Source organism: Dendrobium catenatum, unplaced genomic scaffold (assembly GCF_001605985.2).
Source record: "Dendrobium catenatum unplaced genomic scaffold, ASM160598v2 fragScaff_scaffold_334, whole genome shotgun sequence".
Taxonomy (NCBI): Eukaryota; Viridiplantae; Streptophyta; class Magnoliopsida; order Asparagales; family Orchidaceae; genus Dendrobium; species Dendrobium catenatum.
The window spans coordinates 3,085,155-3,141,741 of record NW_021318796.1 but is presented as its reverse complement, the minus strand read 5'-3'; the positions used below and the strand labels follow the sequence as shown (position 1 = coordinate 3,141,741).

At 35.6% G+C, this 56,587-nt stretch overlaps 3 protein-coding genes and 1 non-coding gene across 8 annotated transcripts; 1 reads left to right on the top strand and 3 right to left on the bottom strand.

Moving 5' to 3' along the window:
* Positions 1 to 8,662: 8,662 nt before the first annotated feature.
* Positions 8,663 to 10,087, bottom strand: LOC110099924 (lysM domain receptor-like kinase 3). Its single transcript, XM_020827255.2, has one exon. It carries the CDS (start codon positions 10,054 to 10,056, stop codon positions 8,800 to 8,802), a length of 1,257 nt encoding a protein of 418 aa, XP_020682914.1. The 5' UTR covers positions 10,057 to 10,087; the 3' UTR covers positions 8,663 to 8,799.
* Positions 10,088 to 19,042: 8,955 nt separating this feature from the next.
* On the bottom strand, positions 19,043 to 28,554 carry LOC110099968 (putative white-brown complex homolog protein 30). Its single transcript, XM_020827313.2, has 14 exons — positions 28,162 to 28,554; positions 27,995 to 28,068; positions 27,398 to 27,682; positions 26,944 to 27,007; positions 26,694 to 26,840; positions 26,474 to 26,508; positions 25,727 to 25,800; positions 24,548 to 25,416; positions 23,899 to 24,195; positions 22,780 to 23,256; positions 22,232 to 22,380; positions 21,121 to 21,410; positions 20,880 to 21,004; positions 19,043 to 19,375 (listed from the first exon to the last, which is right to left on the bottom strand). Exons 1-14 carry the CDS (start codon positions 28,425 to 28,427, stop codon positions 19,219 to 19,221), a joined length of 3,309 nt encoding a protein of 1,102 aa, XP_020682972.1. The 5' UTR covers positions 28,428 to 28,554; the 3' UTR covers positions 19,043 to 19,218.
* Positions 28,555 to 30,435: 1,881 nt separating this feature from the next.
* Positions 30,436 to 30,507, top strand: TRNAD-GUC. Its single transcript has one exon. It is a non-coding gene; the product is annotated as a tRNA-Asp (tRNA).
* Positions 30,508 to 31,335: 828 nt separating this feature from the next.
* Positions 31,336 to 46,030, bottom strand: LOC110099941 (thioredoxin-like 3-2, chloroplastic). Of its 5 annotated transcripts, none has more exons than XM_020827278.2 (5): positions 45,618 to 46,029; positions 40,333 to 40,407; positions 39,854 to 39,920; positions 31,857 to 31,874; positions 31,336 to 31,671 (listed from the first exon to the last, which is right to left on the bottom strand). In XM_020827278.2, exons 1-5 carry the CDS (start codon positions 45,968 to 45,970, stop codon positions 31,573 to 31,575), a joined length of 612 nt encoding a protein of 203 aa, XP_020682937.1. In that variant the 5' UTR covers positions 45,971 to 46,029; the 3' UTR covers positions 31,336 to 31,572. The 5 variants fall into 5 exon arrangements, with proteins under 5 accessions (XP_020682937.1, XP_028549505.1, XP_028549506.1 ...); XM_028693672.1 differs by having other exon boundaries at positions 39,854 to 39,890; XM_028693673.1 differs by lacking the exon at positions 31,857 to 31,874 and having other exon boundaries at positions 39,854 to 39,890; positions 45,618 to 46,030.
* Positions 46,031 to 56,587: the final 10,557 nt, after the last annotated feature.

Below are 56,587 nucleotides of genomic sequence, written 5' to 3'. Positions count from 1 at the left end.
ATCTCTTTATATGCATGACTCAACTCTCCATTTTTATTATTTGTATCAATTAATGGATTGATCTCTGGTACCTTCATTATTATGTACGTTAACTCTTCAAATTTTTTGTGCTTTCATAAATATGCTGGCAGATAGGGGTGTCAATATTTGACACAACCCAAAAATCCGACTCGAATCCAACCCAAAAATTTCGGGTTTGGGTCAACCCATTTGAGAAACGTGTAGGGTTTAGGTTCATGTTTTTGACCCATTGGCAAAACCGGGTAGGGTTCGAGTTGACCCGGAAACCCAAAATCAACCCAGGTTGACCTAGAAAAATGACTGCCACATTTCGTGTGAATCCCGAGTCCATGAACTCGCCTAGTCACGTCAACCGTCCTGGTCTAGTTGACTAGTCGAGTGACACTATCATATCCATCACACCAAGCGCCAGTCCTGTCGACTGGTCAGGATCCACTCTCTAGTCCCGACCTCGACCAATCGACCGCCAGGCACCAATCCTGTTAACCTCCAGGCGTCAGTCTTCAATTGCCTCTCCTGCCACCATCGACGTGAGCCCCGCTATCCTGTGCTAGCCTCGCTTGTCGACGTTGATGCGAGCTCCACCATCCATCACATCTACGAATAAGGTATCCTGGTATACAAAACCGTGTCAGGTCGGGTCAACATGGTATAACCTGACGGGTTGCGTCCGGATTTGCGTTATCAACCCGTTTGCAAAATTAATCGGGTTTAGATCAACTAGTTTGAACCCGTGTCAGTTCCGGCTGGGTTTGACCCGAAACTCAATTTTGACACCCCTAGTGACATATATTTGAAAATCTCTATTCAAATTTCATGAACTTTCTTATTTATTACTTTGGATGGAGTCATTATCATATAGCCTTCTATTGCTATGTATATCTGATACATTTTTTGACTTATTAGATTTAAAGTCACAATATAATATGTGATTTAAAAAAAAAAATTAAAACATAAGTTTCTTCTTTGTACAACTTTTTTATTGTTTTTTAAAGCCGTTTAAAAATAACTTTAGAAAATAGTAAAAAAAACTGTCCCAAATATAAAATCCTTTTTTTTTTCTTATTTTTTCAAAGGTTTGCATTCATGTAAGCTACTTCTAATATTATTTTTATTAAAAGTCTATTGTAAACTTGGTCAACTATTATTGGTGATCTATAATTTAATGATGGTATGATTTTTTTTTCCAATTCCATTAAAAGTCTACTGTACTTGTCAACTTTGTAAATCTATCACAAGAGGAATTACTGTTCATTAGCCAAGTTCTTAGGATCTTATAAAATCAAGGAGTATAAGAATTATAAAAAGAAATTGTTTTAAGTAATAAAAAAATTAGAAAAATTAAAACAAAGAAAGAAAATATAACAAAAAAGAACATAATAATTATAGAAAATTAAGCAAGAAATTAAATAAATTTGAAGGAAATTTTATGATAAAATAGCATGCTCATTTATTTTACAATAAGACATGTATATATAGGATTTGTGGAGTTTTTTTTATTTAATATAATTCTAAATAAGGAGTTATGAAATTAATCTATCCAAAGTTTCAAAGACACTATTAAAAAATAAGGATTAATCTTTGTTATCACCATAATTATATATTTGTATATTTTATGTATAAAAGATTTACTTATAATTCATTCTTAAAACAACTTTACTATTAAAAATCCTTAGAATTAAGAGATAATGACTTGATGTTAGTTAAAATTAATAAGTGATTGAGATTTGGTTTTAAGGTTGAAATATTATTTTTTAAATTTTGATAAAATTGGATTATGATTTTTTATGATTAGGGGTTAGGATTAAAAAAAATCATGACTAAAATTTGGTTATGATGATTTTAAAATACTTGAATGTGCTTTCAGATAAGTGCAATATCTAAATAATAAATCGACTATTATATTATTATTATCTCAAAATAATTTTAGAGGTAATTTGACTTGCAGAGATTTTACGTGTAATGTATTTCAAATGCAAGTGCTTTGAGTTTTTGGGTTTTTTAAGTGTTTGATTAGAAGTAAAATAAATAAAAAGCATTTTTCTAAAGAATTTAAAATGCCTAGTGTTTTTTTTTTTAAATATTCTATAACCACTTGAAGGTGATTTCAAAATAAACCGAATCTTACACACACGTACATAGGCAATTCGGGTCAACGGGTCGGGTTCGGGTCGAACCCGGAACTGACCCGGCACTGTTCGGGTCAACCCGAACCCGACCCGTTTTTAAAAACGGGTCAGGTTTCTGGACCCGAACCCGACCCGATTCGGGTCCGGGTCAACCCGACCCGACACGAATGACCCGGGATTGACCCAAAATTGCTAATTTTCGGGTCAAAAATCGGGTCAATCTCGGGTTTTTCGGGTCAAAAACGGGTCAATCTCGGGTTTTCGGGTCAAAAATGATTTTTCGTGTCACTTTCGGGTCACTTTCGGTTCAATTTCGGGTTGGCGGGTCAACCCGAACCCGACCCGATTTTTAAAACGGGTTGATTTCATGAACCCGAACCCGACCCGTTTCGGGTTTGGGTTGACCCGAACCCGAATTTTTCCGAGTCAGGTTCGGGTCGTGTTTCGTGTCGTGTCAAAAATTGACACCCCTACACGTACAGTACTTGTGAACTCCACATTTCTTTCCTGCATCAAAAGATTATGATAACCCAAATTTATTAAATAATTTTTTTAAATTAAAAAAAAAAACTAAATTTCAGCTCCATTTCTTGCCCAAGGAAGAGGAGGAAGTGAAAGGAAAGAGGAGAGAGAGAGAGAAAAGCCGCGGGATCGTTTTGCCGATTTTGTGAAACTTGTTAAGATTGTGGTAGATGTTTCTAATCCAAATTTTATTTTCTAATATTTTGATTTTAACTATTTGATTATTTTCATAACTAATTTTATTGCATTTTCTATTAATTTATTGAACTTTTATCGCAAAAATTTTTATATTTTACAATACTAATTATTCTAGACATTTTAACTGTAATATTTATTAAAAGGAAAATTGTTGTATACCCATCTATCGTGTCATTGCCTCCCTCTGAGCTGTCAAAAACGGGTCATGGGTCGGGTTCGGGTCCAACCCGAAATTGACTCGACAATGTTCAACCCGACCCGCTTTTACAAACGAGTCGGTTTTCCAAACCCGAACCGGCCGACCCGCTTCGGGTTCGGGTTGCCGAACCCAACCCGTTACGGGTATATTTCATTAATTTTTTTATTTAATATAATTTATTTAAATCTTAATCAAATTAAGGTAAGATTTACTTCAATTGATTTAAAATAAATCAAGATTAATTTAATTTGGGCAACAATGTTTATAATTTTTTGAAATATCATTTACTTATTTCATAAAAATCCTTTAAAATCCTCCTAAATTAATTAAAACTGGGTCAAACCGGGTTGATTTCGGGTTTCCGGGTTTACCCGAACCCGACCCGATTTTACAAACGGGTCGAAATCCCTAACCCGAACCCGACCCGGTACGGGTTCGGATCAGATTTTCGGGTCGGGTCTAATATTGACACCTCACCACCATGCTCTCACATTGATTTCATCATCTATATTGTCAAAGACGATTTTAGGAATTAGGATAGAAGGTACATATTGGCAATTTTCTCTCCAAAGTTTGTTTATTTTTAAATTTTTTATTCTCATTTTTCTTAAGATAATAATATTCTGAATGGGAGATACAAAACATTTTGTTTATATTGCATTTAGAATACCCTAAACTCTTAACACTATTGCTTTTTATATTTACTATATTCGATAAATAAATAATTAATTATATTTACTATATTCTAGAATTTATTTAAAATATTCTGTTTATTTTTTTCAAATTTATTAATCACATACTAAGTTGAACTGAATTAAAATTTAAAATTAAATAATACTGAAAAAAATATAAATTTCTGACGTAATTATTCTTCCTAATCCCTTATTTTTCCCGAAAAATTTTTAATTACATTCAAATTAATTATTAGTTCATGAAAATTGGGCTAATTAGGTCAGAAGACTACGTTCGAATGAATCCACAGATAACTTTTTACAAATTTATTGCATCCGTACGAACTTTTATTTGGTCTGGTCACCTGACGTAGCTCTACATTCGGACGCCACTAAAATAGTGCCACATGTTCTCACTATTTACCGCGCGGCCCGACAACCCCGAACCAGAACAGAGACATGATTGCTATGTTCGCGTGTTGCTAGGTATTGCTCGGTATTAGCTCTGCATTTGCTCGGTATTGGCCGAGTTTTCTCAACAATAACGAGAAATATCATTCTTTGAAGGCCAATACGTACCGAGCAATACCGAGAAACTCGGCATTGGTCTTCACAGAGCGATATTTTTCATTATTGCCAAGCAATACCTAGAGCAATACCGAGCAATACGCGAACATAGCAATCCCGGGTCAAGTCGTCGGGCCGCGCGGTATTGAGTAAGATCACGTGGCTACATATTATTGGCGTCCGAACATAGAGCTACGTCAAGTCACCTGACCTAATAATTGTTCCATCCGTACACCCCTTCTTGTTCGAGATTAAGACTTAAGAGAAGAAAATGCTGACCATTTAAAAAAAAATTAAGGAGCAACTTGCAACGAGCTCGTCACGTTAGTACTATTTTTAATATTAAAATTTATTCAAATAAAAATCAGGTTATAGTCCAATCTGCCGTCATCTTTTTTTTTTTCTTTCCTAAAAAAAAAAAAAGAGTGATTCGTTTGGTTTACTCCGTTCTACCGCCATCTTATTAAATAAAAATTAGCTCACTAGATCGTTGGTTTCTTACTGTTTTATTTTGCTTTATTTTTCTATGCTAGCCTCGTTTGACTAGCTTTTTGTTGTCTTTTTTAAAGAATTTCTTACGAAGAGATTTTTTTTATAATAAAATAGGCTAAAATATGACAATTATAAACTAAGTGACTTATGATATATTTAAAAGTCAAAATATTTAAAAAATTCGTAAAGATATTAAAAAATGATTTTTTCAACAATATTCTGCAATCATCTTTATTAAAAAATATAATTGTTTCAAATAGAATCTTAGATTTTATTTCATATAATTTTTCTTACTACTTTTTAGAACAAAAAATTTTAATTAAAAAAAAAGTATATTCTAAAAGAAATAAAAAAAGATACCTCAAATGAAGCCTTAATCAGAGATATATTTTCTCATTTATTTATTTGATTCTTTTATAGTCCTCATTTTATCTATTTATTGAGAAATACTGTCAAAACTTTAAAAATTAAATTGGAGATCATTCGAACACCAATTTCGACAAACTTATCATCAAATTGAACGTCTCGAAGATATAAAGCCAACAACATCAAATTCGATCTAATATGAGCCCCAATAGGCCCAAATCAAAGCACCAAAGCCTACTTAAACGCTTCAGAGCATTAATTGGATGATCAAATGATATATGAATATGGCATCTTATAATCAAATTGAGCGGCGACGAATCCAATGAAACCAAGATCACTCAATTATGACATCTCTAAGGTATTTTAAATTCTTGATAAATGCCTCATGCTTAAGTGGATCACTAGTAGTCATCTGATGGAATACTCACAACATACCCTTAATCTTCTCCATATTTACTAGTCATGCCGCTCCCAAAAAATTTTAAATAACATCTAATTTGGGAGGAAAAGGGGAGAAAGCTTGAGAGTTCTATCGCACTCTCCATCCAACTATACAACAAATTGAGTTCTTTCCGATCACTGATCACTGTTGGACTTCCGCTTGTTCTCCGACTATCGCTAGAACTATTCCCGTATGTTACCGACATCTCATCTCCTCCCAAACATTGTCATCCACTAACGACGGTCCTTCCGACCACCATCAACCGATCATGGTCCTTCCAATCTCCGTCACCGGCAGACTACGATCCTTCAAATCGTCGTCGCCCGCCAACTAAGATCACTTGAACCACCGTCACCCGACTATGATCCTTCCTACCACCATCGCCTGATTATGTTCCTTCAAATCACTGTCACCAGACTATAGTCCTTACAACCTTTGTCATTCGCCGACTACGTTGCCCTCCGAACTCCGTCGCCTGCCGACTATGGTCCCTCTGACCTCTGTCCCCCGTTAACTGCGGTCCCTTCGACCACCGCCACCTGTAAAATATAGCCCCCCCGACGTCCATCGCTTGCCGACTACAATCCCTTAGACCACTGTCGCCTGACAACAATCTTTCCAAACTACGATTCTTTTTTGCTATCATCATTTGATTATGACCGCCAACCAAATGAGCAGGAGAACATTTTCTTGAGAACAATTATCATGTCAATATTTCATTATATAATGTGCTATCCACAATGTATATTTATTTCATTGAGCTAATGCCGTCTTCTGAGGAGGGGCATTTTTTGTAATCAACAACCAAGTAGTGGATTCATTTCGACACCGAGCAAGCTAGATCCCATGATTTTCCCCCTTTAATTCATTCATTTTCATGCACAAATATCGATGTCTCTTATGGACACTGCACCATTCTCTTTTATATGTCTATGTTGTATTTCAGAATAAAACTAGGATGCTAAATTTTATATATCTCTATCACCGCAAATATTTCAAGACATAACAATAATACATGATAACATTTATTTTTCTCTTTTTTTTATTCTTTTCGGTTTTTCTAATATACTAAAGTTCCAACTTTTGGTCGGCAAAAATGATTTTTAATTGCAACATGAGACTCAACTACTGCCTGTGCTTATGAATATATTGCATCATGACTGAAATTCAAATCGCTGCTGGTTTTCTTCGGCTCTGGATGGTACCGTCGACATTAATTTTTTCTTCCCACTACGGCTGCAAGTTTCTGTATTCCACTTTTGATTCCTTTCACATTCGCTTTGATTTTTATTTTTATTCTTGCATTTTGTTAATAACCGGAATTAGCTGGGCTTTATTCCCCGAAAAAAGAAAAGAGGATAAGCAGTACCTCCTATACATTTTTTTAGAGGTTATTATAAAATTATTATGAAGAAAATAGTTCTTTTAAAAATAGTTATATTGATTTTTTTATAATTTTTTTAAATAATGAAAAATAGTGATAAAATAAAGTTATAATTATAATCGAGAAATTTAAAATTAAATAAAAAAAACTGTTCCAAATGACACCTGCTATACATTTCACTTTTTTACAGTTTGTTTAAACTATTAAATTTTTTAATAGATATAATGCGCTACATTTTAACAAAATTAAATAACAAGCCATTTTTTAAAAAATAAAAAAAAATACGAAGTTGGAGCAAAACCGGCAAAGTCCTACAAAGTGCAAAGTCTTGAAGGTTTTTCTTCTACTTCAATGGGCTAAAATCAAGGTCAAATTTGGCTTGGCTTTAGTTCCGGGCCTTCCAGCGACGGGATTTAGTTTGTTGTTCTTCCTCCTCAGTGCAAATTTCTGAGGTGAGAATATATTCCTTTTCGTCCTTATTTGAACTCAATTTGTTGTTTCTTGTAAATCCTAAACAGTAAAATGTGACTTTTAGTATGTCAATGAAAAAGCCAAAGACCAAAATAGCAAAACAAATATTCTAAAAAAGAAAGAAATCTATAGTGTATTTCACATGGGATTGGCTATTTTGCATTTTTTTCTCCTATCTGGAAATTGTGATAGCATTGGGCTGGTCTAATTCGATTCTTCCTTATTACATGCGGACGACGTATAATACGTCTGGACGTCAATTAAGAGCCGCCACGTCACCCAATACACATTGTATTGCTGCTGGACGCATTTGACGTCCGCACGTAATAATCTCTCTATATGTTGAACTTTTATTTGGTCCGGTGAACGTACGCTCCTCTACGTTCGGCCACCAATATTTTAGCGACACGTAGCATGAAGAAAAGTCGCCGATCCGACCCGCTCTTTTTTGGGTTCTAGCACGTGCGTTTTTTTAAATCCTTGACGAGCCGAACAACATCACATAACCTTTTAGATATATTTCAAATACCTAGCAAAATACCGAGTTGTACCTAGTTTTTTCTAGCAATACCGAGCAAATGCCTAGCAATACCGAGCAAATCCCTAGCAATACTGAGCAAATCCTGAGCAAATACTGAGTTATACCGAGTTTTTTCTAGCAATACCGAGCAAATACCTAGCAATACCGAGTAAATCCCTAGCAATACCGAGCAAATCCTGAGCAAATACCGAGTTGTACCGAGTTGTAGAAAAACTCGGTACAACTCGGTATTTGTATAATTTTGGTCTTCAAAGAGCGGTATTTCTCATTTTTGCAAAGCAATACCGAGCAAATACCGAGCAATACCGAGAAAATCGTGAACATAGCATTCCAGGGTTCCGCTCAGGGTCAAGTCGTCGGGCCGCGCGGTAAAGAGTAAGAGCACGTGGCGACATGTTATTGGCGTCGAACGTACATCTACGTCAGGTCAGAGGATGTAATAATTTTAGTATTAGGTTCGAAACATTTAATCATTGAGAATCTAATTTGAGTCATCCAAATTTAGGCCATTTGAGCTCGACACGCTTACACTCTTAATATTATATAAATATAAAATGTAACTATCAGATTCATAAAGTTATAAAAATTTTACATGGTGTAATTAAAAAAAAATAACTGATAACCAGATGAATTTCACACTTCAACTAAAAAAACACATATGGCCGGCAACTCTCCTGGTCTCAGAATAAATTTTTTTATCTCCCTCAAATTATGAGATAACAAATTAAATAACCTCAGATAATTATTTTAACACAGTCCGGTAACATCCAGGCGATGCCGCCATTTGTCGCCCTTCTCACCGCGGACCGAAAGTTGCTGATGAAATCTCCGCCGGCATTCGAATTTTCTCGCTCCAAGCCTTGGACTCCAGAAACAGCTGTGAAATCTTCCCCTGAACCCAACTCATCCCCGGCCTCTTCGCCGCGTCACCCTCCACGCACCGAAGCGCCACCACCATCATCTTCTCCGCCACTTCCAATGGAAACGAATCCTTCAACCTCCGATCCACCCACCGACGAACCCTCCCCAACCTCTCAACCACCGCCGTCACCGAATCCATAGCCGGCGATCCCTCCTCCTCCCATGCTGCCGCCCCAACTACCTCCCTCGCCGTCTCGATTAGAGAAACCCATTCATACCTCTTTTCTTTTTCGGCGCCTAATCTATACTTGACCGGCTCATCACCGGAAATCAACTCCAGGACCACAACCCCAAACGCAAACACATCCGATTTCCTCGTAACACTTCCCCCAGCAATCACCTCCGGCGCCAAATACCCCCTGGTCCCCTCAATCTTCACCGACCGGCTGTCCGTTCTCATCATCTTCTTGATTTTAATATCCCCAGCAAGGAAGGCTGCGCCGAAGTAGCAGATCTTGGCGTTGAATCCGCTCTCAGAGACGATGACTGCAGAGCTTTTGATGCGATTATGAACGAATCCGCCGCCACCGGCGTGGTGGTGGATGTAATCGAGACCCTGTGCGAGATCAGCGGCGACCTGCATTCGGGAGATCCAGGACGAGAGAGCGGTGAATGTAGGGTTTAGCGGGTTACGGAGGCAGGAGGAGAGAGAAGCTCCGGGGACGAAGTCGTAGACGAGGTGGATGTTGTCGGCGCATACAGAGGCACCGAGGATGCGAACAAGGCTGCGGTGGTGGCTCTTGCAGACGTCGGCGAGCCGGATTGAGAGGGCTTCGGGATCTCCGCGGAAGGGACGTCGGTAGACGAAGACATCGCAACCACGTAGGGAGCAGCGGTAAGAGGAAGAGGAGATGTGCTTGGCAACGGGATTGATAGTGGCGGCGGATATCTCGGCGTTAGAGTATAGAGTCGGGGTGTCGGAGAGGGAGGAACGGAGGCTGGCAAGGGAGGAGATGCTCCTTGAGGAAGAGGAGTTGGTGCGTCGGTCGCCGGCGATGGAAGTATTGGTGACGCTGAAGAATATCGTTGGGGAGGCACCGCCGGAGGTGGAGGATGGGGTGTGGACCGTTTGCTTATTGGACGGGATGGGGCGGGGCTGGGAAGCGTGGGCATCTCGGCGGGCTTTGCACATGGGAGCGCCAAGCGGTACTGGAAGGAAAAGAAATTGTTACAGGATATCTTTCTATTTATATTAAAATTTAATGTTATAAAATTACGTGACTTTAGTTTAAAAAAATATCATTTGACACAACTCTCTTTGGCCTATTGGTTGAGAGCTTAGGCTTCCAACTAAGAAATCCAAGGTTCGAGTCTATGTGTATGCGTTGTGTATGTGAATTTGTCTTAAATGGACTAAATGTCCCAAAAAAAAAAATCATTTGTTATAAATAATATAACAAAATAATAACAATTTTAAATATATGTAATTAAAAATAAATATCATATATAAAAAAAATTTCATAAGCATACAGGTACTTTTATAAATAAACTATGATGACAATCAATGATTTGGATGGTCAACACTCAACAACCCCTTCGGTTGATTGAGCTTAATTTATAACATTTCTTAAGTATGATTTTTTTATTATCATATACATATCTAAAGATTTTTTTCTTCTTTTGACTCTATTTTATGCCCCTCTTGTAATTTCGCGAGCATATAGCTCAACTATTTTCAAAGAATTGCTACTACCTCAAGTACAGTATGGGTCGATTTTGATTTAGGATCTTTTTGGAATGGCTGTAGTAGTGTCTTATAAAATTTATGATAAAATTGTTGTGATGAAAGCAATTTAGCTCTCCAATTGAAAGAAATATTTTTTAATATAAAAATTTCTAAAAAATTATGAGAAAACAACTAAAAAGTATTATCCAAATAAAATTATGATGATTTTTATTACTTTGTTATTTTAATTTGAGTTCAAATAATTTGCATAAAACAAAATAGGATTTTAATGATAGAATTCTAATAAAATTTTGATGGTTAAAAAATTACTTCATTTAAAATATAAGAGTTTCATACAAGCCTATTTGAGTATCTAAGAGAAACTCACCAGAACTTGTTAATTTTGATCGAAATTCATAAAATTAGTATGATTTGTAGTTTTAACTTATGAGAATTAATTAAATTAAATTCCCCAATTTGATTGAATTTTTGTATTATTTTACATCTTAAATTAAAAGAGAAGAAAATACCAAAATTACTTAATTTAATCCCATAATTTTGCTTAGCGTGTGAAAGCGTTGGTGATGGCGTCAAGTTGCATTTCCTTAGTTTTCCTTTAATTAGAAAATATATTATCTTCCATTTGAATTTGTCAAAGTAGCTCGTAGTCAATTTAGTAAATTAATGAAATTCCTTACGACTTCTTGGAAAGTCAACTCTGTTTTTTGTCGACCATCTGCCTACCCTGAATAGTCACGTTTGAGATTTATCCTTCAAAAACAACTATTTTACTGCTTCCTAAATTTTATTTTTAGTACAAAAATTTCTTAAAAGTATAAAAAACAATTATCTAACGCTGTTCGAAACGAAACCTTAATTCATAAATAGAAGTGGCATAATCAATGTATGAGAGATATAAAGTTTAATGTATTAATTACTTAAAAAAAAAGTTTAACGTCTTAACTTTGTACGAAAATCTAGCACACAAACAAATATAAGAGTAGGATGTAGCAATCATAAGTACACCAAAATTTTTACGTTAAAATCCTAAAATGGAAAAAAATCATTTGGTCTAACCCAACTTGAATGAATGATTGATTATAAATGATGTCCTTTTTCAGATGAGATAGGACTCAATATATCAAATACATATTGTAGAGAGCATATTACAACATGGCAACTAGTCTTAATAGATTGTTGTTTTTTTTAATTGTTTAGTCAATAGGGTTGTAGTGAGCAGACTGCGGAGATTAGAATGACCGTAGTCGGCATACGATGATAGTTCGAGATATTGTAGTTGACAGTCAAAGGTGGTCATCATGGGCATAGTCAATGGGCGATGATGGTCGGAGGGACCGTAGTTGGCAATCGATGGTGGTCTGAGGGGCCGAAGTAAATGGGTGACGGTGGTCGGATTTGACTATAAGCATGTCATATTTTGATATTATTTGATCATCCAATTAATGCTCTAAAGATTTCAAGTAGGCTTTGATCATTTGATTTGGGCTTATTTGGCCTCAAATTTGGACTGAGTTTGGTGTCGTTGAGTTCATCTCCTTAAGATGTTTCATTCGACTAGAAGCTTGCTAAAATAGGAGCTTGGATGATCCTGAATTTAATTTTGGAAGTTTATGATTCATATTTACATCGAGATTCGTGCCCGATCAAAGCTAATTTTGATGACGTATCAATTGCCCGCCCTATTTTCGGACATCTAAACATGTGGATTCCGAAACTATGTATTTGATCCTTTCAAGCTGCTTGTGATTGAAAATTACAATTACGAGGAGTGGCGAACTTTTATTTGGTCCGGTGTAAGGATGCAGAGGAACATCCGGTCGTAGGAAAAACTCGGTACACCTCGGTATAGGCGGGATTTTGCCTACGACCGGATGTTCCTCTGCATCCGATCGGAGGACGTAATAATTGTTCAAGAGTGTGCACCTTCTTGACTTATAGAGGGATAGAGAATCATTGTGACGGTTGTAAAATTTTATTTATAATTGGTCAGAGAGACCATAGATATGTAAACAATATTTATATTCGAATATTTAATGTGTATTTACGAGCCTAATACAATTATTTTCTGGTCAATTAATTTTGGAATACATTCGTCCATATTATATCAAAATATTCTTTATACTTATCAATAATTAATAAAAGATGTTTTTACTAGAATTTTATGGAATGACAAAATTAATCGCTATTATCAAATGTGTATAAATAGTATGTGTTTAAACCGCTGTAATAGGTCCTAAAAAGTGCGGCAAAAACTTGATTTATTAGTAGTGCTAGGATATTGTTTACTTTTTTTTTGGGAAATTTACATACATACCACTTTATAACATCTTATTTACATATCTAACATCTAAAACTTTAATATTACATGCATACCACCTGTAATATTAAAGTTTTAGATGTTAAATATCTAAATAGAATAGTATTAAATGGTATGTATGTAAATCTCCCTTTTTTTTATTTTTTTATTTAGGATATTGTTTACTACGGTCAATGTAAGATTATATGATAAATACAATGTATTAGAGAATCATGTTCTCCAATAAATATTATATAATAAATTTATCAGTCATAACTGTCACCAAATTATCATTACAATATATAATAGTTGGAATAAATTTAAAAAACAGTATCACATTAATATGGTTAATACTGTTTCAATGTTTTTTTTTTTTTAATACTGTTTCAATATATAGATTAATAAGTAATATATTTTTTATCATATTAAACTACGGGAATATAAAGTGATGACTGCTATAAAAGAGTATATATTATAATTTAAACTATAATATCTGGCGAATTATAAGTTAATCAGGCTTGATATGATATACAATTATGAATTATCACTTATTAAATGATTTTTTAATAAAAATAATTTTGAAAAAAATCATTAAAACTGTTTTAAAAAATTATTAAAAAATTTCTAAAAGTTTATAAAATGTTCAGAAAATTCATAGAAAATTTTGAAAAAAAAAACTTTTTATCTTCTCTATTGCCTCCTCGATTTGAATAAAATATTAATTTTTCTATTATTAATATATAAATTGATTTGTTGCCTTTTAAAATTTTCAAAAAATTATTAAAAATTTTCTAAAATTTAATAATAAAAAATTCTTTTCATCTCTCCTCTTCCTTGCATCTATAAATAGCACCTTGGGGTAAGGGGAAAAGCACAATATTTTGTGTCGGTCCAAGCCCTCTCTTTGGATTAGTGGCTCGGGGATTGTGAGCAGCGAACAAAACCTTCTTCTCTTGTGCCGGCCTTAACATTCATGTGGATTGATAGCTTGAGGAGCGTAGGTGGTGATGAAAGCGAATGTTGGTGGTGATCAAAGTCTAGTTCTCTTGTATTGGTCCAAATTTTTTCTTGGATTGGTATCTTGGATAATGTTGGTGGTGATCAAAGCATTGATCCAAATTTTTCCTTAGATTAATAGCTTGGAGAATGTTGGTAGTGATCAAAGCCGGGTTCTCTTGTGTTGGTCCAAATTTTTCCTTAGATTGATAACTAAGAGAATATGGTAGCAATGAAAGCCCAATTTTCTTACAAAAGTTAGAAACGACCTAAGGGTGGCCTCTCTCAAGAAGAGATTTGACAGCAGCAATGCCTGGGTCCCGGGACGATCAGACCAAAATTCGATCGTCCCGATCGCCGTGGACAATTCCCAGAACTATTCTCAGGCCGATATTTTCTACAGTGCCGATCGGCCTGGACGATGTCCAAATCGGCCTAGACGATATGTACAAAAACCACCTGAAGCAAAACTGGGCAAAATCTGGAGCAAAACTTACAACTGATCGTCCCAGGACGATCCAGATCGTCCTGGACGATCCTGGAGCAGATTTTGATATTACAAATGCCTGGAAGAAAATTCGGCGATAACCAACAAATAGGCAAAATTCCATTAATGACCGAAGACAATCAATGAACATGCATAATCCTGACAATGGTTTACATTTGGAAAGAGATCCGACAATCATAAGTTGATCCTTTGACGCAGGAAGTCAGACAGTATTTTGATGAAATCATAATGAAGGTGGTTAGATGACATTTCGATCTTGGCAATCAGGTGGTGAGCTGATGGCAATTTTCAAGCTATATTTTGTTGGAAATAGTAGGTATGCATGCTAACGGGGGCAGATAGTCGATAACATGATGGAGAGAATTGAATATTATATTGACTTCAACAATCTTGCAGCATATTCGTCATGGTGTCAATTAAGTGGAGGTTTGATGGTGGTTTGTAATAAGCTTTATAATGTGTTGATTATTGCTCCATAGAGGTCCGATATGGGACGTGCATGATCCTCCATTGCAGGAGAGAATAGTGCCTTTCAGGATAGAGATCATATCATTGAATGATATAGAAGAGTTCAAGGAGTCCTTGACTTGTCATCAAGAAATCCACAATCATATCCAAGTGGTTCATGATAAGTTGTCTGATTGTCCAAAGCATTGATGAAGGCTTTGCTTACAGCTTCTTAAAAGGAAATCGATGGGAAGTTCGTAAAATTGGACTTGTAATTGAATGGCTAACTCTAGGGGTGTCAATTCGGTTTGATGGGTCGGGTTCGGGTTGAACCCGAGTTGACTCGGATCTAAACGGGTCAACCTGAACCCGACCCAATTTAGCAAACATGTTAGATATTTCAATCCGTACCCGACCCGTGCGGGTTACCAGGTCATCTCTCAATATCAATATCAATATCTTAGAAATTTTTATATGAAATTGATGTTTACTTAAAGTAATGAATACTTATATATGAACTCATTTCAAATTTCTTTATGCATTGCTTAGATAAGTTTTGATTTATTACTCTCGAGTTAGAATAGTTATAATAGAGGAATTTATTCAGCATTTATTATTCTGATAAATGTAATTCTTCTGAGGCTTTTTAGCCTTCCAAGTTTTTTAGTGTACCAGTGTCTTTTGAGGCTCTTAGCCTTCTAAGATTTTTGATATATCTATACTTTTTTAGGTTTTTAATACATGCTTTTTGAGGCTCTTAGCTTTCGATTGTCTTTGATTGAGGGGTGACTCTGTCAACCACTTACTCTCATGTAGTCTTTTTAGTGAGAATCTTATCCACTGATAGCTTTCCTTTGAGGCTACCTCATGGGCAGACATTCCTAGGGTTATTTGATAGAGTGTTACTCATTTGCATTAAAAATGCTAACAAAATTCATAAGGAATGTTTGACCTATTCGAGGTTGTTTAATATAACATTTTCTGATGACATTAACTTGTATGGAAGCGGCCGAGAGAATCCACTAAAGATATTTGACTTATCTAAGATTATTTATCATAGTGTTACTCAATGACGTTAACTTGTATGAAGAAGTTGAATAGAATCCCCTTGGGATTGACGTAATTTGATTGATAGGGGGTGAATTCCGTATATATCTCGAATCAAACGTGACAATAAATATTTCTTTAGAATGTTATTGCCTTTTTGAGATCGAAATTAAGACATTGCTCAAAGAATAAAGGTCCAGTTGGAAACTGCATATGCCTTAAAAATTTTCTTGAAACATTCTTACATTTATTGAAAGCTTTATGAAAATTGATTGTCAATGACATTATCTTGGACATTGAAAATATTAGAAAAAAAAAACTTTTTTTTTGCCTCTTCGCATTGGAAGTTACAAGCAAGCCCCAGCCACCCCCTCCCCCCCCCCCCCCTTAGTTCAAATTTGCTTTCACAAAATTGATACAACATTAGTTGATAGTTGAGGGGCGATAGAAAATTGCATAAGTTTGCACCATAACTACGAATCATTTCTCACAGATGACGTTAAATTGTTGCGTCTAGGAATATTTGTGACAGTTGAGAGATATAAAGTTTAACGTCTTAACTTTGTATGAAGATCCAACACACAGACACATACAAGAAAAGGGTCTTGCATTCATAAGAGACACCAAGATTTTTATGTGAAAAACTCTAAAAAGGAAAAAAAAAAAAAAACAATGGGGCTTGGCCTAGTTTGAATGAATCCAGCAGTATATGATTGATTACAAATGATGTCCCTCCTCAGAGAAGGGCATTGGCTCAATATATAAAATACATCTTGCATGGAGCATACTATAACATGGCAGTTGTTCTTAAGAGAGTATTGACATTTTTGTTAGTTTAGTCAGTAGGGTTGTAGTCGGCGAGCTACAGAGCTTGGAAGGACCGTAGTCCGCAGGCGATGATGTTCTGAGAGACCGTGGTTGGAAAGCGAAGCTAGTCGTAGTTGCTATAGTTAACTAGTGATAGTGGTCAAAGGGACCGTAGTCGGCAGACGATGGTGGTTTGAGGAACTGTAAATGGCGGGCGATGATGATCCGAGGAATTATAGTCAATGGGCAATGGTGGTTGGAGGGATCGTAGTCAATGGGAGACGGTGGTCTAAGGGACTGTATTCAACAAGCAATGATGGTCCGAGGGACCATAATTGGCTAGCAACGGTGGTTGGAGAGATTGTAGTCGCTGGGTGACGGATGTCGGCAAGAACTCCAATGGTGGCAGCAATAGATGGAGAGTGTAAGAGAGCTCTTAAGCTTGCTCATTTCCTCCTCCCCCTTATGAGAAGAATGATGGGTTGTTCATAATTTTTTGGTAGTGACATGAATAGTAAATATAGAGAATCAAAGGTAGGTTGGGAGTGTTTCATCGAACGATTGATATTAGTTCTTGATCATAGAGCATTTATTAATCATTTGAGTGCTTTAATGATATCAGAATTGAGTTATCTTGGGCTTGTTGGACCTGTCTCATCAAGACGCTCGATTCGACTATAAGCATGTTATATTTAAATATCATTTGACCATCCAATTAATGCTCTAAACCTTTCAAGTTGACTTTGATCCTTTGATTTGAGCTCATTTGGGCTCAGATTGTATTGATTTAGGTGTCGTTGAGTTCATCACCTTGAGATGTTTCATTTGACTTTAAGCTTATTGAAATTAGTGCTTAGATGATCTTGAATTTAATTTTAGAATAATTCATATTTGCATCAAGATTTGCGCCTGATGAAGCCGATTTTTTGTGACGTATCAAGGTTGATGATGATGACCCTCGTCGATTGGAATTTTTATTTGGTGCGGACTCCGAACGTAGTTATACGTCCAGAATCCAGTAAAATTGCAGCACATGTATCCCGATGACCCCACTACACGACTCGATGAAAAATTAAAAATTAGCGTGTTCTTTCCAACATCCGGTGAGGCTCGACGTATACGCGAAAATTGAAAAAAAAAAAAAAACCAGCAATATCTAGGTTTTTTATGATTGTAAACAATTTTACTCATTTGAGATAGATTTTCTACTCGGAAGAAAACTGAGAAAGAGAAGAGAGATGTATTCGGAGAGCCAAATAAAAATTACACGTGGCCCGATTTTAATTTACTGGCTTCCGAACTTAACGTCCCAGAGTCCGCACCGAATAAAAAGGCCTAAAAATTCGGGCCATCGAGCTCCTGCCGATCACAAGCGAGGAGCAGTTCGATCGGATCCTGGCGGAGGCCAAGCAGCATGAGGTATCGTTGATCGTCCTCTGGTTTTCTTCAAAACCCCACTCTTTTGATTTTTTACTCAATTTCTGTAGAGTGAAAATGGCATTTGCGTAAGCTGCTTAGGGCTTGCTCATTTGTTTGCTTGTGCGTATAAAACATGTATGATTTCGGTTTCGGAGGATATTTTTTGGAGTTAACATATAATATTGATTTTTAGGGTTTAGGTAAAATGATAGATTCTGCTAAATTTATCTCTTTTCAAAAGATTATTTTGTAATTTCAAAAGAGAGCTTGTAGTTCTATGCCAATCTTCATTTCATCCTTCTATGCTGCCAATGAGTTGGTTGGTCCTTAACTCCTTTTACACCATTGGTATCATCAATGTCAACTATTTGTTATCTATATTAGTTAATGAAATATGAATCATCCATTCCATCCACAAATATTAAAAGAGCAGGTGCCAAATACTCACTAATCTTGATTTTTCTTTAGAGAAAGATCCTTAAGGAGTTCTCTATAATTCATTGCTACTCTCATCTTAGGTCAATAATTAGCAGCTTAGTCTTGAAGGAGCACTTTGTATATCCATCCACAAATGGTCAAACAAAACAAAAAATCGAACAAGAAGGAAGCTTATACATATCAGCAAATTACAACTGAAACTAAAATATAAACTATTTTTTGTCTATGATGGAAGCATAACGCTTTAAACGAAATTATTCTATGCGGATACGGACATTATCTGGAGGCGAATCAGAATAGACCACGTTACTTTTTTTATGTGTACCATGGTAGTGTACCGGGTGACGTGGCATGTTCTTATTCGTCACAGGATGATTAGGTGTCCGCACAGAATAATTTTTCGTATATGGATAGGGCTATTGCATAATAACTGCAGTTAAGCATGTTAGTTCTTCTCATTTAAACTCAGTTAATAAATAAATGAGTACTAATTTTACATTATTTGAACGAAGAAGCTCATTTACAAAAATACAATCATGCTGTTTAGGCATTCCTAATTGTTGAACTTTGCTGTATCTGACTATCCAGACAAGAATTCTACAAGCATTTTCCCTACACGAATAATTCTAAAGCATAAGCTTTCAGACATTTAATTCCTTGAGACAGTGACCATACAAAAAAAGGCAATGCAGCGAGAAAGCATGCCATATAAAATGAGAACAATTATACAAAGGGCCCAATCATTGATATCATAATCACTTTGCATCATAGAACCACACCTAGTTATCAGCCATACTCCAGAATACCTGTAACATAGAAGGGGGTCATAATTTATAAATAGAAACATAGAAAACATAGAAAATAAACCAAATTTCAAAATAAGATGGGAATGGTTATGTAATAATTTATGTGCATGTTAGGAATAATATATATTTGTTGACCTTCCTCTATGATTCTCCTAGAACTTAGGGCTCCTTACCGTATGTAGAAGTCACATCTAGGATTTTCCTTCGGTGTACACCGGATGACACAATATCGACTCAACCTCGTTCGTATTGATTTGATCTCAATTGAATAGGTTTACACCAAATTGAATTTAATTAATTCGACTTCAAATTAACGAAGGCCAACTCAATCTAAATTATGTTAATTCATGTCATGTCAAGTTAGTTCAATTCAATGTAGGGTCCGTTCGACTCAACTCGTGTTTATTCGACCTCGACGCCATCGTCGACCCATTAAATTGAATCGAGCCCAACCAAAATTAATCAGAATTAATTTAAGTTTAATAAAATAAGTTCAATTAGGCGACGTCGAGTCGATTCGACTCGACGAGAATATAATAATTTTAATCCACCCAATTTATTGTGTTTAGACTCGATATAAAACAAATTAAATTAACTCAAATGGACTCTGTTAAATGAGCCCAAATCTAAATCTAAACGAAGTTTGGTTGATTAATTCAATTTTAGTTAGCCAATTAAATCCTCTTAATTTAGCAACTCAAATTTGAGCCCTTTGATTTGGATCTAGAGGAAGGGGTGAGATAGTATTTTTTTTTTTTCTTCCTTAATAGGTATTAGGGCATAAGGGGGGGTGAGGGGCTGATCCATGTTCGCAACCGATCTCTCCTCCTCCTCAGCTCTTCTTCTTGTTCTCTCTTACGCACAAAATTGCCTTCAGGTTGTAAGTTATTTTTATTTCTATTTTATATATTTTCTATTCTATTCCATGAAGAGATAATTTCTTCTCAAATATAAGATCTTCATCCCCATATGAAGATGTATTGTGGCACTTTTCTTTCCTCAACTTTATATGAATTATAATAATGAGTACATGTATATGGTTGATACAAAGAAGTAATGAATTATATATTCTTAGATATATTTCCTACCATTCTTTTTCTTTAAAATCCCTATACTTTCTTGGATTGATTTTGAAATGGGTTTCTCGCTTTTTTTGTGTAAAAATCTCTATAAGTTTTGGATAGATTCCTTGTTGTTTCTATGCAATAATCCTTACAGCTTTTGTATAATTTCCTTACTGATTTAGTGAGAAGTTGATGCAGATTTTGAATGGGTGGGTTTCTCCCTGTTTTTTGTGTAAAAATCCTTGCAGCTTTTGGATATTTTTCTCACTATTTTTTTATGAAAAATTGATACCGATTTTCATCAAATAATTCATCTATTTTTTAAGTATTTCCTTACTATTTTTGAAGCAAAATGGCTAATGAGGATGATGATGATGGTTTACCAACTTAGAACCAATATAATGCATTAAAGGTGCGAAAGAAGATGAAATTAATCAAACCTTTCAGCATTGACAACAACAAATGCTTCCAATGCCCACTTTGTGTAGCATATGTTAGCCAGGAATTTTGAAGTTGTCTCCTCAGTTGCTATTAGCGTTAAAACAACCGGCATAAGTGCAGACCACTGCATGAACAAAAGATTGTTAACAGGATTGGAATAATAGCTAGTGAATCTCAAGGTTAATAATCTAAAAAATATTTAAATGAGAAAGAATTGAATTTCAAGAGAGTTGATCTCACCAACTGGGCTGTTCCTGGCTGGAAGAAGATGGCAAAGAAGTAACCAATACCAGTTACACAGTAAACAAGAGCAACCAGTATGATGTAATTATCTACAAATGAGGACCTAGGATTGTTGAAAAAATAGAACATTGACAGATAAACTATTGGTTTGATGATTGTATTGAAATGATCAATGGTGTCCCTTGCAAGGAAATAAGCAAGTGAGCTCATGCCAGAAGTCCTTTCCCTCCAGTAATGCAACTTCTCAAGTGAAAATGATCTGAGAGCTCCAATCTTACATAATAGAGCTGTAAAACAACACATTTCAATTAACATAACATCTTATTACAAATTAACTTGTTAGAAGAATTACGTTATCAGGAGATACAACTATGAGGTTGCTAGAATTTTTTCAACATAACATCCTCATTAAGGAATCTAGATGATATAAAACAACTACCAAAGATAGCCATAGATGTTTAAAGAAAGAAAATGCATCTGAAATGTAAGCCTGTCATTTCTTGGATGTCTATTTTTAAGAAAACCTTAACTATATAAACTGGAAATATCAGCTTTGGAAGCATATTTGGAATTGAATGAACTAATTTAGGCTAGAAAAAGAATTAAGGGCTAGACTTCAAAAAATAAAATGGGTGACCCAGTAAAAGGAGGAATTTCATCGAGGAATAAAAAACAACACAGAAATGTTAAAATAAAATGTTACATAGAAACGGCCAAAAATAGATCCAAATAATTTGATAATATTCATTAAAATCTATGACCATTTCAGTTTCAATTTTGAACTAGATAACATTTCTAACATTTATCTAATCTTTCTTTTCCATCAACACAAGAGACACGTAAAATAATTTGAATAAAGGCAATAATGATTCTATCTTGTCATGTGCCGTACAAAATAAAAAGTAGAACTATGAAAAAAAGACATGAAAAAACAGAACTTCTTTGCTTTGCTATTATTTTCATGATTTCCAGATAAAAATACACTGTATTTTCTTGTTTTTTATTCCATGTGTTCCCCATCAAGCAGATTCATGATCTTAGGAGCACATATTAACCATCAGGTGCCTATGATATATCATATAGTGAATGGTATTCAAAAGAAACTTACAAACAGCTATAACTGTGTATGTGTAACCCAACGAGCCAAATGTTTCATCACTCATTTTTGCAAGCGTCCCTAGGCAGACTCCAGCAAGACACAGAATAAGAAAATCCACTCCTTGTATTCTGGCTTCACGAAGACGTTGTTTACCTACCCTGAAAATGATAAGGATTATACTCAATATTTGATCATATATTAATAAGTTATGTAAATTAACTTCCTAGAGTTAAATGGTGAGTAAGGGCATCTCCAATCGAACTCCAAACACATAAATGGCATCGCTCGTGAGCTCCAGCCGAACGGCAAAACTTCCGGTATTTGGTTGCGGGTGAACAGCGCGATGCCAATATTGGCGTTGCACCGTTCACCTGCGTTATTTTTCTGTCTCTGCCGAATTTGCCGAAGAAATGAGCGAAAGAGGAGAAAGAAGGTTACGTCGTGCGAAAGGGGGCAAAATGGAGTTCCATTGGAGATGAATCACGTCATTTTTTTAACTTCACTGCATTTTGCAGTGAAAAATGAGATTTTCGGTTGGAGATGCCCTAGGCTCATACCTTCCCAAGAAATACTTGTATTGCGTCATAACACCAGGAGTGCTCCGATTTGATAAATCTATAGAATGTAAAAAGTGGTACTTAAAATCATCTTTTCGCTGCCCTAAAATATCCTTGACATGGTTCCATACTTCTCCTGCAATAGATGGTGTTTCGACCTTAACAGTAGTATTTTCACTATCCCTGCTAGATACATCTCCAGTAGCATCATCATTAAGCATATCACGAGGCACATCATATTTATTATGTAACATCCATCGAAGAGGAAGTTGCTTGCAAGTTATTCCTGAAGTTGTGTTTGGTTTAATTATGCCCTCTAAAATGTCAATATAATAGTCTGGAGGATTAACACGTTCAGGAACATTGATACCCAGGCCTGAAAAGTATTCTTCAACCTTCTTCACAGATCCATGATACACTGTTATACCTCCTTTTGCTAGAAGTATCAAATCATCAAACATCCTGTACAGGGTATAACTGAAAAAAAAAACTTTTATTAGTTCTTATGTAAACATAAATTATCCTTGATGATTGATAGAAATGCATTATTCTTGTATGAAAAGCTTCCATTAATTGACATGTCATCAGTTATAAACTAATAAAAAGCACTTGCCCACTGAATGGACCATATAATTCAATACGAGAAAAGAATTGAATTGATCCCCTAACTTTTTTTAAGAATCAAAATAGCTCCTGACTATATTAAATTATCAATTTTAAGTAGAAACCAAATTAATCCTTCCATATGATCATTTAAATCCCTGTTTAAAAAGTCAAGAAATTAAAATGAGACTTTTAAATAATCGAAGAATATTTTGATCATTCATAAAGAATCAAAAAACCATTTTAAGTTCTTATATCTCAATTCAATACATGTTTCATTTAATGTTACTATTTACAATGATTTCTAGCAATTAGCATTAAAATTCTAGAAAAAAAAAGGTTCTTATATATATTTCAAATCTATATTAGTTAATTTGCAAGCTCATTTTCTAACAAGTAAACTTTTCCCAAAAAATGATATCTGACTAGGCATTTTTGTGACTAATGAAATTCAGAAAATACATGAATACTTGATTTAAGAAATCAGCATTATTATTGGATATAATCTTAAAATACCTAGGTTGGTGAACCACCATGCATATATTTACCCCTTCCAGTGCTTCGCGACGTAGGGCTTTAAGAAGTAAAGATGATGAAGCACTATCCAAACCAGAGGTTGGCTCATCTAAAATTAATAAAGAAGGTTCCATAACCATTTCAAGTCCAACATTAACTCGCTTTCTTTGCCCACCAGATATTCCACGCTTCTCAACAGTACCAACTAAGGATTCACGTATTGTCTGCAATCCTAAGGACTCGATAATTCTTTCAACAACAAGAACCTTGTCAGCCTTTGACAAGTCTGCTGAAAGTCTGAGACAAAATTAGAAGAAAAGTTTAATCAGTAACTTTATTCCTAAAAATGAATTTTAGGAATTGCTAAGCAGAGATAAAAATGTAAATATCAAAATAAATGAGTCGTGAATGTTGTAGAGGCAATATTACTGAAAATTTAAACAATTGAATATAAACAATGTAAATATATAGATCTGGACTTCTTTTTTTAGTAATTGTGATTGAAAGGAGACATCTTGATGAAAAGTAATGAAATGGATGCTCTTTTTTTTTTTTTTTCCCAAAGTTCAACAATATATAGAAATGAAACATTTGAGAGATATTCTGAAATAATTTCTCAAAAAGATTAGTATCATCATTCATATCATACCTGCATCTTGCGCTAAACCAAAGGTTCTCTTCCACTGTCAAGTTTCCATGAACAATGTCATCCTGTGGTACAAAACCTATAATCTTCTTATAAAACCGGATTGGTTCTACTTTTTCATTAATAAGAACCAGGCCTGTAATCTCGCACCCCGTTGTCTTTCCAGCCAAAGCAGTTAGGAATGTAGTCTTGCCTGCCCCAGAAGGACCCATCACTGCTGCCACACGGCCAGGAATGAGTTTGCCTGTCACACTTCTTAGAAGCTTTTTCTTACTCCCTCTCAAAGTTAGTGTTAGGTCCTTAAAAGCAATCTCAATTCTCGGCCTGGTTCTTAAATCCGTATCAGTAGCCATAGAAATAACTCCAGAGAATGTCAAGTTCTTATATTGTTGTTCCAGTGCCTTTTCTTTCTCAATTTGACCATAAGCATACTTGAAGATTTGGCTGCGAGTATGCATTTGTTTCCCTTTTGGCACATTTTTCTTTATGTTCTTATCTCCAATTTGTAGATTAAAACCTTGGTCACTTTCAGGATTCTCTTCTAGTGACTGAATAACTTTTGTAAGTTTACTAGATTCTTTTTTCTTAGGAGGAAGGCCTGCATTTTTAGAACTAGATGCGTCAGATGATTCATGAGATTGCCCCGAACCTTTAGACGTTTTGCGTGAGAATGTTCTTGATAGTTGTGCCTGAAGTCCCACAGCATGTTTCTTGGCAACATCTTTAGCTGATTTCCACCTTTCACGAGCTTGCACAGTTTCTCTAGCACTCCTTGCAGCAGCTTCTCTTGATTTAGCTTGCCTCCTCTCACGATTACTAAGGATTTGGCCAGAGAAGTTGTATATTATTAAGAGCAACAAACACAGAGCAACCTATAAAAAGAGCAGAAATTTTATGTTAAATTTTGGCTTCGCAAGAAATTACTTTTTCGTTGTAAATATGACAAGGAGAACTTCTTAATTGGCATGCTACATTTTAAACATTGAGTAATTTCAAAATATTGAAGAGAATTGCCAAATGCCACCTCGTCAAATCCTTCATTTTATTTTTGTTTCTTCCATTCCAAACCACCATTTTTTGCAAGAATTGTTTTCAACCTTATGTTTTGAAAAAGGAAATTTTGCTGTTGAGAATGATCAGTAATGCTGACAGATATCAAATTTAAATTTTGGAGTAACTAACCATAACTAGAGCTCCAAATATAGTAATATCTTGATTTGAGGAATTTGGCTTACAAGAACTTTGCTTAAAACACCCTGCATATTAAAGAAAAAATATTCAATAATTTCTGCTTCAACAACAAAATCTTTCAAATTCAATCTTCAGAGTACAAAACAAATAGAAAGCTCATGTAAAAATGTCTCGTCTTGGTTTTGTCAATAAATATATTGGACCAAAGCTCATCTTTTGCTCTTAAGGTTAAGTTAAAGCATTATTAGAACTATCAACTATTTATGAACAAAATTTGTCTTGGAAGCTAGATTATCTAACAATGGACTTTGTTGCTAATCCTGAAAATTAGTCCTCTTTCTTAGAAATGATCATAAAATAATCCATGAAAAAAAAAAATTATGAAACATCAGCTTAAACAGTGTGTCATTGTTACATTATCTGAATGAAATTTTGGGCCAAATATGATCATATTTTTTTCAGATGGTGTCACCTATGATGAATGTTCTCCATATACTTAATTTAGACAGGTAATAACCGAGGCTTATACATAATATTCACAGTTATTTACATGTGAGCGATATGACATCAAGTTGAAATTCGAATTGTAAATCAACTAAAACACTTACATATATTTCCATCATATTAGAATTTGCTAAAATTTGCCATAAAATAGTATTAAAAGTAGTGAGCGACTTATTTCAGGTATAGAATTTGTTAAATTTTATCATAAAATAGTATGAACTATAGTGAGCTTACTTGTTTCAGATGTAGAACCCTTCCTGCAGTAATGCCTGTAAAGTAACGACAAAAGAAACAATTACTGAACTGATAAATATATTAAAAAATAAGAAAGATAATTTGCAAAATCGCCATATGCAAAATTGTGCGAGTATGAATGATACATAAAGAAAATAATACAGCGTCAAATTTTGTACTATACAATAATGACCATTGGAGGATGTGATGGATTCAATACCCACTACTGCAAGAAATCTTCTGTATAGTGCTCGGACAATAGTATCCAGGTGGGCAAAACACTTGTCTAGTAGATAAAACATCAGCCCACATATCAGCACCACCACAAGTATGATTTGGTTGACCAGGAGGTAATTGGTAATTATATCTGCATCATTTCTAAAAATTACTCATATTTTGGCCAATAAAAATTTAATAGAAAAGACATAAGAAAGGTAAAAACACATTGAAGAAGTATGAAATAAGCTTACGGATCACAAACACCAGTGGTCTTATTAAGTTTAGCAAGTGGGCAGTAGGCACCCAAAGGACAAGCTTTGAAAAGAAAGCAAAAATTTAAAGTTAGACACATCTTTCAATATAAGGAAAAATTATTAGGTCCGGACACCTGACGCAGATATACGTTCGGACATCCACTTAAATTTGACACGTGGACTGTATTTTTGTTGCACTTTTTCTACAGTGTTTTGACTGCGTTTTACTTGTGCTTTGCCTGTGCTTTTGATGTTTTTGGTGCGTTTGGCTTAAAATTCGACGGACACATTTAATTTATAAAGTAAAAAATAAATTTAATTGAACATCCACGTGTACACTCCACGCCTCAGTATTTTATTAGAGTCCAGACGTATCTCTAAGTCCGATGTCCGAACCTAATAATTTTCCCAAGATAAGAGTGCATAGTAAAATAGATAAAGAAATACTCACGTATCATGCAAGTAATACCACGGGGGCAGAAGAAGCCTGGACAACAAGGATGACACTTATAAGTCCTTGCAGGCATTTGTTTGGAATCATTAAGCTTAACATTCTGATTTGGATTGATGTTGCATGCCCATCCTGGCTCACATCCAGGTACCCATGAAGTCAAGTTGCAATTTTTGTTTGGTTTAAGTATATTGATTTTTGCTGCGTTTTCTCCAGTGTTGTCATAAAAGCTATTGAAGTAAAATTTTATTTCTGCAGCATTACACAAGCGTGATGTGAGGTCCCCTGTTTATCCAGAAGTTCAAAAACAGAAAATTAGATCCTTAAAATTAGTGGTAAATTTAACGGAATATTTTGCAATTATATATGACAGAGTAACACATACATATAACATGTACATATTTTTTAAATTTTCAAATGAACTTTCGTTTACATTTTAGTATGATAAAAAAAATAAATATTTTTGTATTCTTCCATTCCATCATTATATGATATGAAATTTTGCAAAGTAATATAATTAGTTAATTTTGAATTGAAGATCAAGAAACGAAATTGACAATCTAGCTTGCCAAAATAAAAAAATAAGCAAATGCTCACCTTTCTGCTTGATGCAATTAACCAAGAATCTCAAATCCGCCGAAAAATTAAACGCCTCATTCCAATCTTTATCTCTGAAACCACCCCAAAAAAAAAAGAAAAAACAATATTTACTTAAACCGATGAGCCACAAAAGCATCATAACAAAAGGACGTCAGAGTGCATACGAATCCTTGATGCAATATTTGAGCTGGTTTCCAAACTCTTTAGTGAACGCTCCGGTAAGGCTCATTAGACGGTCATAGACAATGTTGGCGAAGAGCGGGACATCTGCTGAGTTTCCTCCGCCATCGTCGTCATCGCCATCGCTGTCGTCATAATCATCGTCGTCGTCCTGGCATTGCCCTAGCTTCCCGGCGGCGAGGAGGGCGACAAACAACAACAGGGCAGCTATAGCCCGTCGCCGGTGACGAACGCGGCACAAAGCGTGCATATCTCTCGGTAAGGTTCGTAAGCAACGAAATAAAGATCTATTAGTTTCAAGGAAAAATGATCTATGGCGGGGGGAAAGGAGTGATGCCGGACGGAAAAAAGAAAAATGTAGGGAGAAGTTGGGTGGTTTTGGACGGGAGGGAGGGAAATGCGGTGTTGTTTGGAGACTTGGGCTATAAATAGCAAACTAAAAAATATGTTGCAGGCAATGTGTGGCTCTCAACCAATTGCCATATTAGGAAAATGAGTTTTAAGGATCGATTATTATTATTATTTTTAATTTATATAATAATGGATAAATTTTTAAAGTGATTACCCTTATCGATTTAATTAGCTATTAAACCAATAAAAAATTTAGAACTAAGTAAAGCCGAATTTCTACCTAATCACAGGCCAACATCAGAATTCTGCTCAATTCTCCGGATTATTGTAATTTCACCGTCTCCAAGTTCAAAGAAAAATAAAGCTTTGTAATTTTTTCAAGTACTAATGAAATCATTTGAACTGGGTCAAGCTCCATATTTTTTTTCCTTTTCTTGGGTTTTCAAGTTAAAAAGTTCTTATGTTTTTTCTCTCACATTTATCTATTGGAGTGTTAGATATATATACGTATAATACTAAGACCCATTATTCTCTCACTCTGCTACCGCATATATTATAAGCCCAACAATGCTAATTTTAACAACAAAAAAAATCATTCCTCAAAATTTGGCCACTATTTAAGGAACAATTATTACGTCCTCTGACCGGAAGTAGAGCTACATTCGCCCGCCAATAAAATATCGCCACGTGCTCTTACTTTTTACCGCGCAGCCCGCCGACTTGACCCGGACCGGAACCCAAGAATGTTATGTTCGCGTATTGCAAGGTATTGCTCAGTATTGCTCGGCATTGCTAGGTATTGCTTGGCAATAACAAGAAATACCGCTCTGTGAAGACCAATACCGAGTAATACCGAGCAATACTCGATACAACACGGTATTGCTCGGTATTACTCGGTATTTGCTCGGTATTTGCTCGGTATTGGTTATTGCCGAGCAAAATCGACCAATACCGAGCAATACCGAGCAATACCTAGCAAAATCGAGAAATACTGAGCCATCCTGGTCCGTTTCGGGTTGGGTTGTCGGGGCGCGCGATAAATAGTGAGAACGCGTGGCACGATTCTACTAGCGGCCGAACGTAGAACTACGTCCTCTGATCGGCCCAAATAAAAGTTCCTATTTAAGGCCCCATTTCTATTAAGTTTTCCTCAAATCTATTATGGGACGGTTTTGACGCCGGAAGACTGAAATTTGTTTTCATCGGTGACGTTAGCAAGTGCTTTTTTTGTTCGACGACAAAACTTATTTAGCATTCTTTATAAATGATTGTTTCAATCGGTTATATTGCTATTAATTTTCTTGGCAAATAGGATATGTATTATGCATCCAAAATTTTGCTTTATTTATGCATAATAAATTAATCTAATTAAAAAAAAGTGGAAAAAACTCCAAAAAAGTAAGAAAATAATTTATAAATTAAATTTAAAATTGCTTGCCAAGTGGTGCTTTTGCCCACGTGGCTATTTTGATCCATTTAGCAAGAAATTTTTTTGTGAGGACATCATACAGTCTAGAGGCGAATCAGAAAGTGCCACGTCACCCGATACATAGCTGTCGTGCACAACAAATTAGTGACATGACGCATTCTGATGTACCTCTGGAAGGCATCCGTATCCGCACAAAATAATTTCACCTATTTATCATAGTTAACTTTTTTTTTCTTTTTTATTTTTTTTTTTCAAATTTAAAATTTAAAGTACTCTGTTTTTACAATTTCTCCAACTTTTTTTTGCTTCCATGAAAAGTATAGAAGTCATCTGAGGTCGTGAGGAGCATTCGAAAGTAGTCGCAATGGCCAAACTGATGAATTGGAACTGAAAATAGATTTCATATCATCAGCTATTAACGAAAGGTGCGTAAGGTTGATTTGTTATATTTATAGTCACACACGAACGATTCAAAGATGTCGTTGTAGTATAGTGGTGAGTATTCCCGCCTGTCACGCGGGTGACCCGGGTTCGATCCCCGGCAACGGCGACGAATTTTTTTATCAGATGATTAATTTTCTCTAAGGTTCTAAGCAATTCTACAACTACCTAATAAATTAGCATAATTTTATTATAAATATAAATAAATTAATTTAAAAGAGTAAATAATTTTTTAAAATAAATGTGTGCAAATAAAAAGAAAATAAATCTTGAAATTTAGTTATGAAATTAAACATATTTATACCATTCAAGATCGAAAATTTTTGTTTTAAAAACTTTTAGTAAATAGAAACTATTTCAATTTAATTTTGTATCCATTTTTTATTTCTTTCATTTTGTCCTTTTCAATTCCTTCTTTTATCTTATATAATCTTTTTTAATGTATTAAAATTTTTTAGCATTTACCCTTTTATTAAATATTAAGAAATGAAAAATATATCCTCCTGATTAATATATATATATATATATTATGAAAAAGAAATTATTTTTCAATTCGAGTCAATTTATTTCTATAACAGAACCATAAACTCTCTTTTTTTTAATAATTAGTGAAAGTGCGCAAAAATATGACTATATTTCACCTCTCTCAAATGAATAAAATCTTGAATCAGTGAAGCAATAATAAAACCATTTTATTCAAATTAATGATAAAATAGTCACATTGTTTCGTAATGATGTTATTCAACTTAGATTTTATTTGGGATAATTTTATTATTTTTTTCTAAAATAACTTTTTAATATAAATGCTTTTTGAACTAAGTATTTTTCTATTAAAAAACTCTTTTAAAAAGCAGTAATAAATTCATCTCAAATTAAACCTTAATCAATTCATGCCAAATATAAGAAAAAGCGAACAACCAGCAGTGCTTGTAGCATGTCAGTTAAAAAGATGAGAATATTCCATAGCACAAATGATATAGTATGTTAAATTATGAAATTTCAACATGAAATAAAACTAAAATTTTATTTCATTAATTTTCCTGCAGAATGCTCAGGCTAATATACAAGCAGTTTTTGGCCTCTAATTCATAAAAGTGGGTTTCTTTGCACTAAGCTTTTGTTATGATGTGCTCAGAATAAAGCGGCTTATAATCCAACATGTATAAAGCTCAGGCTAATCCTCATTCTCTATCATCTGACGAACTTCATTTACCACCAACCATGCCTTGTGCCCGCCAATAATCTCTGCTTCTTTTTTAGAATCCTTCCATAGCTGCAGCATGCACAGAGATTATGATCCAAGTGATTTAGGCTTCGTTGGGATGACTTTCTTACTACTTTTTAAAATAATTTTCTAGTATAAAAATTAATTTTATTTAACTAAAAAGTTACAGTAAGAAAGCCGTCCCAAATGAAAGCATAATGATATCATGAAAAATCAAGAATTTCCATATTTACCTGTATGGTTGGCATTTTCTGCTCAAGTTTTTGAAGTTTGAGGTGTAAAATGGAGAAAAGAGTCAGTATTGAACAAGAAAAAACAGTTCATAGGAAATATTACAAGAACTGTCAAACATGAATACACGATATGGTTAAACATTAGCCAGAAGGCATGCAACAAGAAAATCTGTGTATATTCCATATAAAAACCAAGTAATTTAAGGTCAAGCCTATGATATCTTTGACCGAGTAATATAAAAAATGGCCGAATTGCAGGCACCAGCGCTTTGATGAGTGCAGTTAGTAAATGATGATTCAAGTATATAAATCACAGATGTTGTAGGCTTACGAAACCTGTAATCTTAAGCGTTCAGATGAACCTTTAACTAAACCAGTAACTTTCTTGCTATGTATATATAGCTGACCACTTCTAATATTGATCTCTGAGGGTAAATAAATTTTTTGAATGATATTGAGATTTCAAGATATGCCACCCAATGAGAACTCTTTTAACTAGATTATACTTCAATGAAGCTCCTGTGGTGCTAGATCTACTATGCAGGTCATTTTTTGCAGCATCACATTTTTTAGTACTTTGTCTCCTACAAATCTTTTCTTGATATGTCATCCATCAAAGTTAAATATTGAAATATTGGAAGCTGTTAATGAAGTTATGTCTCTCAGTTCGAAAGTGCGATTCAGAGTCATATGAGAAGTTATATCTTCAATTGAATGAGTGGTGTTATGCTAATGTGGTAGGCTGATGCTAACATGGATGGTTTTAGAAGAGAATTAGGATTTTATGTGCTTATTATTTCAATTTAATTCAAGTTTATTAATAACAGAACAAGCTCTTAAGAACTCAAGCAACACCGAATACCCTTTTAATGGGGAACATTGAAGGATGATGGAAACATATAAATCACCAGTCTTTCACAACAAAAGGATTAAAAAAACTAATTAATACAATTTTAAAAGTATTTAAGGCTACTTAAAGAGTTATAAATGATATTTATGCCAATGAAATAATGTTTAGTTATTAATCATGATGTTGCTATGATTTAAATTAGTATCGAATAGCCTTTTAGTAAGAGATATCAAAGGGCTAAAGAGAAGCCTGCCATTATACTATTAATCACTTTTGATGCTAAAGGTCTCAGAGGAAGCTCACACATTACTTTTGATGTAAGAGGAAAAAATTGATCAATAATCATGCTTGAAAAAGAATCAAAGACTGATTAGTCAGCTCTCAATAATGTTTACACAAAATAATACTTATTTATGTATTAAACATGTCACTATTATAATTTAAAACATAATTTGATACACTTTCAGTGATTGACAATGAGGGGGCCATCATTATTTCATTGGTCACTTTCGGTATTGGAGGAAGATTGGAGGGAGTTCACCCGACATCATCTCAAATCACTCATCACTTTTGGTGCAAAAGGATAAAATTGATCAATAACTACATTAGAAAAAGAATTCAAGGTTGATTAATGACCGTTGAACCATGTTTACTCTAACACATATTAAAAATGACATTATTGTGATTTAAATCATTATTGGATGCCCTTTAAGTAGGAGACTACATGGAGCCCACATCATATCACCAGTCATTTTCAATACAAGAGATATTTAGGGGAAGGGGCACCCGACATTGTCTCAAATCACTCATCATTTTCAATGCTAGAGAACAAAACCGGTCAATAATTATAGCCGAGAAGGAATCTAAAGTTGATTAGTGAGCTCCAAACAATATTTATGTTAAGTAACACTTGTTTACATATTAAAAATAATGTTGTTATAATTAAAAAATGTCAATAGATGTCCTTTCAATGAGAGATAACGAGGAGTTTATTATTGTATCATTAATTACATTGGTGCTAGAGGACATGTGAGCTAGTAATTAGCACAAATCTTTTGTTTTTTTTTTTTCAATTTAAAATGCCTAGGATCGCTTGAGAAACTATTGTTGAACATCATTGAAAATTGTCATTGATCCTGCACTATTTATCATCCACAAAAAATGATAAATAGCATGAGATTGATGCTACTTCATAATTGTCAACTCATCACTTTTAATGTGCTTGCATTAAAGTACATCAAAGATAATAATAAAAGTAATTCAAGTTTCAATTTTGATCAAATACGCTTAATTGAAGCAGCACATCATGAATCAAATAAATATTTACAAGGGTATAAATGACATATGTTTGATTTGTTTGTTCCTATTCAACAATTGATTTATAATAACACATGTCGATACAAGTAAATCTTAACCATAGTAGAAATGACGTATGTTCAATGCTTTCATTTCTACACATGTTATTGTCGTAGACATGTGTGGCAATCCATTACTTAATAATTGATAAATCAAACATATGTCATTTTTATCCTTTTCAATATTTATTTAATTTATAATGTTTTACTTTAATTCAATGTATTGAATCATAATTGGAACATTACTTTATTGTTATCTTCGATGTACGTCTATGCAAACTGATCACTGATCAGATGTGTGAGTTTACCACCAAGGCGTAGCATCAACCTCACCTTCTTCACCATTTTTAGTGAATAGGTGAGATTAAGGATAGTTTTCAAGAATATTCAACAATGATTTCTTAAGTAGACCTATGTCCCTTAAATAGCAAACAAAAGATCTGAGTAAATTATTATTTCACTTGCCCTCTAGCACTAAAAATGATTAGTGGAATTGATAAAGATATCAGCAGGAGATTTCGACGCATCTATAATCAAAGGAATCATAGATCGACAGTTACGATTCAAAGTCTTTATTTATGATGAATTTATGTATTTCATTTTATTTATGTTCTAGTTTACTATTGTACCCCGAGAGGGTTTAGTTCATGATGTAGCCTCAAAGGGCATTTTAGTCTTTTGCTTCTCTCTTATTTTAAGGCCTATATATAGAAGCTTTCACTATTGTATGAGGTGAATGACTGATTAATAAAAATTTCAGCTTCTTGTTCTTTGTTTTCTTGTAAGCTCTTGAGAGAAGAGAGAATCCTAGGAGAGGGCCAAACAACACCCGTCAGCCGCCGGTAGAGGTCGGGCTCGCAGATGGTATCTGTTTTTATTTCCCCTTCCTCTATCCCCACCACCGACCCCCCCTCCCCTTTTCCTCCCAACCTGCCAACCACTTCCCCATCTTCCCTACAACCGCCGGCCACCTTGCCCTGAACCCCTACCACCACCCACCCACCTCTCTCACTACTCTCGGACACACCTATCCCCAACCCCATATCCATTGGCCTCCTCCCTCTCCATCTCAACCCGCCACCCCTCTCCCATCCCCACCTAACCCAGGTTCAGTCTTCATTAGCTGTCGGCCTCTCCCTAGTCCAAGCTCAAAACGTCAGCCTCTCCTCCTCCCCAAACCCTAATTTTCAAATTCAAATTCCCTCTAAAACCCTTTCCTAATTTGCCTAATTACTATTTAGGAAAGCCTTTTTAATTTTGAATTCAAATGAAATTTAAAATTCAAAATATTTCCTAATTAGTAAGCCTAATTTAGGAATCCTCCCCCGTCATCTCAAATCAGAAATTAATTGGAATTAATTCCAATTTCAAGATACATTGCACCTAGACACATTCATTGAATGTGGAAATATCATTTAAAAGCTCACTAATCAACCTTAGGATCCTTTTTTGCTATAATTATTGACCAATTAAGTCCTCTAGTACTGAAAGTGACTAATGATTTGAGATGATGTTAGTTGCCCCCCATCATCATGATGGTATGATAGTATGCCCCTCATTGTCTCCCATAGAAAGGGTATACAATAACAATTTAAATCATAAAAATGTATGCTGCTCCATCTTCTCCCCAATTAAAGGAGATTCAAATTCAAACTATTTCCCCTCCTTCCCTATTCTAAAATCTGAAATTATATTTCATATTTTTGGATTTATTCCCTCTCCCAACCCTAAATATGAAATTAACAGGACTGCTCCTAGCCTTGGCCGAAATTTCCTAGCCCCTTTTCCCTCCCTTACCTCTCTTCTCCCTTGCTTCACATACATCCCAAAGAAGAGGATACACTACCACTTAGCCTACTTCTCCCATGAATGGCCAATCCTGAGCACGATCATGGATTCATATATGATCTTCAAGGACAAGTAGATATCCTCCGGTCTCCCTTCTTCAACCTCAACTTGGAGATCGACCACACCGTCGACGACTACGTTGACCGGATCCTCTTCACCTTGACGTTTTCCATCGAGGAGCACCAAATCTCCGGACAGTGACGAGCCACTGGACATCCACCGACTTCTTCCCCTCCGACTAACTTTTCATTGGACAATATTGTAGGCGTTCTCTTTCTTTTGGTGATATCTTTGGGTTTGCTGAAATTATTTTCACGTTGACCCCACCATCAAGAGTGAAATTGAGGGGAACTCGAGGTAAATTTTCTATTTGTTAAACGGTGGATTTTTGTTATTTATGCATCTAGCGTTACAACAAGTTTGTTCTTATTTTAAATTGTCCTGTTTATACTTCTTGTAATTGCATGCCAAAGCACATCTGCAATTAAGAAATCCTATACTCTTATCTTGATAAAACATTGAGTTTAAAATTAGCAAAGCTTAACAACTTATTATTAACTCCCAAGAAATTCTTGTTTCCATATATGTTTCACATTAGGTATGATAGTGAGTCCATTTTCTCCAATTAAAAAGATATATGATGATGATTTAAATCAGAACAACATTATTTTTAATGTGTAAATATCATTTAAAAGCTCACTAATCAACCTTAGGATCCTTTTTTGCTATAATTATTGACCAATTAAGTCTTCTAGTACTGAAAGTGATAATGATTTGAGATGATGTTAGTTGCCCCCCATCATCATGATGGTATGATAGTATGCCCCTCATTGTCTCCCATAGAAAGGGTATACAATAATAATTTAAATCATAAAAATACTATGTTTAATATGTAAACAATGATCGATGGTATAATAGTGGCCCCATCATCTTTTTGCACCGAGAATGATTGATGGTATGATAAGGGGCCTCTCGTTGGCTCCCACTGAAAGGGTATTCGATAATATTTTAAATCATAACAGCACCATGTTTCATAATAAAAGGGTATCCAAAAATGATTTTTCAAAGCTCACCAATCAAATTAGGTTCCTTTTTTACAGTAATTATTGACCAATTTAGTTCTCTTATATCAAAAGTGACTAGTGATTTGAGATGATGTTTGTTGCCCCTCATCATATTTTTTGCACCCAAAATGATTCATGGTATGATAGTGGGCCTCTTGTTGTCTCTCACTGAAAGATTATCAGATAACAATTTAAATCATAAACATTATAATAGTGTCATGCTTAATACTTATAAATATTATTTAGTATAAACATTATTTAGAGCTTGCAAGTCAATCTTGGATTCCTTCTTGACGTAATTATTAATTGATTCTATCCTCTTGCACCAAAAGTGACGAGTAGACCCCCATTCAATCGCTTCAAGCACTAAAAGTGACTGTTAATATAATGGTGAGCCCCTCTATGTCAATGTCTCCTATTGAAAGAGTATCTGATGTTGGTTTAAATTATAGCAATGTCATTTTAATAACAAATTACTATTTTGTTAATGTAAACATCATTTAGAACTCTTTAAGTAGCCTTGGATTTTGTTAGATCAGTCTAGGGACCGACTGAACCGGTCCATCCTGGACGGGTTCACATGTATGCCAGGCGGACAAATGTTCCACCCAACAAGAGGGGCGGATAGCATGGTGGGGCCTAGCGGCAGTAATTAAGCACCAATTGTGGATGATTTTGGCAAAAAAAATCAATTAAGGGCTGTTTAGGGATTAGTTAAATGTATTTTTGCTTTAAGTAGATTTCGTTCCCTATGGTTTGTTTTATCTTGAATTTGGTATGATATTTGAGATCTATTGGAGATTGTTTGGGCTCTAGCTGTCAGCTAGGGATTGGAAGAGACGGATCTCTCTCGAATTGAAGATCCATTGTACCTTGCTTGTTTTCTTTCATCTACTACTAAATCGGGAGTGTCTCCTGGCTATTTCTCTACAAAATTCTCAAAATCGACTCAACGAAGTGCTGAATTTCTAATTTCAACTCAGTTTTTTTTTCAAGGTTATTATTATTATTTTCTATTAAATTGGTATGAGAACCCTTCAATATAGGGTACCAATGCCCAAAAGAAGAGTAGAAATGTTGGAGGGAGAATTAGGCAAAAAAAAAATCAGATTTTGAATCAAAATTTTCATATTTTCAAAACCAATTTGCATCTTCTATGAAAAGATGGATGGAAAGTTCGCTGTCGTGAAAGATATGTAGACGTTGCTTGAAGCCAAACCCAATACAAAGACATCTAAAACAAAGGAATCCATTGTCGGCCAAGGAAAAGGAGGTGATGCCTCCGCTAGAGCTTATTTCTAGGGAAGATATGAGTATCGGGTACAAGCGAAGGGTTGCTGATTTTGCAAGAAGAGGGGTGGATTATGAGCGTCGGGGTGCTGATTTTGAAAGGAGGGGGAATTTTGAAGAAGGATTTGGGTTTGAGTGTATAAGGGAAGATCGAGACACCTGGGAAGCACCTCCCTTCGTGGAATGGGAGGCAATAGAGGATTTCGGGGAAACAAAGGTGATACAAGAGTGTGGAAGCTGAAGATGCCCATCTTTGAGGGAGATGATGCACATTGGTGGATCTACAAGGTGGATAAATATTTCTCCATCAACGGTTTGACGGAGGATGAGAGACTGACAGTAGTGGGCCTATGTTTGGAGGGGAAGGCCTTGGCTTGGTACCAATGGAGGGACATACAACAACCAATATAGAGCAAGAGGGAGTTCAAGGATTATTTGTTGGAACGTTTTCAAACCAACAGGGAAGGAGAAACCAGTTTTTCGCCCTAACACGGGAGGGTTCAGTGGTAGAGTATCTGAAGAGATTCGAATAACTCACTAGCCATTTGGACCGTCTTTCGGAGACAGTGTAAGAGGGGAACTTTATGAAGAGACTCAAACCAGAGATTTGGGGCAATGGTTAAAGTGATGAGGCCTCGGGACTTGGGAGAGGCTATGGAGCTAGTACAATTAGTGGAGGACCAAAAGCACCTGGAAAGGGGCCGGGGGGGAGGGGGGCAAAGGCAGCAGTTCAAGAGGCTCGTAAAGGATGATCACCACATTCCTAGCTCATAAGGACCTACATTGAAATTTCAAGAAACTTACTGAGAATGAGCTGCATGAGAAGCGGGCGAAGGGATTGTGCTTCAAATGTGATAAGAGGTACAATCTGGGGCACATGTGTGATAATGAGGAAGAGTTACAGTGGTGAAATGAGGAAGCTGAGGGAGGTGAGGGTGAGGCAGTGGTGAAAGAGGAAGAGTTACATCTTTACATGGCTAAAATATCCTTAAACTCAGTGGTGAGATTCACCCTAAATCACACCATGAAAGTGCAAGGAAAAATAACAAACAGAGTGGTGGTGTCGTGGGGGTGCTGATCGACAGCGAGGCTACTTACAATTTTATCTCCAATCAAGCAGTTAACCAGTTAGGGGTGAAATTGGTGGACACAGGGGGCAATGGGGTGATGATTGGCACTGAGAAGGTGGAGATGGGTTTATACCAAAAATTCAATAATTCAAATATCATATTGCTTTTCAAGATTATGATGACGTCTAAACAACCAAGAAATTTTCATTCATAATCTACTGTTCGTATAAACACAAAAGTTTAATTAGTCCCTTCCTAATAATATTTCAATTTCAATAAAATTGAATCAAGTGAATCCATCTAATCCTAGTTTTCATGCATGCAAAGTGTGATATTCTAACGTCCCAAACAGGTAAAGCATGATAATGCAAGCATCACAATAAAATACAAATAATTCAGCACAAGCCCTCAAGATTCATCCTAGGAAACTGTGAATGATGTTGCTATCATTGCTATAATACACATAAAGCTGCCTATTTAAAACATGGAATTCAGGGTAGATCAGAGGATTCAAACTCACTATGATTCCAGCACGATTGACAAGCCTCTGTGGTACACTGTTCACATCAGCACAGTAGAAACGGATTCTGCATCACAATATAGTTTTATAGAGCATAAAATTTATGATATTGGAGTGGAAGACTAAAGTGGAAATATTATTAATCAAGCATTACAAATACAAAACAAACGCAATTTCTGATAGAGAAATATTATTTCTTCTACTCAAGTTAACATAGTTTAACACAATCTCTAAGCAGCATATCATAAAAGATGATATGCTGGACCACAACCTCCTTGTAAAATGAAAACAACTTCCATATCTATTGCTCTTCTAATAAATTATATGATATTTTAAAGGCTTCCTCTTTTTCAGGAGTATGATGATCTAGGGCAAGCACATCTAACCAAGTCAAGCAAAAGAGCTAGAAGTCTTACATACTAAAATGAAAATCTACAAAACAAGAAGTAGATGCCAAGAAAAACAAGTAGTTTTCTGACCTTGGATGGTAATCAACAGCGAGTTTCTCCAACTTTGGTTTCAAATATATGCATTTTCTGCACCAATTCGCCATCCTACATTATAACTTTAGCTTAAACACGAAAATGTATACATCACCATAGTTCAATCAGGCATTATTAAACCTCAAAATATCCAAATGACATGCAAAATGGATTTGTATGGGAGATTTCTATAAAACAACTCATAATTTGAATTTTTTATGAAAGCGAAAAAAAATCCAATTTGGTAATAAGAAGAACTAATGCTAACATATTAGTTAGAAATTCTTAAAAGATTAACATGCATGTCAAAATTTTTAAAATTCTGATATTAGTACTTACTTTTTTCATAAAATCCTGACCAGAATAATACCTGACTTGTGTGCCACTATTAAATAACAAATTATAGTATCAATACTAATTTTCAATAATAAACTCCAGTATAATAGTAGAATTTCAATAAATGTAAGCATATACATCAAAATTTCTATAAAAAAAATTAATTTCATTGCTAGCGTTAATTGCTCTCAATCCTAAAAAATTTTGAAGCTACTATCCTTCTTCACAAAAAACGCTACATTAGAAGGGTCGTTAGGTTTCTTGAAATTACAAAATAATTCTATCGTCTTGTTGAGGCAATTAGAAATCAATATTATTTTTGAACTCCGAAAAAACATCTTCGGAAACCAAAATCATTTTTCTTAGGATAGCTGCCACGTCAGCCATCATTTGGCTTCTTTGTAATTACGGACGTATTCTTTTCCTTTATCTCTATATATAGCCATCTGTACTCAAGCTTTATCAATACAATTCTCATATCTTTCCTTTCCTGTGAAATCTCTATTTCCTTTCTCTACTTTATCTCTCGGTTTCTTGCATGGTATCAGAGCACCAGGCTCTTCCATGGCAGATCAAGAATCCCTTCCCTCTTCGATCTCCTCCTCCACCACCACAACCAACCTCCAGGACTTCACCGTCCCAGCCTCTCTAAAATTCCTCATATCCAATCTCAAAACTCTGGTGCCGCTGCCCCTCACCTCCGATAACTACCACATATGGCGACTATAGCTTCTAAACTTTCACGGCAAACGGATTCGCCGGATTTCTCACAGGCGAATCTCCCTGCCCGTCCGACCACAGCAACGCCGACTACAACAAATGGAAATTGATCGACAGGAATCTAATTTCTGCTCTGTTCTCGACAATTTATGTTGTCGTTCTTCCATATGTTCTATCCTCATCCACCGCCCATGAGGTGTGGCAGATTCTTGAAAGACGAATGCAACCCACGAACCGCTCTAGATTCATTCAACTCAAGAAAGAGTTACACCACATTCAAATGCGAAACTCGTATATGCAGCAGTACCTTATGCAGATCAAGAATCTTGTGGACAATATTGTCGTCTCCGATTCACAACTCGACACTGAGGACATTATCCTCTACATTCTAAACGGATTACCTTCTACATACAACTCCTTCAAAACGGCGATACGAACCTCTCTACAACCCATCGATCTTGATACTCTTAACTCCCTCTTATGTAGCGAAGAGATTAATATCCAACAAGAAAATCAAAAAGACATCTCAGCGACATCCGACACAACCGCGCTCTACACACAAAACTCTGGTACTTACCGAGGCAAAAGCCAATACCGATCGGCCAAGAACCGCTCATCCGCACCGCGTACTTTCAATTCTGGATCAACCGAACCTCCACCAGCTACAAAGCAACCCGATCGCCCAACCTGTCAGATTTGCGGGTAACGCGGACATAGCGCTCTCAACTGTTGGCACCGGTGCAACCTCAAATACGCCCCAACGCAATCTCCGTCAACTCAACAAGCTTTTCTGACGCAGCAATCAACTAATCCAACAAGCGAGTGGGTTCTTGATTCAGGCGCTTCCGCCCACCTCACACCAGACCTCACAAATCTACAACAGCGATCAAATTACCAAGGACAAGATTCGGTATCCATTGCAAATGGATCCTCTCTATCCATCCAAAGTTCGGGACAGGGTCTCCTTCCACTGCCGGACTCGACCCGTAAGCTATATCTCCAAAATCTCCTTCACGTCCCTACTCTCACGCATAATCTTATCTCTATTTCAAAATTAACTAACGACAACCAAGTTTCTATCTGTTTTGATGCTAACGGCTTCGTCATTAAGGACCTTCAGGACAATCGCCCTCTTCTTCGTGGTTGGCTGCATAACGGACTGTACACCATGCAGACCTCTTCCTTCGAGCGACCGGAAGCCTATCTCACCAATAAGTCTTTAGCAAATCTATGGCACAACAGGCTTGGGCACCCTCATCACGGGGTCCTCACCAACCTTCGTCGGCTACTACCCAACATCGCAGACACTTCAGGACATCTTCTTTGCACTTCTTGTAACCTGACCAAAAGCCATAAGCTCAAATTCAATAAAAGCTTCTACTACTTCTACTTGCACATTTTCTTTAATTCATTCGGACGTCTGGGGTCCCGCCCCAGAACAATCTTTAAATGGTTTCAATTACTTTGTAATTTTCATAGATGATTTTTCTAAGTTTACCTGGTTATATTTGATATGTTCCAAGAACGAAACATTTTCGAAATTTACTCATTTCTGCTCGCTCATTAAAAATCAATTTAACGCTACACCGAAAGTATTTAGGTCTGACGGCGGAGGTGAGTTCAATAGCACTCAATTCAAAACCTTCCTCTCTAACCACGGCATCACTCACCAACTAAGCTGTCCACACACACCTGAATAAAACGGGACTGCCGAACATAGGAACAGGCATCTTTTGGAGACCACCCGAGCTCTCCTACACGCCTCCAAGCTACCATCCAAATTCTGGGCAGAAGCAGTATCCACGGCGAACTACCTCATCAACAGGCTTCCATCCAAAGCCATTGCACAACGGATCCCATATCAACTGCTTCACAACAAAATCTCGTCCTATGATCATCTACGAACGTTCAGATGCCTTTGTTTCCCATGGCTACGACCATACTTTCAAGACAAACTCTCACCAAGGTCGCAATCGTGCATCTTCCTCGGTTACTCATCTCAGCACAAAGGCTACAGATGTTTGGATCCGCTTACAAACAAAATTGGCGTCTAACGTCATGTCAGCTTTCAAGAACAATTCTTTTCCTACACTGACTTAACGAGCTCCAACAACACACCGCAGTCTTCCGCCACTGAATCTACCTCACTCAACCCGCTGCTTCTAATTCCTACATCACTGCAGCCCAGACCCGCTAACTCTTCAACACCGAGTGACACTATCCTCCCTCCTAGACCCACTTCTCCGGCACGGACGACTGCACCTTCTGGTTGCCCAACTACTGCACCACAAGTGGAACGTCGCATCACAACAACTCATCCCATCACTCAGCATCCAATGCAAACCAGGGCAAAATCAGGTATTCACAAATATAAACAAATCATTGATCTCTCCACAACAATCTCTCCCTCGATCACACCGACAACGTACAAGCAAGCCGCGCAATCTCCACAATGGTGCTCTGCTATGACCGAAGAAATCCTCGCTCTCAAACAACAGGGCACATGGTCACTTGTTCCTCCCCCCACTAACAATCCAATTCTAGGCTGCAAATGGATGTTCAAAATCAAGACTCTTCCAAATGGATCTGTTGATCGTTACAAAGCACTATTAGTGGCTCAAGGATTCAATCAGACACAAGGAATCAACTACAATGAAACCTTCAGCCCGGTCGCAAAAATGACAACCATCGGAATGCTTCTCACCCTTGCTCTTCACCGCAACTGGTCCATTCTCCAACTAGACGTATCCAATGTATTTTTACATGGAGATCTCATAGAAAACATCTACATGCGTCAACCACTAGGTTTCATCGACTCCCAAAAACCAAATCACGTGTGCAAACTTCACAAGTCCCTCTACGGACTCAAACAAGCGCCACGCCAATGGTTTCAAAAACTCACGGAATTTATGCTACAATTCGGCTTCAGGTTCAGTCGTTCCGACCTTCACTTCTCATTTTTAATAACAATCAAATACAATTATATTTCCTCATTTACGTGGATGATATCTTGCTTACAGGAAACAATTCACAATTGATACAAAAACTCCTTCACCAGCTTCACTCGCATTTTGCTCGTAAACAACTTGGTCCAGTATCTCTATTCCTAGGCATTCAGACAATCAAAACCACCGCCGGATACTTCTTACATCAAACACACTATGCTCAACAACTACTCCAGACCGTTGGTCTCGCCGAGTGCAGCTCTGCACCAACTCCAATTACCCCACCCAAGGCCAATCATCTCGCTTCAACTACACCATTCTCGGATCCTCATCTATACCGGAAATTGGCAGGTTCCCTTCAGTATTTGTCAATCACTCGCCCGGACATAGCGTTCGCAGCAAATCGCATATGCCAACACATGCATGCTCCCACCGAACACCATTTTCAAATGCTAAAAAGAGTCCTTCGATATATCAAAGGATCGATCAACTACGGTCTACCCATTACTCTAGGAAACCTTCAAGTCCGCAGCTACACGGATGCGGATTGGGCGTCTGATAGCACCGATCGCAAATCAGTATCAGGATGGTGCACCTTTCTCGGAGACAACCTCATTTCTTGGTCCGTCAAGAAGCAGGCCACGGTGGCCAAATCTTCAACAGAGGCGGAATACCGATCGCTCGCCGCCGCAACCTCCGACGTGCTATGGCTTAGGCGGCTGGCGGATGAACTCCAAATCACACAGCATTCTCCGACCACCATACACTGTGACAACACATCCGCCATTGCGCTCGCCAACAACCCAGTTTTTCACGCTCGGACCAAACACATCGAGATTGACTATCATTTTATCCGTCAACACATTAACTCCGGAGCCATCACCATTCAACATATCAGCTCCGAGGATCAAATCGCCGACATCCTAACCAAGGCACTTCATATGGAGCAAATTAACCATTCACACTCACGAATGATTAATTTGAGGGGGCCTCTTAGGATAGCTGCCACGTCAGCCATCATTTGGCTTCTTTGTAAATACGGATGTATTCTTTTCCTTTATCTCTATATATAGCCATATGTACTCAAGCTTTATCAATACAATTCTCATATCTTTCCTTTCCTGTGAAATCTCTATTTCCTTTCTCTACTTTATCTCTCGGTTTCTTGCAATATATGCACAAGCAACCAAATCAGCCAGCTCTAAGCAGTTTATACAAATGCCATTTTCATTCTGAATAAATTGAATAAATAAAAACAAAGAGGGGGGTTATGAAGAAAACCAAAGGATGATCAATGATTCCTCGAGCTGCTGGGCCTCCGCCAGGATCCGATCGAACTGATCCTCGCTGGTGATGGGCAGGAGCTCCATCGAAGAAGGGTCGTCGTCATCAACCTCATCCCCAGTAAGCTGCACCTCCTCCAAGCCATTCCAAACGACTGACACTGTGTCCGTCCTTCGATACCTAGATCGAGGAAGAGTAGAGATCTGAAGGGTAAAGATCGAAGAGGAAGCCGGAGAGGACTGCGTCACTTCGAGGCGACGAGGGAAGGGAACAAGAATGATGCCACCTCGGTCGGAAACCCGCGGCGAGGGAAGTGTAGAGATGGAAGCAGGGGGCAGAACTCTTGCCATCTCGATTCAGAGAAATTGCAAGCCGCGGCCTCGGCTCTGTGAACATTGCCGCGTCTGTCGGTTCTTAACTTAAAACTTAGCCCACTAAGGCCCATTGAGGCGCATAACAGACCAGTCTGTAGACCCATTGTTACTTCCACATTAGACCATCTCCAACCGTTCGGCAAATAGTCGAATGGAGGCCCTCAAATGTGGCAACCGAACGACATTTCTTCCGCCATTTGATCGCAGTTGAACAGTGCAACGCCAATATTGGAGTCTCACTGTTCACTTGTGCAATTTCTTTCTCTCTACCGAACTCATCTGAGAAAGGCGCGAAAGAAAAGAGCGATGATTTGGGGGCAAAATAGCGTTCCACTGGAGATGAATCACAACACTTTTTGATTTTACTGCATTTTGCAGTGAAAAATGAGAGTTGCGGTTGGAGATGCCCTATTTGGTCCGGTGAACGTACGTAGAGCTACGTTCGGCCAGCACTAAGATCGCAGGCACAAAACTAAAAATACCGAGCAATACCAACAATAACGAGAAATACCATTATGTGAAAACTAAATACCGAGTAATCCCAAAAAATCCCAAGTTTTTTCTAGAAAAATTCGGTATTTTTTGGGATTACTCGGTATTGCTCGGTATTGATTTTCACAGAGCGATATTTCTCGTTATTACCAAACAATACCTAGCAATACCGATCAAATACCTAGCAAAAACCGAGTAACAATCCTCTGACCGAACGTAGAGCTACGTCCGGTCAGAGGATGTAATAAAAGTTCCTTAATGTGAGTAATGTGGAAGTTCTATTTTTATTACAAGGAATGTCATTCAGAAGACAACCATGAACAGTACGCTTTCATTAATTTCCTCTTGAAACCTAATATAAACTCCCTAAATATGATAATTTACACAAAAGCATCTAAAAAAATTTATATTCATCTTAAAATAAATTTAATTATTTTAAAATTTTATTCAGATCAAAATTTAATCGATTATTCTCACTTAAGTCTCTTCTAAATCTACTAAAAAATATTCAATATATATATATATATATATATATATAAAATACTTATATTATATTTATCACACAGTAATAAATTAATTTTAGAACCATTACAATAAGTGACAGACGAAATATTCTAATCCGATCACATCCATTAAATTGTATGACCAATTTTGCTTTTCGATTTGCATTCATGTATTTTAACATTCTAAAATATGCTATAGTTTTTCTTATGCTCTAAAGTGTACAAGGAATGATGAAGTCAATTTTGATATATAATTAAAAACTTATTTGATTAAGAATAGATCTAACACACCTATTAGAATTAAAAAAAATTTATAAACAATTTTTTGAACCACATGAACACTATATTTTTTAATAAATGTACAGAAGAAATATATATCTCAAAAAGATGAATCTACTACTCTACTTACCAACACTCGACACTTGCTCTTGAAAATAAGATCAACACCACTTATTTTCAAAAAATAAGGATGATGTTTGTCATCGTAAAGTAAGCTAATGTTTGTCATTGCCAAAATCATTGATGCCCATTGTGTTCAACAATATTGACCACCATCATCACCAAAAATGTCATGATCGATTACACTAATGACTCAAACGTATATAATTAGCATCAATGCCGACTACTAGCATCTTTAATAAGGCTAATGCTTGCCTCTTTTGTCATTGGACTCTTCATATATAAGGAGAACAACTTAGCATGCCATTAATAAGTGTTTGATGATATTTTTAACATATGGGCTCATCTTACTTGTATCATGGAAGTCTTCTTTCACTATCCATAACTACTATGTTGTATTAACGTATTTTTTAATTATAAGAAAGAACGACATGTGTAACATAGTACTCAAATTAATTAAATCATTTGAACTAGATTAGGCCCATAAATTTTCCTCGTCTCCAAATTTTGCATGCATGTAGAATTTTCATATTAAACTAAGATAATGAATACTCTCTCTAATGCTATGAATGTTCTATGACATAATAATTTGATGTTGTCTATGTGAAACGATCTCAGGCTAGGGGCAACCTCTACTACTGTAGCAAAATGATGTTCACATTAACACCCCAAGCACTACTACAGCTAAGCAGATTCCCTTCCATTTGTTGATGCACAAAACAAGTAAAGATTAGACAACTATAACTATAGCCTCAAACATGTTCATGTTACCATCTCAAACATAGAGGTAGCTAAGTAACTCCAATCACATACCTTATTTCAGTGTATTCAAAGAAATTCTAAGTTAGATCTCTACTCTCAATTTCTTGAAGGTTTTCATACATATATGTGAGATTTTACAAAATATCTTCAAGTGAATGTCAACTCTACATGCATTCCCAAGCTAGTCCTCTAATCTATAAGCATAGTCACAACCAAAGCTTCAAAATACTAGTAATAGTTTGAAAGCAATAAGTTTTTACTTCGCATTTGAGAAACATAAGGCAATTCTCACATCTCAATTAATGTGTAATCGGTCTCAATTTTGACTAAATTTTATCTTTTCTAGCACAAGTTGACGCATCGAGCATTACTTAAAACAAACAAGCTAAGATAATTACAATTTTTTGATAGATTTCTCTTGACTTCTACTATCATATTTAAGTTAAAGAGTAATTCTAATGTTGATAACCAAATATATACCTACTTCCTTGAAGAATTTCTTACAACTCTCCTTATCATGAATTATATTTAATAATTCAAGGAACATGATAAACTATAAATAATAATGATAATAATAATAATAATAATCTATAAGGCACATTAATGAGGAAGTCCTCCATTTAAAAAATGCCTTACAAGAGTAAGTAAATACATAGTCTCTATGCTAATTTAAGAAATAAAAAATATATAAAACTTAGAAGCTCCTTAGTGTTGGAGAGTCCTCGCTAAAAAAACCCATGAGGATAAAGGATAGACAGGACATTTTCTCATCTAAAAAATTAATAGAAGGCATAAACTATTGGGAAATTTCTGTATATGGGCTCATGTATACATATGAGTAAAATATTATACATTAGATGCTATTTAAAATTGAGCCATTTAAATTCGTGATCTATTTAAGAATTAAATTATTTTTTAGCTTATGTGCATCTCAATTAAATTTGTATGAAAATAATTATTTTTGTAGAGGTCGAGTATTTATTTTATTTTAATGATTGGCTGAAATAAAAATAAATACACTTGAAGTATAAAATGATCATGGTCCCCAGTTTAAGCTGTGAAGTTCTCATTTCCCATCTTGACTGAAAAGAATGGGTCTCTCACTTTCTTGGAGAACATCGCTTCAAATGTGGAAGATCAAAGACCTTTTTTTTTTTCTATTAATTCATTCATTTCAGCTTCATCACTTAACATATATATAATTTTAAACCTTTGTCAAGCACATAACCTAACAGGCTAATTGACTAATAACCACATATATATATAATAAAAGGCCACGATTACAGACACAATAAAAGCAAACAACACAAACAGAGTAAGAAAAGGCAAAGGCAGCCAATACAGGGCTCAGTAAATGAAATGTCGAGGCTTCCAGCACCCCAGAAATCTGGCACCGACCATCTAAAAGGAAACAGCGACTAAACCAATGGTTGCCACCAGCAGACCAAAGGGATGCGAGCCCCAGCTACATCATAGCCCAAACATCCAACAAATGCCAAATCTCAACAAAAATCCAAAAGCACCAGCACGGAGAGAAAAAAAAATTATCTTCTACGTCGTCCCCTACCACGAAATCTTCCACGAGAGGCCACAGAAACTGGCCTAACACTAACCAAAGAAAAATCATTTCCAGGATCTGACCCACCATAGATGTTCGGGGAAACAACACCCGCATCCGAAAATTCCGATTCATATTTAGATGAAACTTCAAGCCAATTCATCTGGTTCCTCAAGTCGATACCGGAAAACTCTCCCAAACGATTATCCATAGTTTGCGAACCAACCAAATTAACAGGTACATTAATAAAATTGTTGGAGCAAACCGAATTAACTTTCACACTATCCACACAATCAGCGGAAATATTCACATTTTCTCTCGGATTGCAGGTTCCCCCAACTCCCAGCAACGGAGAATTCGAAGCAACAGACACAGCATTAAGACCAGCATGGACCTGAATCGGAGCCACCAAATTCTCACCCAGATTCACAGAAGGAAGCACAGCAAACCCCTCCGTAATACAATTACCAACCAACGAATTAACCGGTAAAACCTCAAGAGGAGTAAAAGGAGTAGCATTGGGAGATAAAACCTTAGCAATAACCTCAGAATCAACACCAGCCTCCAGCACTCCCTTTTCCTCCCTAGAACAGTCATGGTTCACCGCAGGCACCTCCGATTGAAGCACCCCGCACTGATTAGACACAGGTTTATTAACCTTAAGATTTGGGTGTAAAATAGTACATGACTCCTTAGAATGACCTAACGAATTGCAATGCAAGCAGAAACTAGGAAAAACATCAAAAAGAACATTTTGAACATAACCCGAATCAACAGAGCCAACCCAAACCTTATCAACATGCTTTTTGGTAACATCCATTTCAACCAAGATTCGAGCCACAGGCAGCCAAGAACCAGACGCCGTGGCCAAATCCGATTTCAGAGGGCGACCAAAGAGCGAACCTAAACCGAAAAGAATCATAGGAGAAAATAAATGAGGTCTCAGAAGGGGGAAAGAAACCCAGATGGGCACAATAGGAGAATCCATCTCAACATCCAAAATGGGAGACCATTTAACCACTTTCATGAAGCAATTTTGAACAAAATAAGATCTATGTGAAAAAATTATGCAATAATCAAAATCATTCACCAGTTTAATCAAAACATTACGGTAGTTTAGAACGGTGTCCGAAAACTCCCCAATCAGCTTTAAATCAAAGCAAAACTTCCTAATGGCATCAACCGATGGTCTCTTACCCAGAAAACGACCAACCAATGAAAATTCAAAAGGCTTAGCAAGAGACCGAACCTCTTCCTCAGAAATCAACAAAGCCGGCAAACCACGATGAGAAGAAAAGCTTAAATCAGGAAAAGATGAAGAGGTAATACCAAATTAAGACAACATCTTTAAAGGATAGGGGTGCCGAAACCCCATTCAAGAAACCAGGATCCCGCAACCGAGAGGATGCCATAAGAAAAACACAAGAAACCCTAAAGAAAGAATCAAAGAAATCTCTCACAGTCGCAGAGACGGAGGAAGCGGCGGAAACCCTAGCATAGCAAAAGAAAACATTTCACTCGGCAGTTAGTGGAAGATCAAAGACATTGATTTTGCATTTTAATGGATTCATGTACGCTTCAAATAATTCTTCTCGATGATTTGACTTGTCTTTCGAAGGCGATCGAATTATTTTTTCATCTCTATTACATCATAACAAGTGGTATCAAAACCTGGTTTTCATGTTGAATCAACAAGAAATAATTTTCAGTTCAGTTCTCTCTTGGAAATTCATGATCTTGCAGCACCATTTCAGTTCTCTCTTGTTGGTTTTTTTCCTTCTAAAAGACCTTCTTTGGAAGCCATTCGCAAGTTTTTTTTTAATTTGAAGTTGAAGGATGAGGTTTCTATCACGATGTTAGATCACTCTAAGCATGCTATTAATTTGTTTGAGTTTTTTATCAAATTAATGGAATATTTGTTTGATAATAATTTTTCATTTGAAAAAATTTTGATTTCTCAATGTAAAATATTTGCAAGTAATTTTTTAAAATCTATTTTTCTTTGTCATGAAAAATTGAGAGATGACAATTAATTTGTGCAGTTCAACATTACCGTAATAGTACTGATTCTTCACTACTTTTGGTGTCAAATTGAGTTCATCGTTTTCATGAATTTAGTTTTTCATATGAGAATACAAAAGTTGCAATTGTTGATGAATTTACATTATAAAAAATATTTTTTTGCTATTAATTTTAATTTGTCGGTTACTTATAAAAATTAAAATTGTTCTGCATTACTTTACTTTTTTGCAACTAAATTCAATGAATTTAATTTTCAATTGGCACAATGTTGGAAAGTTTAGGTTACATAAATCATTTTTTAGTTCAATTTATTGTCTTTCTGAAATTATTTTTCATTAACTTAAAATGAAATTGTTATGACAAATTACATTTTCCAAACGTCTTATTCATTGGATAAATTTTTGGGTTATATGACCAATTATGTATTTATAATGCTATTAAATTAATTAAATGACTTATAACTTCTGAATTAAATATATTTTTATTCTTAATGGCACTTTAATGACATGTTAATAGCAAATTAAATTCATTTTTTAATGCATCTTATTTAAATGTTTTCAATTATTTTATTTTTTTAAGCATAATTATAACTGTCACTATGAATATCATAATGGATTTACTATGTATTTATATTCTTAATGACGCTTTAATGGCATGTTAAAAACAAATTGATTTTATTTATTTTATGCCTGACATTTTCAAAACAGTCTTGAAATCGATGTCTTGTGAATTAATTTTTAATTATTTCTTGATCAAAGTTACCATTTGATGCATTTTTTATATATGGAGAAATGTTTATAAATAAATCAATTAATTTATTGAAAAAATATATTTATCAATCAAATATTTCTCATTTGAAATAAATTAAATTGATAATATGTCACCAAAGTGACATATATTAGATCAATTTATTTAATTTAAATTTAATTGAATAATGCTATAATTTTTTTTAGTTTATTCGAAAAATAATCGGCTCAAAGGAATATTATTTTTTTGCTGTACTTTAAAGATGTAGTAATAAATATGTGAAATTTTTTTTGAACTATTCATGCATATAATAAGTCGATCCAAAGAAATGCTTATTATTGATATAATTTAATATTAATATTTATGAACTATAATTTTAATAGTGTCATTTATAAATTATAATTTTTATCCAAGGACTGAATTATGATGGTGTGTTAGTTATCTTATAAAGGGTCCATCTTATACTGTTATTAATTATGAGTTAATTTTTATTCTATTTCAGTTAATGTTTCTTCAATATCTACCAATTTGAATAACATTTCAGTGCTTAATGTCTCTAATTTTAAAAAATGAAAAGAATACATTACTATTATTCTTGGGTGTATGGATTTAGACCATGTGATTCAGACTAAAGGTCCTCTTTCCCTTAATGTGAAAAGTACCATTGAACAAAAGACATTTTCAAAAGTAGAAGCGTTCAAATTAACCGCATAAGTTTTATGATCATGAATCACTCTATTCAATATACCATAAGACATAAGTGGTGCAATACCTAAGGAAGAAAATGTTAAGAAATTTCTAAGTCAAATGGTAGATCGTTTCGTAGGTTCTAAAAAGTTCGAAATAAGTATTATTCTTAATAAACTTGTTTCGATGCGGTATAAAGGCAAATGGAACATAATGGAGTATATTATGGTAATGTATAATCTTGTTACAAGACTAAGAGCATTAAAGTTAGAATTGTTTGATGACATTCTTGTGCATCTAGTATTGATCTCTCATCATATAATAGTCTCTTAAGATAAGTTACAATACTTAAAAGAAAAAATATACTCTTAATGATTTTATTGCTCATTGTGTGCGAGAGGAAAAATGATTAAAATAGGAAAAAATAGAAAGTGCTCACTTAGCTTCTGTTTCTCATGATTTTGCTACTAAAAGGAAAACGAATTATAAAGTCAAATGAGCTGCAGATAAAGATGCTTCACAACCTAAAGTGTTAAACGCAACAAAATCTTTTTTTTTTTCAAAACCCTATACTCAACAATTGTAATTGTTTGATGTTCTCATTCTTAATATATTAAGTTGTTAATTTCTTTGCGTCCAAAGCTTGGGATTCTCTGCATCTGGAGCTAGGGCTTCCCGCCCCGCTCCGCCTGCTCCCGATAGTTTCTCTCCGGCAACGCCCCGTAGTTTTCGCCCCTCTGGCTTTAGGGAATTAAGTTCCTTCCTCCCTTTTGGTTTCCTTTTTGTGCTTTTTCGTTTGCTTTTTTCTTCATCCCCTGCAGCCCTTCGTGGTCTGAATGATGACGAATCGGTTCTTGGATCCAGGTTTTTTGGATGGATCAAAGAAGTCGCATTCTTTCTTGGATGCTTTACCTGGTTCTACATTGGATGTTTGTTTTTCGGTTATCAAATGACTACCTATCGCGGTTTACCTGCTGTGTGGATTTCAGAGGAGGATATTATTTCGCTGGGGGCACCCTTCCAGTTTGCTTTAGTTGGTTTTTTTTCCTTCCCATCGTCCTACCTTGGATATCATCCGAAGGTATTTTTTTTATATTAAGCTATATGTTGATTTCTCCATAGCATTGCTTGACTCCTCTCATGTGCTGATTAAATTGATTAGTGATCTTGATTTTAGTAGGGTTTTCCTGATTTATAATTGCTACATGAAAGTTACCAAATTGTCTCCTTCCCTTGATATCGGTGTTGAATCCCCTATTATTCCCATTTGGATTTCCTTCCCCAATTAAGCTATTGGGCATGGGAGGGGGGAGTGTTGAACCTTGTCATTTGTCCCCATTCATGCTACTTATGTGAATCCTCTTAACTCTGTTAGGAATGAAATCGGTGATGTGGAAAATGTTGTTAGTGATGGAAATGTTGTTGTTATTTTTTCTAATATGTTGGGTCCTATTAAGTCTTTTAATGAGGTCCTTAATTTAGCATATAATGGGGTGGAGGCAGCTGGGGTTGTTGTTCCTCCCTCTAGTATTTCTAATGGTGGGTCTCCCGTTGCTCTAGTGGTTTCGGTTGTTAATTTGATTGCGTTGATTGATGTGCTTGATCCTCTTAACCAAGATGTAAATGAAATTGAGGTGATGTTGTCTATTGATGTGCCGGTTGTAGTTTCTTCAAGTAATTTTATAGATGGGATTGATGTTTTTGATGTTCCTTCCTGTGGTGTTAATAAGGAGTTTGCTTAGGTTGGTGAGCCTAATCCTTATTTACTTAATTTGGTTACTAGTCCTATCGTATCCCCTGACTCTAATGTTGATGTTAGTGATGATGAAACTGAGTTTTCTGATGATGATGTTTCTCTGGATCTTGGAAAACATGGTGTTCCATCTGCGGGTGGATTTTTAACTCCTTATGGTGCTACTGCTTCTGCTCTTAAGGGTGATGATCATATGGTGGGAAATGGGGGAATGGTTGATGTTCCCATTTCAGTTATTTCTAATGAAGTATTGTTTGCTTACCTAACTTGCAATGTGAGGGATTATGAGGTCATGCATGTTGATTGGTTGAATGATGAATTTTTCTCAACTGCTGGAGAGGAATTTGATGAGAATTCTTTAGATTCTAGGGACAATTTTGATCCGAGTATTCTTCAAATTGCTGATGTTGGTCTTCCTCTTAAAAAAGGTAAGAAGAAAAAACATAAATCAAAGAAGAAATGAATTTCTATCTGGATTCAGAATAGCTGCTGTTTTTTTTTTTTTCTTTGTCAATGGTGTCCTCTTTTATTGATTGCAATATGCTTTGCCGATGTTTTTCTGTTGGTTGGTGGTTGATTTAGGGAAATGATGATGAGGCTTCGGTGCACTATCTATTGGCCCTAGCTTGTTGGCAACCTTGGTGGCCCTTTAGCGGATTAGGATTTATGGCATGTAGCTCTTCATTTGCTGCCTCCAATGGAGGGCCCTTGTTTGGCTTGAGGGTGGGTGTGCGTTTCCTCCTGAGTCTGGATCTTCACATATGCTTATTTTGTACTTTGATTTTTACTTTGTTATGTGGTTTGGTTTGTCGGCTCATTAGGATTCTCTTTCCTCCTGTATTGCTGCTCTTGAGAGCTCTAGCGAGCCCTATGTCTATTTTGTACTTGTATCATTTTATTGTTTAACATGGAGGCCTTTTGGGTTTAAAAAAAAAAAAAGATGTTCTCATTCTTAATAATAATAAAAAGGATGTTCTCATTCTCTTCATTATCATCACTAGAGATCACATTAATTGGCTCTTTTTTATGTCATTTTCTATATTTAGGGAGGACATATTGGATGCTTGTTGGGGGATGATTCTCTCATGTTGGCACTGATTTTGCAGTGCATCAAACAAATCTCCAATGAAAAATCTCAAATAAAATTTTCTTCAAGAAATTTATGCTCCGTATGGCCATATATTTTTCGTCTATTTCAATTATTGTATCATGAACGTTAGGCTTTGTTTGGGAGTTAGGACTATTATTGTATTGTTTAGCAATTTTTTTAAACTAAGGATTATGTGAGACGGCTTTCTTACTGCTTCTTAAAACAGCTTTCTATTAAAAATATTTTAATTTTTATACTAAAAAATTACTTAAAGAAGCAGTAAGAAAGCTGTCACAAGCGAAACTTATAATTTTTTATACTAAAAAATTATTTTAGAAAACAATAAAAAATTGCCCCCAAAGAAATCTTAAGCTTCTATTTAATACAAAAATAAAAAATTTTATAATAAAAAGCTATTTTAAGAAGCATTAAAAAACTGTCATAAATGTAGCCTTAATTAAGAAGCACAAGTCTAAAATCTTGTACATGTTTTTCAACATATAAAAAAAACTTCAGCTATTTACAATTGTTATAAGTGTCCTTTTATTATATGAAATTATCAAAAAAAAAAAAAAAAGTC

What these genes read in the sequence shown, in the direction of transcription:
- LOC110099924 (XM_020827255.2), bottom strand. Translation starts at nt 10,056, where the DNA reads ATGTGCAAAGCCCGCCGAGATGCCCACGCTTCCCAGCCCCGCCCCATC.
- LOC110099968 (XM_020827313.2), bottom strand. Translation starts at nt 28,427, where the DNA reads ATGCACGCTTTGTGCCGCGTTCGTCACCGGCGACGGGCTATAGCTGCC. An exon ending in TAATTGCATCAAGCAGAAAG is followed by an intron (nt 27,683 to 27,994) that starts GTGAGCATTTGC and finishes CTGGATAAACAG; the next exon opens with GGGACCTCACATCACGCTTG. An exon ending in GTTGTTGTCAATGCTGAAAG is followed by an intron (nt 19,376 to 20,879) that starts GTTTGATTAATT and finishes TCTATGTTACAG; the next exon opens with GTATTCTGGAGTATGGCTGA.
- LOC110099941 (XM_020827278.2), bottom strand. Translation starts at nt 45,970, where the DNA reads ATGGCAAGAGTTCTGCCCCCTGCTTCCATCTCTACACTTCCCTCGCCG. An exon ending in GAATCATTGATCATCCTTTG is followed by an intron (nt 40,408 to 45,617) that starts GTTTTCTTCATA and finishes GTTATAATGTAG; the next exon opens with GATGGCGAATTGGTGCAGAA. An exon ending in GCTGTTGATTACCATCCAAG is followed by an intron (nt 39,921 to 40,332) that starts GTCAGAAAACTA and finishes ATTGTGATGCAG; the next exon opens with AATCCGTTTCTACTGTGCTG.